Source organism: Brassica rapa, unplaced genomic scaffold (genome assembly GCF_000309985.2).
Source record: "Brassica rapa cultivar Chiifu-401-42 unplaced genomic scaffold, CAAS_Brap_v3.01 Scaffold0683, whole genome shotgun sequence".
Classification (NCBI taxonomy): domain Eukaryota; kingdom Viridiplantae; phylum Streptophyta; class Magnoliopsida; order Brassicales; family Brassicaceae; genus Brassica; species Brassica rapa.
The window spans coordinates 1,223-73,311 of record NW_022610623.1 but is presented as its reverse complement, the minus strand read 5'-3'; the positions used below and the strand labels follow the sequence as shown (position 1 = coordinate 73,311).

Sequence of the window (72,089 nt, the reverse complement as noted above, 5' to 3'; positions counted from 1 at the left end):
AAGAAGTTATCCCACTTTCAAATCAGGTGATTCCAGTTTCCCAGTTTGGGAATCGCACAGCTTCTTCGTCGTTCTAATCAAACCAGGATGAATCACTTTGTGAGAAGCTTGATTTGGATACATAAAGTGGTGGAGAATCACCAGGAAGTTGAATAAATCTCATAGGAGTTGGGATGAAGAAGTTATCCCACTTTCAAATCAGGTGATTCCATTTTCCCAGTTTGGGAATAGCACAGCTTCTTCGTCGTTCCAATCAAACCAGGATGAATCACTTTGTGAGAAGCTTTACTTTGGATACATAAAGTGCTGGAGAATCACCAGGACGTTGATTAAATCTCATAGCAGTTTGGATGAAGAAGTTATCCCTCTTTCAAATCAGGTGATTCCAGTTTCCCAGTTTGGGAATAGGACAGCTTCTTCGTCGTTCCAATCAAACCAGGATGAATCTAATGAGATCCTAGGATGATGCTCTGGAACAGATGGGATAATCCTTGCAGAAACGAATCAAAGACTCAAGCTTCTCAAGGTATGTGGATCGAATGGTGACACAAGAGGGTGCAGAAAGGCTTCTTGATACTCCTAGGCTTAGATCGGATATGACACACCTCTCTAAAGCCCTTGGGCGTTGGATATTACACACCAACAGACTGGATATTACACACCAGACACTCACTCACGACAAGAGAGAAAAGAACCAAAAGGTTTTTATAAAAGATTGCATAATCATAAAAGAAGTCGGCTACAAGCTTATATAGAGAAGGCTGGAACAGGCTCCACTTCTCGAATTCATTAAAGGGAACAGGCTCCCTTGGTAATCTAAAAACAAGACTAAGACTTATTCAAATTTTAAAAAGAGTTTCAAAATTTAAAAACATGAAATAAAAACCATAGTCTAAATATAACATAAGATAGATATGCATCCCAGATGCACCCATGATACATCATCTAGGAGATATGTAAGTGAACTTGATGCCTCATTAAAAACCTTGATTGGAAAACCCATGATATGATCATGGGAAGCAGTAAAGATGTACGTTCATTGTTTGACACCTATCTTCGAAACCACGAGGCGTCTACGCATGAAATCACTTGTAGAATGTGCTCAACTCAATTACGGAGCTCCTCGAAGAAGAATCAGATCAAACGGACTTCAGATGAAGGAGTTACGCAATTTACAAAACAGGTGATCTTCAGTTTACGCGAATTTGGACATGTGTGCATTCATTGAACAATTTCGACCAGCCCAGATAGAATTAAGCCACAAGCCCAATTGTTCTACAATCTTGGTACATCAGAGAAGCCCAGAAAAGTGGATTCAGCCCAAAAATATCAAAGGAAGACTGATTTTCGTCCAGATTCAAAATAGCATTTATTTAAGTGTGTTTCTCTCTCTTGCATGCAGAATAGAGTTTGAATTTCAACTCCCAAGTTGTGCTGCATGTTAAGATACTTTTATGGACGAAAATTACTTGTATTTCTCTATAAAAAGAGCCCAAATTCATGAATAAGAATAAGTTTGTTTTTCAGTGAAAATTAGAGAAGTTTCTCTCTTTCAAGATGTGATGTCTTGTAATTTTTGGAACTCCATGATCATGGTGTGTCATATCTATGTTCATGGCTGGTCTAGACTTATCATAGATCCTTTCACAGATCTTTGTGGCGTCTCTCAATCCATCTCTCTATCCATTCCTTGTTGGTGTGTCATATCCAGCAAGCTGTCGATTTCTTTGGTGTGTAATATCTAGAGAATCGATCCACTGGTGAATCAAAGAAATTTCCGCAACTTTTGTGTGCTATTCAATCCACATCCTTTGATCTTTGAGATTTCACAGTCTCTAGGATGCAAGGCTTATCCCCTCACCACCTTAGAGTGCATCATCCTTGGGAGGTTTACATTAACCCAGTGGGACAAAACCAATCAAGGGAAAAAGAGTACACACAAGCTACTTGCCTAGATGATGATCAGCTTGAATGTAGAGTAGCTTGAATGTAGATCGAGTTGTCTTGTAGGAATAGGCATAGGAGTATACAAACCGTGGGGTTGAATTTTAGACTTTGCAAGCTTGCAAGTTGTGCACCTTCCACAGATTCTCTCCACATCTCGTTTCATATGCGGCCAATAGAAGTGATCCTGCAGAACTTTAAGGGTTTTTGCTATACCAAAATGACCCATCAAGCTTCCTCCATGGGATTCCCTGACAAATAGATCTCTCAAAGAGCAATTAGGCACACATAAACGATTGTCATAGAATAAGAATCCATCATGCCTAAAATAATGTCCAGAAGCATACTTAACACATGATTTATAAGCTTCTTGAAAGTCAGGATCAGATTCATACATTTCTTTAATCTGTTCAAAGCCTAGTAACTTAGCATCAAGAGTATTTAAGAGAACATACCTTCTGGATAGTGCATCAGCAACTATATTTTCCTTACCTTGTTTGTATTTGATCACATAAGGAAAGGTTTCAATGAATTCTACCCATCTGGCATGTCTCTTGCTGAGCTTACTTTGTCCTTTGAGATACTTGAGAGATTCATGGTCGGTGTGAATGACAAACTCCTTTGGCCAGAGATAATGCTGCCAAGTCTGTAGAGCTCTCACCAAAGCGTAGAGTTCTTTGTCATAAGTGGCATAGTTGAGAGTAGCTCCACTGAGTTTCTCACTGAAGTAAGCAATAGGTCTTTTATCCTGCATCAACACAGCACCAATTCCAATTCCTGAGGCATCACATTCTATTTCAAATGTTTTAGAAAAATCAGGAAGTATGAGAAGAGGAGATTGAGTAAGCTTCTCTTTAAGGAGTTGGAATGCGGCTTCTTGAACTTCTCCCCACTTGAATCCTACATCCTTCTTGATTATCTCAGTCAGGGGAGCTGCTAGAGTGCTGAAATCCTTCACAAAGCGCCTATAGAAACCTGCCAGTCCATGAAAACTCCTTACTTCTCCCACTGTAGTTGGACTCGGCCACTCTTGTATTGCTTTGATCTTTTCCTGATCCACCTTTACTCCATCTGCACTTACAACAAAACCTAGAAAGACCAAGTTATCTGTGCAAAAAGTGCACTTCTTTAGATTGGCATAAAGCTTTTCTTTCCTCAAAACATCCAAAACAGCCTTAAGATGTTCTATATGATCTTCTAAGCATTTGCTGTAAACTAATATATCATCAAAGTACACAACAACAAAGATGCCTATGAAAGACCTAAGAATATGATTCATCAGTCTCATGAATGTACTAGGCGCATTGGTTAATCCAAATGGCATAACTAACCATTCATACAAGCCATGTTTAGTTTTAAAAGCAGTTTTCCACTCATCTCCTTCTTTCATCCTAATCTGATGATATCCACTTTTCAAATCTATCTTAGAAAATATGCAAGAACCATGCAACTCATCAAGCATATCATCTAATCTAGGAATAGGGTGGCGATACTTCACTGTTATGTTGTTGATTGCTCTACAATCAACACACATGCGCCAGCTCCCATCTTTCTTAGGCACAAGGAGCACTGGAACTGCACAAGGACTCAAGCTCTCTCGGATATGACCCTTCTCCATCAGCTCCTCTACTTGTCTTTGCAATTCTTTAGTCTCAACTGGATTGGTCCTGTATGCGGGACGGTTGGGTAGTGTAGAACCAGGTACAAAATCAATTTGATGCTCAATCCCACGCACTGGAGGCAATCCAATAGGGCTATCTTCTGGAAACACATCTGCATATTCCTGTAAAAGAGAGACTAGTTCACTCGGATGATCCGGTGTGTGATCAGTAACTGTTAGTAGAGTCTCTTTAAACATAAGCAAGATAATAGAATTTTGAGAGTAAAGAATTCTTTTGATATCTCCCTGTTTGGCATAGAGGCTGTGATGCTTGTTATTATCAGGTTTGAGATCAATCTCTTTCTCTTTCTTTTTCTGAAGCTGGAGTTGATCTTCATGAACCTCTTTAGGAGACAAAGGCACCAGCACAGTCTTCTTTCCATTGAATTCAAATGAATGCTTGTTGGTGAAGCCATCATGATTCACACGTCTATCATACTGCCAGGGTCTTCCAAGAAGTATATGACTGGCTTCCATTGGCAACACATCACACAAGACTTCATCTTCATATCTACCAATGGCTATAGGAACTAGTACTTGAGTAGAGACTCTCATCTCGCCCTCCTCATTGAGCCACTGCAATCTGTAAGGTCTTGGGTGTTTCTGAATTTTCAAACCCAATTTCTTCACCATTGTCTCACTAGCTACATTGACACAACTTCCTCCATCAATAATGAGGCTGCACACCTTTCCCTGAACCATACACCTAGTGTAAAATAGATTCTCTCGCTGCTCAAGCTCTCCATTCTTAGCTTGTACGTTCAAGAGCCTTCTTGTCACCAACAACCTTCCTTTCACGGGTTCTACTTCACTTTCTTCTTCAGACTCCTCATGATCAGACCCAAACTTCTCTTCCTCTGATTCATACTCTCCATTCTCAAGAAGAATCATGACCTTTTTGTTGGTGCACTCATTAGCATAATGCCCACGCCCTTGACATTTGAAACACTTAACATCTCTAGTTCTTGAACTAGTAATTTCAGCTTTGCCTTTGTCTTTGCTGTATGTGCTGCTCGGCTTAGTCTCTTCTTTCTGCTGAGGCTTGCTATCCTTCAGATAGGATGTTTTCTCCTCCTTAGAGTGGTGGAACTTAGAAGATCCATAGCTGCGTGAGTTACCCTTCCTCTTGAGCTGCTGCTCCACTAGAATAGCTTTGTGCAACATCTCTTCTATTTCCACATAGTGTTGCATTTCCACTTTGTCTTGTATCTCACGGTTAAGTCCTCCAAGAAACCTTGCCATAGTAGCTTCTCTATCTTCCAAGATACTAGCTCTTAACATCAGCAACTCCATGTCTTGATAGTATTCTTCAACAGTTCGTGTTCCTTGGGTAAGTCTTCGCAGCTTTTGATGTAGATCGCGGTGATAATGGCTTGGAACAAACCGTTTGCGCATGAGTGACTTCATCTCGTGCCATGAATCAACCGGATTCTCTTGGTTTAGCCGTCTAGTAGTTACAAGCTGATCCCACCAACTCAATGCATAATCATAAAATTCAGTTGCTGCAATCTTGATCCTTTGGGCATTGGAGTAGTGTTGGCAATTGAAGACAAGCTCGATCTTCTTTTCCCATTCCAAATAGGCATCTGGATCAACCTTGCCATGGAAGGATGGAATCTTAAGGTTAAGTCCAGAAAGCTTGTCTTTGCGTGACCTCCTTCCATCATGCTCACGCCTTGATCTTCCTCTGCTCAGTTCAGAAGAAGAACTACTGCGCTCAGTTTGGTTGTGCTCAGATCTATGGCGCGAGTAGTAGTTGTCGGTCTCTTGTGAACCCGCATGCTCTTGCCGTATTGGAGTAGGCCGGTTCCTTCTAGATTCATTGCTATGTCTCTGGCCAGTAGCTTGCCTCAACTCTTGTCTCATCTCCTCACGGAGTTCCTTCATGCTAGCCTTGAGCATATCAGCCATTGTAGAGATCATAGTCTGATTCATTTGCTCGGTCATTTGCTCCCTCAGCATCTTGTTCTTCCTTACTAGCTCGGCTTCTTCTTCTGATTCTTTTCCCATTGGTACCTAGAATCAATAACAACACTCAACCAGTAAAACAATTCCAGTAAACTGATCATAATCAGTAGATGATCAAAGAGATTTTAAACAGAAAATAAACAGGCGGTAAAAGAAACTTGATCGACAAGCAAAGAGGATTCAAATCGACAATCTCAATAGAAACGAGATCAGGGTAGGTTCTTTGATCAGATTTCGACGACACACAAGTAGTTCTAGTTGTTATAGATGATTTAAAACAGATCACACGATCAATCAAATTCAAACAAAAGATCAAAACGAGAATAAGAATCGATAACAATTGGATCTAAAAGCGAGAAACCTAGATCTATCAATTCAAAACTTTTAACAATTAGATCGACACAAAACGATTAGATCACACAATCAAACAACCACGGATTACGGATCAATCAATGGATATTGTGAAACAAAGAACAGATCAGTTGAAACAAAACGGATCGATCTAAAACTGATCAAGAAGGTGAACAGGTTAAATCGAAACAAAAGAGAAACGATAACTTCCCTAACCAGAGAGGCTCTGATACCACATAATACGTCCCTAGATTGCTTCTCTGGATAGTCTGGGATAGATCCTTGCTAGAACGAATCAAAGACTCAAGTTCTTCAAGGTTGTGAATCGATTGGTGACACAAGATGCTGCGGAAAGGCTTCCTGATACTCCTAATTGACTAGATCGGATATGACACACCGAGATAGACACTCTTGGGCTGTTGGATATTACACACCAACAAGAACACTCAACAACTCGAAAACAAGCAGTAGAGAGAACAAAGGAAAGGTTTATGATAAAAGATTATTGATCATTGATAAGGGTTTCAAAGTACACTTTATAAGAGAAGTTGGAACAGACTCCAAGCTTCTCGAAAACTATCAAGAGAGTAAAGGCACACGGCTCTCTTGGAAATAGAAACAAATGACAAGTTTGAAAACAAAAGCATGAAATGAAAGACATAATATAACATAAGGTTGATCCGGGATAAGGTTGGATCGAGATCATCAACTAAGAGATTTGAGAAGCAAATCTATGGCCTCGTTAAAAACCTATCTTTGGAAAACCCAATGGGACAAAACCAAAGATAGGGAAAAAGAGCACGCATAGATTGCTTGCTTAGTTGATGATCAGCTTGATGGTGAAGTAGCTTGAATGGTGATAAGTGTGTCTTGGCTGATCAAGCTTTTACCAAGACATTCCTCTTGCTTCCATGACATCTTAACCAATCCTCCAATAGCTTGCGTGAGCTTCCTTGATCTTGATCGAGTTAGAGGTCCTTTAGATAAGACTAGAACATCTTCATCAGCCGGCTTATCTAGATCCTCATCATCTTCATTAGCTAGTTGGTCCATGATCACATCAAATCACCAGGAAGTTGAATAAATCTCATAGGAGTTGGCAAGAAGAAGTTATCCCACTTTCAAATCAGGTGATTCCAGTTTCCCAGTTTGGGATTAGCACAGCTTCTTCGTCGTTCCAATCAAACCTGGATGAATCTCTTTGTGAGAAGCTTGATTTGGATACATAAAGTGGTGGAGAATCACCAGGAAGTTGAATAAATCTCATAGGAGTTGGCAAGAAGAAGTTATCCCACTTTCAAATCAGGTGATTCCAGTTTCCCAGTTTGGGAATAGCACAGCTTCTTCGTCGTTCCAATCAAACCAGGATGAATCTCTTTGTCAGAAGCTTGATTTGGATACATAAAGTGGTGGATAATCACCAGGAAGTTGAATAAATCTTATAGGAGTTGGCAAGAAGAAGTTATCCCACTTTCAAATCAGGTGATTCCAGTTTCCCAGTTTGGGAATAGCACAGCTTCTTCGTCGTTCCAATCAAACCAGGATGAATCACTTTGTGAGAAGCTTGATTTGGATACATAAAGTGGTGGAGAATGTTGACTTGAAGAGTGAAATGGAGCCAAAATAGAAGTATGGAGGAGTTTGGGTCTGGTGCAAAGTTAGGGCGACCCAAAACATGATCTGGTTCATCTATTGAAGAAGTTTGGTGAAGTTGTGCAAATATAGGGCGAGGTACGGACATCAGGTCCGTACCATCAACCATACGGATGAGCAGGCCGTACCACTTTACCCGGATTGACCCGAAATGGAGATGTGCAAACTTAGGGAGCAAGGAGGAGTTATCTGAGCTTGTGACTGTTGGGAATGGATAAGAGAGGAGCTGGGCGTGACCTGTTGCTAGCTGGAAAGTAGCTGGTCAAAGGTAAAGCACCTTTTGACCATGGAACACACAAGGCTCCATCTTATCCATCCATTTCAAACATGGGCAATCTGAACCATCCAAGCTTCTCTTACCAGATTCCTTTAGCCAATCAGAGACCATCACCAAAAGAGAAGTATGGAGGAGTTTGGGTCTGGTGCAAAGTTAGGGCGACCCAAAACATGATTTGGTTCATCTATTGAAGAAGCTTGGTGAAGTTGTGCAAATATAGGGCGAGGTACGGACATCAGGTCCGTACCATCAACCGTACGGATGAGCAGGCCGTACCACTTTACCCGGATTGACCTGAAATGGAGATGTGCAAACTTAGGGAGCAAGGAGGAGTTATCTGAGCTTGTGACTGTTGGGAATGGATAAGAGAGGAGCTGGGCGTGACCTGTTGCTAGCTGGAAAGTAGCTGGTCAAAAGGTAAAGCACCTTTTGACCATGGAACACACAAGGCTCCATCTTATCCATCCATTTCAAACATGGGCAATCTGAACCATCCAAGCTTCTCTTACCAGATTCCTTTAGCCAATCAGAGACCATCACCAAGATTGTGAAGACCAGATCCAAGACTACATCCTAGTCATTCATTCTCAAGTCATTTTTAGCCATTAGATTAAGGGTTTATGATTGCAAACTTGTAAAGCCTATATAAAGGCTATGTGTGGACGTTTTTGTAACCCTTAAGTGAGTAAGGGGGTTTCCCCTCTCCTTCTCTAATCTGAAACACTAATCTTCAGTCTCTTATTCTCTCAGTCTCTCTAGTCTCTTAAGTCTCTTAATCTCTGTCCTTAAAGTCTCTCATACACTCATAAACACTCTCACCAATCTCTCTCTCTATATCACCTAGAACAAGCTCTAATCATTCTTCATTGAAGCTTATACACACACACAAACTACCAGAGTAGAGATCTCTTTAAAAATCATATGGTATCAGAGCCAGGTTCATCAGAACCTGAGCTGTAGCTTCCGCACAACACAAGCTCTACCCTCAGCTCAAATCCAACCCTTGAAGACATTCCCATCCGAGTTCAGTTTCTCCATGAGAAGAAGACTGAAGGGCGTGTCTCTCACCCTTTCTCCTGTCTATACTGATGGAGATATGACTTTTAGGAATGTAAAGGATTATCTGAGTTTAGAAAGGATTAGAGAAGGAGAATAAGAGATTAAGAGACTACTTAGAGACTAATGGAGAATCATAGTGAAATGAGTAAAGAGAAAGATTGTTTAGAACTGTCTAATCTTTCATTAAGGACATGAGTTACAATATATAGTGTGAGCATACAAGGGTTTTCGAAATCAAGAGAAGACTAAAGCATGTGAGGTCAATCAGGAGAGGATAAGCTCATTTGGACTAGCCAATTAGCTTCTCCACATGCGCGGAGCATCTAGCATCTTGGACCGAGATGCTCTTGCCTTTCCAGCTGTTCCAGCCTGTCAAGGCGCGCTCTACCTTATCCCTAAACGGTCTGATGCATCAAGGTAAGTTCCTTCCCTTCACCTAAGTTACCGCAAGTAACTTCTTTACCCTTGTCAAGGTTTCACCCATCTTCATGTGTACGGTCATGTACGGACTGTACGGACTTGTACGGACCTTGCCCAAACCTTCCCAAGCTTCAACTCATCTCCTTAGTCTCAACTCCTCACTTGCTTCACACTTATACTCAACTCAACTCAACACTCCCCCTCAAGCTTAGCTTTGTGAAAGCCTAAGCTTGGATAGCTATGAGATCTTCCTCATTAAAAACCTTACCAAGGAAAACCCATTGGGATAAAACCTTGATAAGGGAAAAAGAGTAAAGACCTCACAGCCAAGGGGATCAGCTCCTTCTCTTCCCAAGATCAATGAGGCCCAACCGTATGTGAATGGACTCCATTGTCTTCTGTCTTGCAGCCTTGGTGAACACATCCGCTAACTGATCTTCACTTCTTGTGTAGCATGGCAAGATGACTCCTAAGATGATCATCTGCCTCACCTTGTGGCAATCAACTTCAATGTGCTTGGTTCTCTCATGGAACACCGAGTTGGAGGCAATGTGGATAGCTGCTTGGTTGTCACAATGCATGGTCATTGGCGTGGCTTGATCAATCTCCAAATGCTTCAAGATGCCTTTGATCCATACTAACTCGTTGGTGAGCTTCAGCATAGCTCTATACTCAGCTTCTGCACTTGAGCAAGACACCACCTTCTGCTTCTTACTCTTCCAAGTCACCAAGTTGCCTCCAATGAATGTGCAATAGCCTGTGGTTGATCTCCTGTCTGCTCTATCACCAGCCCAATCCGCATCACAGTATCCCACCACTTCAGTGCTTCCATTGCAGCCCATCCATACTCCTTGATCAGGTGAGCCGTTGAGATACATTAAGATCCTCTCTACCATGCGCCAGTGATGCTCCTTAGGCACTTGCATGTGTTGACTCACCTGATTCACAGCAAAGCAAATGTCAGGTCTAGTTATGGTAAGATAAATCAATTTGCCAACTAGTTTTTCCTGGTAAGGCTTGCTGTCTTCAATCTCCCCCTCTCGTGGGACTTTGTAGCCATCCTCCATAGGCATCCTTGCTGTCTTGCCTCCATAAGCACCTGCACCTTTCAAAAGATCAAGTGTATACTTCCTTTGGGACATGAACAAACCTTCCTTGGATCTACATATCTCAATCCCAAGAAAGTATTTCATTTCTCCCAAGTCTTTAATCTCAAACATGGATTTAAGGAACTCCTTGGTTGCTATGATACCCTCCTTATCACTTCCTGTGATAATGATATCATCAACATACACAAGGAGTGCAATCATACCTGAGGGGGTGGTGAGTGTGAAGAGAGTGTGATCTAGTTCGGACTTCTTGAAGCCTCGGCCATTGAGAGTAGTGCTCAGCTTGTTGTACCAAGCTCTTGGTGATTGCTTCAGCCCATAGATAGCTTTCTTCAATCTCAACACATTCCCTCTCTTCACTAAGTGTTCAAGGCCTGGAGGTGGATGCATATACACTTCATCCTCAAGTTCACCTTGTAGAAAGGCATTCTTCACATCCATTTGCCATAACCCCCATCCAAGATTCACAGCCAAGCTTAACACAATCCGGATTGTATGTAGTTTAGCTACTGGTGCAAAGGTTTCTATGTAATCTTCTCCATAAGTTTGAGTGAAACCTCTTGCAACCAGCCTTGACTTCTTCCTCTCAATCTTTCCATCCGCCTTATACTTGATTGTGAATATCCATCTACTAGTCACAGCCTTCTTCCCTTTTGGTAACTCACTCTCATACCATGTATCATTCTTGATCATAGCTCCTGCCTCAGCTCCAACTGACTCCTTCCATTCTTTATCCATGATTGCTTCTTCATAGCTTCTTGGGATGTAATTCTCATCCAAGTTAACCATGAAGGCGCAATGTTCTTCAGGGTATTGAGCAAATGAACACACGACTTGAGAAGGATGCTCCACAGCTTGGGCATTGTAGTACACTCGCGTGTTTACCCAAGAGGAAGGATCCTTTCTCAGCCTTGTGCTTCTCCTCAATACTGGTTGTTCTTGCTCTTGAACCGGCTCATCTTGTGTAGTCGGTTCTTGTGCTTCACTCTGATGTTCTTCCTCTCTTGGTCTTGCTCACCTTGATGATGAGAACCTGAGTTGAACTCTCCTCCTTCCTCACTCAAGCCGACTCCTTCTTGGCCATTTTCTTGAGTTTCAGGTTCACTTCCCCCCTCATGATCAAGGTGAGGTGTTTGAGCAGCTCCACTTGGTGCAGTTGAGCTCTCTTCTTGTCTTCCACTTCTTGTGGATTGGTCCTGGTTCATCTTGATACCGAGACCTTCCAAAATGATTCTTAAGACTCCAGCCTTATCTGATGTGAGATCCTTCAAATCTTCTTGATTCTTCTCCTCATAGTATCCTCTTTCTTCAATGAACTTCACATCTCTAGATACAAGCACCCTTCTAGCTTCTGGATCATAACACTTATATCCTTTTTGAGTTGTTGAGTAGCCAATGAACATTGCCTTTCTGCTTCTTGCTTCTAGCTTGTTCCTCAACTCTCCTGGTACTAGAACATAGCATAAGCATCCAAACACTCTCATGTATTCCAAGGATGGCTTGCGCTTGTTCAGAACTTCAAATGGTGCTTGATCCTTCAACACCTTTGTAGGCATCCTGTTGATTAGGTAGCACGCAGTGGATACAGCATCACTCCAGAATCTCTTAGGTACATTAGCTTGGAACATCAGTGACCGAGCCACTTCCATCAAGTGCCTGTTCTTCCTCTCAGCTACACCATTCTGTTGTGGTGTGTAGGGACAGCTTGTTTGATGAAGGATTCCATGGTGATCTAGATGACTCTTGAACGCATAGCTTGTGTACTCTCCTCCATTATCTGATCTCAAAATTTTAATCCTAGCATGATAATGGTTAGTCACATAAGCTTGAAAGTTCTTGAATGCATCTATCACCCTATCTTTTGATGGAATGAGTGTTAACCAGGTGTATTTAGATTTTTCATCAATGAATGTGACAAAGTACTTATGATTATCTCTAGAAAAACTAGGTGCAGTCCACACATCAGTATGAATCAAATCAAAGCATTTTCATAAACAGTAGATGTTCTTGGAAACACATTCTTACAATGCTTGCCTAAAATGCAAGCCTCACACTTATTATTTTCAAAAACCACACCTGGTAACATCAAGTTTAAAGCCCTCTCATGGGGATGACCTAATCTAGCATGCCACAATGCATTTTTATTCAAACTAGAAGCAGAAGTAAATGAGCAGTTATAATTGGAAACAGGATCAAGCTTCTCAAGCATGTATAAGTCTCCCTTTGTAACTCCTTTTCCAATCAATTGGCTGCTCTCAATATCCTGAAACTTCACATCATTAGGACTGAATATAACATTGCAATTCAAATCAGTAGTGCATTTCTTAACTGAAAGTAGGTTTGATGTGAATTCCGGAATGTAAAATGCTCTAGTGTTCTTATCAAATAGCTTTAAGTTTCCTATTCCCTTAATAGGTATCTTATCCCCATTTGCAATCATCACACATCCATTAGTAGGTTCTATATCTTTAATCAGGTTGGTGTCACTAATCATATGATGAGATGCACCTGAATCTATAATCAATGGTTTGGATGTATTGCTAGCACTATGGCAGATGCTAATTTGTGATCTATATGCATTCATCCTAGCATTTCTATCAATGCAATGCTCAATTCCAGTCTTACTATCAATCCTAGCAATCTCAGCCACATTAGGAGTCATTTCTATAGTTCTAGCAATCATAGAAGCACCAAATGAATACCCATGAATGTTACCATTATCCTTGAGCATTTTGATGAGTGCATCCATCTCGGATCTCCTGATGAAGTCTTGATCATTGCCTCGGGGGTTGATAGCTCCAGTATAGGTCACCAAAGCCTTTCCATCTCCTTCACGGTTCTCCACTTCAGCTCCTCGGTTAGATGGCCCTGCTCCGCTTGATCCTTCAGTCATGTGAGCTTTTGCCTCTCTCTCCTTCATGAACTTAGCCGGCTTCAAGTGAGGATGGAGTATCCAGCACTGACTCTTCTTGTGTCCATGCTTCTTGCAATGATCACAATTCCCATTGAACTTCCTATCCTCATACTTGTTGTAACCAGCTTTGTTGGCTTGAGGAGGCTCTTCCCGGTCAGGTTGCACAGCATTTGCAAGAGATAAGTCTCCCTTGCCTCCAAACAAACCCATTGAGCCCTGCTCCTTCTGTATCTTAGCACACACCTCTTCAAGGTCAGGCAGCTTCTCGGACCATAGCATGTGCTGGATGAGACCACTGTAACTTGCATTCAACGTGAGCAGCAACCCAAAGACCTTGTCCTGCTCACGTCTCTCATTTAGAAGCTCTGGATCAACCGTGCTTGGCCTCAGCATCTCTAACTCAGACCAAAGAGACCTGAACCTCCCCAAGTGCTTAGTGAACTCCATGTCATCTTGGGTTAACCCATTGATTGCCTTCTTGACTTCAAACACACGGTTCAGGTTAGAAGTGTTTCCATACACTTTCTGTAGAGTATCCCACAGCTCCTTGGCTGTCTCACAGTAGCTATAAGCATCTAGTATAGCCGGCTCCAAAGAGGCATGAAGGACTGACATCACCATCATGTCTTCTTGTTGCCACTTCTCTACAACACTCTCCTCGGGGCTCTCCTTTTCACCCTCCTGAGTAATCGCCATTGGAGCCTCACCAGATGTGATATGCTTCCACAAACCCTTGCTTCCCACAGCAGTCTTCACCATCCTAGACCAGACTAGGTAGTTGGTTCCTTTGAATGTCACCGCGACCTTCATCTTCATGCCACTATCCATCTTGAACAGCTTGACTCAACCGGTTAGATCTTGAACTGAGAACCCACGCTGCTCTCTAGAACACAGATTTACTCTTGAGTCTTCAAATGAACCTCCCACGGACCACCAAGACACACACAAAACACCTTGAGCTTTTGAACTCTCAAGAAACTCTCAAACACACTCACTTGTTCTCTTAAAGTTTCAAACTTGAATCCTTAAGAGAATCACTCACGAACTCAGATTGCAATCAACCTGGCTCTGATACCATATGACTTTTAGGAATGTAAAGGATTATCTGAGTTTAGAAAGGATTAGAGAAGGAGAATAAGAGATTAAGAGACTACTTAGAGACTAATGGAGAATCATAGTGAAATGAGTAAAGAGAAAGATTGTTTAGAACTGTCTAATCTTTCATTAAGGACATGAGTTACAATATATAGTGTGAGCATACAAGGGTTTTCGAAATCAAGAGAAGACTAAAGCATGTGAGGTCAATCAGGAGAGGATAAGCTCATTTGGACTAGCCAATTAGCTTCTCCACATGCGCGGAGCATCTAGCATCTTGGACCGAGATGCTCTTGCCTTTCCAGCTGTTCCAGCCTGTCAAGGCGCGCTCTACCTTATCCCTAAACGGTCTGATGCATCAAGGTAAGTTCCTTCCCTTCACCTAAGTTACCGCAAGTGACTTCTTTACCCTTGTTAAGGTTTCACCCATCTTCATGTGTACGGTCATGTACGGACTGTACGGACTTGTACGGACCTTGCCCAAACCTTCCCAAGCTTCAACTCATCTCCTTAGTCTCAACTCCTCACTTGCTTCACACTTATACTCAACTCAACTCAACAGGAGAGACTCATTGGAAGCAGAAGTGTATGGAGAGGACTCACAAACCTCATCCAAGGCACCTCCTCCAAGAGCTTATACACTTTTGTGTATTAGAGCATGATTCAATCAATCAGGGATAATCAGATGAAAAGATTAAAGAGATTAAGAGATTTTAGTGAGAGAATAAAGAGAGAGACTCAAAACTCCATTAGATTGATTAATGAGAGAGTTTACAACACATATAGATTACGGATACATAATTTCGTCCAGGTTCAGTCTAGCTAGGATAAGAGGCATGTGTAGTCAAAGATGCTTGATTCAAACTGGCCAATAAGGTTCCTCACATGCTTGGGTATCTTGCTTTAGCTTTCCAGCTGGTGCCAGCCTGTCTAAAGCTCTCTAGCCTTGACCAGACCTTATCCAAACTCCTCCTTGCTTATCCAGACTCCTCCTGGCGTGTTTCACTCTCCAAATGGATGCAAGGTAACTTCCCAAGTCTTTTAACTCAGTTACCACAGTAACAATAAAGTTACTGTGGTAAATCTTCAAAGTTACTGCCTGCTCCAAATCCCTTCCTCTATCCATGTATCAACTCTTCATCTCCTCATCTCAACACTCCCCCTCAAGCTTGACCATGTGGAACAAGTCAAGCTTGGAAACCATGAAGACCTCCCTCATTAAAAACCTCACCAAAGAAAACCCATTGGGATAAAACTTTGATGAGGGAAAAAGAGTGGAGACTCCATGGTTAAGGGGCTCAGCTCCTGGGAGTAAGATGAATGAGTCCAAGCCTGGATAGTATGGACTCCATTGTCTTCAACCTCGCTGCCTTAGTAAACACATCTGCAAGCTGATCTTCACTTCTTGTATAACATGACAGAATCACTCCTAAGATAATCATCTGCCTCACCTTATGGCAATCCACCTCTATGTGCTTTGTTCTCTCATGAAACATTGAGTTGGAGGCAATGTGGATAGCTGCTTGATTGTCACAATGCATAGTCATAGGAGTACTCTGCTCAATCTCTAGATGCTTCAAGATCCCCTTGATCCACACCAACTCGTTTGTCAGCTTCAGCATGGCTCTATACTCAGCTTCAGCACTTGAACAGGAGATAACCTTCTGCTTCTTACTCTTCCAAGTGACCAAGTTTCCTCCAATGAATGTACAATACCCAGTAGTTGATCTCCTGTCCACTCTATCTCCTGCCCAATCAGCATCACAATACCCAAACACTTCTGTACTGCCATTACAACCCATCCAAACTCCTTGTCCAGCCGTCCCACTCAGATACCTCAGTATCCTATCAACCATCTTCCAGTGATGGACCTTTGGCGCCTGCATATGCTGACTCACTTGGTTCACAGCAAAACATATATCTGGTCTGGTGATGGTCAAGTAGATCAGCTTACCAACCATCTTCCTGTATAGCTTAGGATCTTCAAACAGCTGCTTCTCTTCAACCTCCCCCTCACGCAGAACTTTATATCCCTCCTCAAGGGTTGTCTTAGCTATCTTTCCTCCAAGTACATCAGTCTCCTTCAACATATCCATAGATACTTCCTTTGAGACATAAACAAACCCTCCTTTGATCTGCATATATCAATTCCCAGAAAATACTTCATCTCTCCCAAATCCTTCATGTCAAACACAGATTTGAGAAACTCCTTAGTAGCCTGAATCCCTGCCTTATCACTTCCTGTGATAATCAAATCATCCACATACACTAGAATCACAATGCTCCCTGAAGGTCCTGTCAAGGTGAAGAGAGTGTGATCTAGTTCAGACTTCCTAAAGCCTCTCCCATTGAGTGTTGTACTCAGCTTCCTGTACCAAGCTCTAGGTGACTGTTTCAACCCATATATTGCTTTCTTCAATCTCAAAACATTCCCTGGCTTTACTAGATGCTCAAGACCAGGAGGTGGATGCATGTATACTTCATCTTCAAGTTCACCTTGCAAGAAAGCATTCTTCACATCCATTTGCCACAAATCCCACTCCAAGTTTGTTGCAATAGATAACACAATTCGAATTGTGTGAAGCTTGGCCACTGGTGCAAAAGTATCAATGTAATCTTCCCCATAAGTCTGTGTAAATCCTCTTGCAACCAGCCTAGTCTTGCGCCTATCTATCTCCCCATTTGCAAGGTACTTGATGTGAAGATCCATCTGCTTGAAACTGCCTTCTTCCCTTTAGGTAACTCACTCTCATACCAAGTATCATTCCTGATCATTGCATCCCTTTCATCTCCTACTGAATCTCTCCAAACCTTGTGCTTCATAGCTTCTTCATAAGATCTTGGTATCTCATTCTCATCCAGGTTACACATAAACACCATGTGCTCTTCTGGATATTCTGCAAAGGAACACACGGCTTGAGAAGGATGCTCCACAGCCTGGGCATTGTAGTACACTCTCGTGTTGGAAGCATCCCTCTTTATCCTTGTGCTCCTCCGCAAGACCTGAACCTGATCCTCAGCTTGAACCTCTGCTTGAACCTCTGTTTCTGTCTCACTCACCTCCTCCGGATCATGAACCTCTCCCTGCTCATCCACACGGACCTGAGGAGCATTCTCTACTTCTTCTGTCACCTCTTGATCATGATGACCTGAATCCCCTTGGTGCTGCTCTTGCACTCCTGATTCAGACTCATTTCCCCCCTCATGATCAAGTGGAGTTGTTCTTTTAGCTTCTCTGACTTTATCTTGGAACATGTTTACCCCAAGCCTTTCCAAGATGTTCCTCAGATTCTCTGCCATGTTTCTTGGTTCTTGAGACAGATCTTCCAAGTCTTCCCAATTCTTTTCTTCATAATATCCCTTTGTCTCCATGAACTTAACATCTCTAGACACCAACACTCTCCTGGTTGCTGGATCATAGCACTTGTACCCCTTCTGAGTTACTGAGTACCCAATGAGCATTGCTTTAGTGCTCTTTGCCTCCAACTTGTTTCTCTGTTCTCCTGGAACCCAGACATAACATAGACATCCAAAGACACGCAGATGATCTATGTATGGCTTGCTCTTGTTCAGCACCTCAAACGGAGACAGATTCTTCAATACCTTAGTTGGAATCCGATTGATAAGATAGCATGCAGCCTGAACAGCATCCCCCCAAAACCTCTTTGGAACATTAGCATGATACATCATGGATCTAGCCACCTCCATCAGATGCCTATTCTTCCTCTCAGCTACCCCATTATGCTGTGGTGTGTAAGGACAACTGGTCTGATGCACTATCCCATGTTTAGCCAAGTGATTCTTGAAGGCATGACTGGTGTATTCTCCTCCATTATCAGACCGTAGTACCTTCACAGTAGCATTGTAATGATTAGTTACATATGCTTGGAAGTTGACAAAAGCCTCAAACACTCTATCCTTAGATGGCATCAATGTGATCCATGTATACTTAGACTTCTCATCTATGAATGTCACAAAGTACTTCTGGTTTTCTCTAGACATACAAGGGGCTGTCCACACATCAGAATGAACAAGATCAAAGCAATTTGCATATATGGTCTCTGATGTGGGAAAAACAGTTCTACAGTGCTTCCCTAAGATGCAAGCTTCACATTCCAAGTGATTGAATGACATATTAGGCTTAATCAATTCAGTTGCACGAGCATGAGGATGTCCTAATCTAGCATGCCAAGTAATACTATCACACCTATCAGCAGTACTACTCAAGCATACTGAATCAATAGGGTTAGAGTTCTTAGCTGTTTGGAGATGATATAACTGATTCTTGCTGTCCCCTCTACCAATAACTCTCCCAGTCTTCAAGTCTTGAAACTCATTCTCATTTGGCCTGAATACCACTTGACAATCAAGATCAACTGTGGCCTTCTTCACTGATATCAGGTTTGAAGTGAACTGAGGCAAATAGAACGCATGTGAGTCCTTCTCAAACATCTTGAGGTTTCCCACTCCTTCTATTGGGATCCTAGCACCATTAGCTATCATGACACTCCCTGTTGCAGCCTTGACTCCACTTATCAGACTCCTATCACTGATCATATGATGTGTTGCTCCAGAATCAATGATAATGGGTTTGGATGTGGATGCTAAGGCAGGAGCACCCTGTCTCCGGGTCGTAGCCAAAGCATACACATACTTGACAAACCCATCCCATTCTTTCTTTGTGATAGGATCATCTGCTCCTTTGATCTCCTGCTCCTTCATAACCATACTATCCTCCACTGAGTTACTCATATAGGCAGAGTAAGAACACTCTCCTCTTACCACTTGTTGAGCCACCTCCTTGATCATCTTCAAGCTCATCTTATCAGTTAGATAACCAGACTCCCTGTTCTTCTTCCAAGCCTTTCCCATCTTCAGCCACACTCTAGAAAGCTTTCTCAGCCTTCCCTTCTTACAGCTTGTACCACCTTCCCACTGATTTGATCTCTTGTTCTCTTCCCACACATCACACGCCTGAAGAGTAAGAACCCAAATCTCCTTCACAAGAAAGCTAAAGAACACATCTTGTTTCCTCCTTTTCTTAATGACTTTCGGATCAGCTGTGCTTGGTCTCAGCACATCCAGCTCCATCCATCCTTCTCTCAGCCTTCCCACAAGCTGATACAACTCATCCTTTCCTTGTCTCAAGCCACGGATCACTCTCTTGTCTCCACTGACCTTCACAAGTTTGGACCTTTCTTCATAAGCTTCTTCAATCCCACTCTCTAAAGTGGTTTCTTGATCAGCTTCATCTTCACTTTTCAGATTCCTTGTCTGACCTTCTTCAGTAGCCATTTCGACTAAAGGCTTCCCCTTTACATGACTACACCATAACCCACAGCTTTCCAAAGCTCTCTTTGCCCATCTTGACCAATCACCATCCCTCTCTTCTTCAAGCTCCATGGTTGTACTAGATCTGTGCTTCATTTCCATGTTGAGATAGTTTGAATCCATCAGAATATCTGACACCACTCAGATAATAAAGACCAGAACTCAAGAACACCAAGAACACTCAAGAACACTCAAGAACACTCAAGATTTTTATGAAAAACGAAATCACACTCTCCCCTTTTTTAGCAACCGGGCTCTGATACCATATACACTTTTGTGTATTAGAGCATGATTCAATCAATCAGGGATAATCAGATGAAAAGATTAAAGAGATTAAGAGATTTTAGTGAGAGAATAAAGAGAGAGACTCAAAACTCCATTAGATTGATTAATGAGAGAGTTTACAACACATATAGATTAGGGATACATAATTTCGTCCAGGTTCAGTCTAGCTAGGATAAGAGGCATGTGTAGTCAAAGATGCTTGATTCAAACTGGCCAATAAGGTTCCTCACATGCTTGGGTATCTTGCTTTAGCTTTCCAGCTGGTGCCAGCCTGTCTAAAGCTCTCTAGCCTTGACCAGACCTTATCCAAACTCCTCCTTGCTTATCCAGACTCCTCCTGGCGTGTTTCACTCTCCAAATGGATGCAAGGTAACTTCCCAAGTCTTTTAACTCAGTTACCACAGTAACAATAAAGCTACTGTGGTAAATCTCCAAAGTTACTGCCTGCTCCAAATCCCTTCCTCTATCCATGTATCAACTCTTCATCTCCTCATCTCAACACTCCCCCTCAAGCTTGACCATGTGGAACAAGTCAAGCTTGGAAACCATGAAGACCTCCCTCATTAAAAACCTCACCAAAGAAAACCCATTGGGATAAAACTTTGATGAGGGAAAAAGAGTGGAGACTCCATGGTTAAGGGGCTCAGCTCCTGGGAGTAAGATCAATGAGTCCAAGCCTGGATAGTATGGACTCCATTGTCTTCAATCTCGCTGCCTTAGTAAACACATCTGCAAGCTGATCTTCACTTCTTGTATAACATGGCAGAATCACTCCTAAGATAATCATCTGCCTCACCTTATGGCAATCCACCTCTATGTGCTTTGTTCTCTCATGAAACACTGAGTTGGAGGCAATGTGGATAGCTGCTTGATTGTCACAATGCATAGTCATAGGAGTACTCTGCTCAATCTCTAGATGCTTCAAGATCCCCTTGATCCACACCAACTCGTTTGTCAGCTTCAGCATGGCTCTATACTCAGCTTCAGCACTTGAACGAGAGATAACCTTCTGCTTCTTACTCTTCCAAGTAACCAAGTTTCCTCCAATGAATGTACAATACCCAGTAGTTGATCTCCTGTCCACTCTATCTCCTGCCCAATCAGCATCACAATACCCAACCACTTCTGTACTGCCATTACAACCCATCCAAACTCCTTGTCCAGCCGTCCCACTCAGATACCTCAGTATCCTATCAACCATCTTCCAGTGATGGACCTTTGGCGCCTGCATATGCTGACTCACTTGGTTCACAGCAAAACATATATCTGGTCTGGTGATGGTCAAGTAGATCAGCTTACCAACCATCTTCCTGTATAGCTTAGGATCTTCAAACAGCTGCTTCTCTTCAACCTCCCCCTCACGCAGAACTTTATATCCCTCCTCAAGGGGTGTCTTAGCTATCTTTCCTCCAAGTACATCAGTCTCCTTCAACATATCCATAGTATACTTCCTTTGAGACATAAACAAACCCTCCTTTGATCTGCATATCTCAATTCCCAGAAAATACTTCATCTCTCCCAAATCCTTGATGTCAAACACAGATTTGAGAAACTCCTTAGTAGCCTGAATCCCTGCCTTATCACTTCCTGTGATAATCAAATCATCCACATACACTAGAATCACAATGCTCCCTGAAGGTCCTGTCAAGGTGAAGAGAGTGTGATCTAGTTCAGACTTCCTAAAGCCTCTCCCATTGAGTGTTGTACTCAGATTCCTGTACCAAGCTCTAGGTGACTGTTTCAACCCATATATTGTTTTCTTCAATCTCAAAACATTCCCTGGCTTTACTAGATGCTCAAGACCAGGAGGTGGATGCATGTATACTTCATCTTCAAGTTCACCTTGCAAGAAAGCATTCTTCACATCCATTTGCCACATATCCCACTCCAAGTTTGTTGCAATAGATAACACAATTCGAATTGTGTGAAGCTTGGCCACTGGTGCAAAAGTATCAATGTAATCTTACCCATAAGTCTGTGTAAATCCTCTTGCAACCAGCCTAGTCTTGCGCCTATCTATCTCCCCATTTGCAAGGTACTTGATGGTGAAGATCCATCTGCTTGAAACTGCCTTCTTCCCTTTAGATAACTCACTCTCATACCAAGTATCATTCCTGATCATTGCATCCCTTTCATCTCCTACTGAATCTCTCCAAACCTTGTGCTTCATAGCTTCTTCATAAGATCTTGGTATCTCATTCTCATCCAGGTTACACATAAACACCATGTGCTCTTCTGGATATTCTGCAAAGGAACACACGGCTTGAGAAGGATGCTCCACAGCCTGGGCATTGTAGTACACTCTCGTGTTTACCCAGTTGGAAGCATCCCTCTTTATCCTTGTGCTCCTCCGCAAGACCTGAACCTGATCCTCAGCTTGAACCTCTGCTTGAACCTCTGTTTCTGTCTCACTCACCTCCTCCGGATCATGAACCTCTCCCTGCTCATCCACACGGACCTGAGGAGCATTCTCTACTTCTTCTGTCACCTCTTGATCATGATGACCTGAATCCCCTTGGTGCTGCTCTTGCACTCCTGATTCAGACTCATTTCCCCCCTCATGATCAAGTGGAGTTGTTCTTTTAGCTTCTCTGACTTTATCTTGGAACATGTTTACCCCAAGCCTTTCCAAGATGTTCCTCAGATTCTCTGCCATGTTTCTTGGTTCTTGAGACAGATCTTCCAAGTCTTCCCAATTCTTTTCTTCATAATATCCCTTTGTCTCCAGGAACTTAACATCTCTAGACACCAACACTCTCCTGGTTGCTGGATCATAGCACTTGTACCCCTTCTGAGTTACTGAGTACCCGATGAGCATTGCTTTAGTGCTCTTTGCCTCCAACTTGTTTCTCTGTTCTCCTGGAACCCGGACATAACATAGACATCCAAAGACACGCAGATGATCTATGTATGGCTTGCTCTTGTTCAGCACCTCAAACGGAGACAGATTCTTCAATACCTTAGTTGGAATCCGATTGATAAGATAGCATGCAGTCTGAACAGCATCCCCCCAAAACCTCTTTGGAACATTAGCATGATACATCATGGATCTAGCCACCTCCATCAGATGCCTATTCTTCCTCTCAGCTACCCCATTCTGCTGTGGTGTGTAAGGACAACTGGTCTGATGCACTATCCCATGTTAAGCCAAGTGATTCTTAAAGGCATGACTGGTGTATTCTCCTCCATTATCAGACCGTAGTACCTTCACAGTAGCATTGTAATGATTAGTTACATATGCTTGGAAGTTGACAAAAGCCTCAAACACTCTATCCTTAGATGGCATCAATGTGATCCATGTATACTTAGACTTCTCATCTATGAATGTCACAAAGTACTTCTGGTTTTCTCTAGACATACAAGGGGCTGTCCACACATCAGAATGAACAAGATCAAAGCAATTTGCATATATAGTCTCTGATGTGGGAAAAACAGTTCTACAGTGCTTCCCTAAGATGCAAGCTTCACATTCCAAGTGATTGAATGACATATTAGGCTTAATCAATTAAGTTGCACGAGCATGAGGATGTCCTAATCTAGCATGCCAAGTAATACTATCACACCTATCAGCAGTACTACTCAAGCATACTGAATCAATAGGGTTAGAGTTCTTAGCTGTTTGGAGATGATATAACTGATTCTTGCTGTCCCCTCTACCAATAACTCTCCCAGTCTTCAAGTCTTGAAACTCATTCTCATTTGGCCTGAATACCACTTGACAATCAAGATCAACTGTGGCCTTCTTCACTGATATCAGGTTTGAAGTGAACTGAGGCAAATAGAACGCATGTGAGTCCTTCTCAAACAGCTTGAGGTTTCCCACTCCTTCTATTGGGATCCTAGCACCATTAGCTATCATGACACTCCCTGTTGCAGCCTTGACTCCACTTATCAGACTCCTATCACTGATCATATGATGTGTTGCTCCAGAATCAATGATAATGGGTTTGGATGTGGATGCTAAGGCAGGAGCACCCTGTCTCCGGGTCGTAGCCAAAGCATACACATACTTGACAAACCCATCCCATTCTTTCTTTGTGATAGGATCATCTGCTCCTTTGATCTCCTGCTCCTTCATAACCATACTATCCTCCACTGAGTTACTCATATAGGCAGAGTAAGAACACTCTCCTCTTACCACTTGTTGAGCCACCTCCTTGATCATCTTCAAGCTCATCTTATCAGTTAGATAACCAGACTCCCTGTTCTTCTTCCAAGCCTTTCCCATCTTCAGCCACACTCTAGAAAGCTTTCTCAGCCTTCCCTTCTTACAGCTTGTACCACCTTCCCACTGATTTGATCTCTTGTTCTCTTCCCACACATCACACGCCTGAAGAGTAAGAACCCAAATCTCCTTCACAAGAAAGCTAAAGAACACATCTTGTTTCCTCCTTTTCTTAATGACTTTCGGATCAGCTGTGCTTGGTCTCAGCACATCCAGCTCCATCCATCCTTCTCTCAGCCTTCCCACAAGCTGATACAACTCATCCTTTCCTTGTCTCAAGCCACGGATCACTCTCTTGTCTCCACTGACCTTCACAAGTTTGGACCTTTCTTCATAAGCTTCTTCAATCCCACTCTCTAAAGTGGTTTCTTGATCAGCTTCATCTTCACTTTTCAGATTCCTTGTCTGACCTTCTTCAGTAGCCATTTCCACTAAAGGCTTCCCCTTTACATGACTACACCATAACCCACAGCTTTCCAAAGCTCTCTTTGCCCATCTTGACCAATCACCATCCCTCTCTTCTTCAAGCTCCATGGTTGTACTAGATCTGTGCTTCATTTCCATGTTGAGATAGTTTGAATCCATCAGAATATCTGACACCACTCAGATAATAAAGACCAGAACTCAAGAACACCAAGAACACTCAAGAACACTCAAGAACACTCAAGATTTATATGAAAAAACGAAATCACACTCTCCCCTTTTTTAGCAACCGGGCTCTGATACCATATACACTTTTGTGTATTAGAGCATGATTCAATCAATCAGGGATAATCAGATGAAAAGATTAAAGAGATTAAGAGATTTTAGTGAGAGAATAAAGAGAGAGACTCAAAACTCCATTAGATTGATTAATGAGAGAGTTTACAACACATATAGATTAGGGATACATAATTTCGTCCAGGTTCAGTCTAGCTAGGATAAGAGGCATGTGTAGTCAAAGATGCTTGATTCAAACTGGCCAATAAGGTTCCTCACATGCTTGGGTATCTTGCTTTAGCTTTCCAGCTGGTGCCAGCCTGTCTAAAGCTCTCTAGCCTTGACCAGACCTTATCTAAACTCCTCCTTGCTTATCCAGACTCCTCCTGGCGTGTTTCACTCTCCAAATGGATGCAAGGTAACTTCCCAAGTCTTTTAACTCAGTTACCACAGTAACAATAAAGTTACTGTGGTAAATCTCCAAAGTTACTGCCTGCTCCAAATCCCTTCCTCTATCCATGTATCAACTCTTCATCTCCTCATCTCAACAGAGCTTTCTTCACCTGGTTCATCATGAAAGCTGTCAAGATGATGGCGCCTAGAAGACTTGAAGAAATGAGGAGTTTTTGAGTTGGAGAAACAAGAAGGTGGCCATGAACTGAAGGAGTAGGAGGTGGGTGACTATCCAGACTCTCAGATTCAACAAAAGCCATGGCCAGTCCCCTTGGATGTTTAAGGAACCAACCTGGTTCCTTGTGTAAGCGATTTTAAAACCCTCTTGATAATAAGCTTGTGTTGTTGACTGGTCATAATGTGTGGTGTGATTGAAAACCTGAGGATTGTTAAAGATTGATAAATTAAAATGCTTAGAATCTGTCCCAGGATACTTTAAGAGCTTTGTTTGGTGACTGAATGTGATTAATATGCTTAGCTCCAGTTCATTGTGATGCTTAGTGTGATTAATTGAATCTGCGTGCATACATGGATTGAAACTGAATTTAAAGCTGTTGCATATAGTCTTGTGGCTGTCTTACATTGAAGCATTATATTCATGTCTAAAGTGCTGAGTAAAGAAGCTTTAAAGGTGCCTAAGTAACTTGTCTTGAATCTGGTAAGATCTTGCATGTACTTATGAGATTAAGAGATCCTTAGAGTAATCAGAATATAAGAGAGTGTTTAAGTAGAGATTAGGAAGAGTTTATGAAAGATTAAGAGACTAGAGAGCCGTTTAGTGTCTAAGAGAGAATCATTGTGTCTTAAGAGATTTGAGAGACTCAGAACTGCCTAATGTTATTAATGAGTGAGGTTACATATTTATAAGAGAGCTACAAGGGTTTCCAAGACTCGAAATGGGCACTATTGAAGCATGTGGAGTCAAAGGTATACACTTTTGTGTATTAGAGTGTGTTTAAGAACAATCAGATTGTTTTGTGTAAGATTAAAGAGATTAAGAGAATAAGTAGAGAGAGAATAGAGAGAATACTCAAAACTCCATTAATTGATTTAATGTCTCAGATACAAGTTATAAATGAAGAGATAAGGCTGATACAAAAGGGGATTTCAAAATGGGACTCAAAGCATGTGAAGTCAAGGCTAGCTGGCTGCTGAGAGGCTTCACATGCTTGGACAGGCTGTAAAGTAGCTTTACCTTTCCAACTATGACCAACCTTATCCAAACAGCTCCTCCCTTATCCATACTCCTCTTGGGCGTGCTTCTCCTCACCAAAGTGATCCAGGGTAACTTCCTAAGCCTTTAACTTAGTTACCACAGTAAAACTAAAGTTACTGTGGTAAAACTCCAAAGTTACCATCTGCCCCAATACTCTTCCTCTATCCATGTATCAACTCTTCATCACCTCATCTCAACACTCCCCCTCAAGCTTGACCATGTAGAACAAGTCAAGCTTGGAAACCATGAAGACCTCCCTCATTAAAAACCTCACCAAGGAAAACCCAATGGGATAAAACCTTGATGAGGAAAAAGAGTGGAGACTCCATGGTTAAGGGGCTCAGCTCCTAGGAGTAAGATCAATGAGTCCAAGTCTTGATAGTATGGACTCCATTGTCTTTAATCTCGCTGCCTTAGTAAACACATCTGCAAGCTGATCTTCACTTCTTGTATAACATGGCAATATCACTCCAAGTATAATCATCTGCCTCACCTTGTGGCAATCAACTTCTATATGCTTTGTCCTCTCATGAAAGACTGAGTTAGAAGCAATGTGGATAGCTGCTTGATTGTCACAATGCATTGTCATAGGAGTACTCTGCTCAATCTCCAAATGCTTCAAGATCCCCTTGATCCACACCAACTCGTTTGTCAGCTTCAACATGGCTCTATACTCAGCTTCAGCACTTGAACAGGAGATAACCTTCTGCTTCTTACTCTTCCAAGTGACCAAGTTCCCTCCAATGAATGTACAATACCCAGTAGTTGATCTCCTGTCCACTCTATCTCCTGCCCAATCAGCATCACAATATCCAACCACTTCTGTACTGCCATTACAACCCATCCAAACTCCTTGACCAGACGTGCCACTCAAATACCTCAGTATCCTATCAACCATCTTCCAATGATGAACCTTTGGTGCCTGCATATGCTGGCTCACTTGATTCACTGCAAAGCATATATCAGGTCTTGTAATCGTCAAGTAGATCAGCTTTCCAACCATCCTCCTATACAGCTTAGCATCCTCAAACAACTGGTTCTCTTCAACCTCCCCCTCACGCAAGACCTTATACCCCTCCTCAAGAGGTGTCTTAGCTATCTTTCCTCCAAGCACATCAGTTTCCTTCAGCATATCCATTGCATACTTCCTTTGAGACATGAACAAACCCTCCTTTGATCTGCATATCTCAATCCCCAAGAAATACTTCATCTCTCCCAAGTCTTTGATATCAAATACTGACCTGAGAAACTCTTTAGTGGCTTTAATCCCAGCCTTATCACTTCCTGTGATAATCAAATCATCCACATACACTAGAATCACAATGATCCCTGATGGTCCGACCAGTGTGAAGAGTGTGTGATCTAGTTCAGACTTCCTGAACCCTCTCCCATTGAGTGTTGTACTCAGCTTCCTGTACCAGGCTCTAGGAGATTGCTTCAACCCATATATAGCTTTCTTCAATCTCAAAACATTTCCTGGCTTCACTAGATGCTCAAGACCAGGAGGAGGAAGCATATATACCTCATCTTCTAGCTCACCTTGCAGGAAAGCATTCTTCACATCCATCTGCCACAAATCCCACTCCAAGTTTGTTGCAATGGATAACACAATTCGAATTGTGTGAAGCTTGGCCACTGGTGCAAAAGTATCAATGTAATCTTTTCCATAAGTCTGTGTAAATCCTCTTGCAACCAGCCTGGTCTTGTGCCTATCTATCTCCCCATTTGCAAGATATTTGATGGTGAAGATCCATCTGCTTGAAACTGCCTTCTTCCCTCTAGGTAACTCACTCTCATACCAAGTGTCATTCCTGATCATTGCATCTATTTCATCTCCTACTGAATCTCTCCAAACCTTGTGCTTCATAGCTTCTTCATAAGATCTTGGTATCTCACTCTCATCCAAGTTACACATAAACACCATGTGCTCTTCTGGATATTCTGCAAAGGAACACACGGCTTGAGAAGGATGCTCCACAGCCTGAGCATTGTAGTACACTCTCGTGTTTACCCAGTTGGAAGCATCCCTCTTTATCCTTGTGCTTCTCCGCAAAACCTGAACTTGTTCTTCTTCTTGTGCTTCTTGCTGCACACCTTCACTAGACTGAGCTCCACTCTCCTCTGAACCAGTAGACTGATCCACACTCTCATCTGAACCAGTAGACTGAGCCACACTCTCCCCTGAACCAGTAGACTCTCCTTGCCCATCTCCACTAGACTGAGCACCATCCTCTTGATTATGATGACCTGAATCTTCTTGGTTTTGCTCTTGCTCACCTGATTCAGATCCATTCCCCTCTCATGATCAAGAGGAGTTGTCCTTCCAGCTTCTCCAGCCTGATTAGAAGGCTCTCTCCTTCCTTGTTCCTGATCCTGGGATAAACCTATCCCTAGCTTCTCCAACAACACTCTCAGTATTGTTGCCTTATTAGAGGGAGCTTGAGATAAATCCTTCAGATCCTCCCACTTCTTTTCTTCATAATACCCTTTTGTTTCAACAAACTTCACTTCTCTAGATACCATCACCCTCCTTGCTTCAGGATCATAGCACTTGTACCCCTTTTGAGTGATAGAGTAACCAATGAACATAGCCTTAGTACTCTTTGCCTCCAGCTTGTTTCTCTGCTCTCCTGGAACCATGACATAGCACACACACCCAAAGACACGTAGGTGATCAATGAAAGGTTTGCTCTTGTTCAACACTTCAAATGGAGACAGATTCTTCAATATCTTGGTTGGAACCCGGTTGATGAGATAGCAAGCAGTCTGCACAGCATCACTCCAAAAACGTTTTGGGACATTTGCATGAAACATCATTGATCTAGCAACCTCCATCAAGTGCCTGTTTTTTCTCTCAGCTACACCATTCTGTTGTGGTGTATAAGGGCAGCTAGTCTGATGCACAATCCCATGCTTGGCTAGATGACTCTTGAAGGCATTACTGATGTATTCACCTCCATTGTCTGATCTCAGTACCTTCACAGTAGCATTGTACTGATTAGTAACATAAGCTTGGAAGTTTATAAAAGCTTTTAACACCCTATCTTTAGATGGAAGCAATGTGAGCCAAGTATACTTTGACTTCTCATCAATGAATGTCACAAAGTATTTTTGACTGTCCCTAGACACACATGGAGATGTCCACACATCCGAGTGGATCAATTCAAAACAATGCTCATAAGTAGTCTCAGAAGTTGGGAACACAGTCCTACAATGCTTTCCTAATATGCAAGCCTCACACTCTAAGTGATTAAATGACATATTAGGCATGATCAATTCAATTGCACGAGCATGAGGATGTCCCAATCTAGCATGCCAAGTCATACTATCACACCTATCAACAGCACTACTTAAGCACACAAATCAAAGGGTTTAGAATTCTTAGCCATTTGAAGATGGTATAGCTGATTCTTGCTGTCCCCTCTGCCAATAACTCTCCCAGTCTTCAAATCTTGAAACTCCACTTCATCAGGTCTGAATACTACTTGACAATCAAGATCAATGGTAGCTTTCTTCACAGATAACAGATTTGAAGTGAACGGGGCATGTAGAAGGCAGTTGTGTCCTTCTCAAACAGTTTGAGCTTTCCCACTCCTTCTATTGGGATCATAGCACCATTAGCTATCATAACACTCCCTGTTGCAGCCTTGATCTCACTTATAAGTCTCCTATCACTGATCATATGATGGCTTGCTCCAGAATCAATCACAATGGGTTTAGGAGCTCCGGATTGTACACCATGTTTCTTGCTTGCTGCTAAAGCTTGTACATGTTCCATGAACACTCTCCACTCCTTCCTGGTGATGCAATCATCAGCTCCACCCTCTTTCTCCTGCTCTCTTAACACCACACTGTCTTCTACTGATTCACCCATGTAGGCTGAGTAAGAACACTCTCCTCTCACTACTAGTTGCGCAGCCTCCTTGATCATCTTCAAGCTCATCTTGTCACTCAGATAACCAGACCCACTGTCCTTCCTCCAAGCCTTTCTCCTCATGAACCATACTTTGGAAAGCTTTCTCAACCTTCCCTTCTTACAGTTTGTCACACCCTTCCACTGAATTGACTTCTTGTTCTTCTCACACACATCACAAATGTATTGAACAAGCTCACACATCTCATTCACAAGAAAGTTAAAGATAACATCTTGTTCTCTCCTTTCTTGAATTACCTCTGGCCTTGCTGTAAGCTTCAGCCACACTTCTTTCAGCCTTCCCACAAGCTGATAAAGCTCATCCTTTCCTTGTTTCCAGTCACAGATCACTCTCTTGTCCTCACTGCCCTTCACAAGTTTGGACCTTTCTTCACTAGCTGCTTCAATCCCACTCTTTCTAGTGATCTCTTGAACAGCTTCATCTTCAAAAATAACCAACTCCTTTAAAGGTTCTTCCTTTATCTGATTACTCCAAATCCCACAGCTTCCAAAAACTGTTTTCACCCAATCTGACCAGATCCACTCGTTTTCTCTCCCTTTCTTCACTTGATAACTTGATCTTGTCTTCATCTCTCTGCTAAAGTCGTTTGATTCCATCAGATGCCCTCAATCAAACCCATCAGATGAAGAACATAGCTCAAAAACCACCAAGAACACTCAAGAACACCAAGAACAGCTCAAGAACACAAACCCAGATTTTTAAAAACAAGAATAACACACTCCCACCCTTTTAGTAACCTGGCTCTGATACCATATACACTTTTGTGTATTAGAGTGTGTTTAAGAACAATCAGATTGTTTTGTGTAAGATTAAAGAGATTAAGAGAATAAGTAGAGAGAGAATAGAGAGAATACTCAAAACTCCATTAATTGATTTAATGTCTCAGATACAAGTTATAAATGAAGAGATAAGGCTGATACAAAAGGGGATTTCGAAATGGGATTCAAAGCATGTGAAGTCAAGGCTAGCTGGCTGCTGAGAGGCTTCACATGCTTGGACAGGCTGTAAAGTAGCTTTACCTTTCCAACTATGACCAGACCTTATCCAAACAGCTCCTCCCTTATCCATACTCCTCTTGGGCGTGCTTCTCCTCACCAAAGTGATCCAGGGTAACTTCCTAAGCCTTTAACTTAGTTACCACAGTAAAACTAAAGTTACTGTGGTAAAACTCCATAGTTACCATCTGCCCCAATACTCTTCCTCTATCCATGTATCAACTCTTCATCACCTCATCTCAACAAAAGGTTGCTTTAGGGATGGACGGATAAGAGGACTCGCATGCTTCCTCTCTTTACAGCCTGTCACAGCCTGGCATGCTCTTCCCTTATCCTCTCAACGTTCTGATCCTTCTCCTCTTGAGTAACTCTTCGGCGTTTACCATTTCACTTGGGCAATGCATGGTAAGTTTTGGTCGAGGCTTGGATGGTACGGACTGTACGGCTTGTATGGCCTTGTACGGACGTCCGTACCATACTCTCTCTAAACTCCACTCTGCCTCATCTCTTCATCTCCTCAACTCCTCTTCTCTTCTCACTTATATGCTTAACTCAACTCAACACTCCCCCTCAAGCTTAGCTTTGTGACAGCCTAAGCTTGGAAAGCCACAAGATCTTCCTCATTAAAAACCTCACCAAAGAAAACCCAATGGGATAAAACTTTGATGAGGAAAAAAGAGTAAAGACCTTGCAGCTAAGGGGATTAGCTCCTTCTCTTCCCAAGATCAATGAGGCCCAACCTGATGTGAATGGACTCCATTGTCTTCTGTCTTGCAGCCTTGGTGAACACATCCGCTAACTGATCTTCACTCCTTGTGTAGCATGGCAAAATGACTCCTAAGATGATCATCTGCCTCACCTTGTGACAATCAACTTCAATGTGCTTGGTTCTCTCATGGAACACCGAGTTGGATGCAATGTGAATGGCGGCTTGGTTGTCACAATGCATGGTCATTGGCGTGGCTTGATCAATCTTCAAATGCTTCAAGATGCCTTTGATCCACACTAGCTCGTTGGTGAGCTTCAGCATAGCTCTATACTCAGCTTCTGCACTTGAGCAAGACACCACCTTCTGCTTCTTGCTCTTCCAAGTCACCAAGTTGCCTCCAATGAATGTGCAATAGCCTGTGGTTGATCTCCTGTCTGCTCTATCACCAGCCCAATCCGCATCACAGTATCCCACCACTTCAGTGCTTCCATTGCAGCCCATCCATACTCCTTGATCAGGTGAGCCGTTGAGATACATCAAGATCCTCTCCACCATGCGCCAGTGATGTTCCTTAGGCACTTGCATGTGTTGACTCACCTGATTCACAGCAAAACAAATGTCAGGTCTAGTTATAGTAAGATAAATCAATTTGCCAACTAGTTTTCTATAGAGTTTAGGATCCTGATAAGGTTTGCTGTCTTCAATCTCCCCCTCTCGTGGGACTTTGTAGCCATCCTCCATAGGCATCCTTGCTGTCTTGCCTCCATAAGCACCTGCACCTTTCAAAAGATCAAGTGTATACTTCCTTTGGGACATGAACAAACCTTCCTTGGATCTACATATCTCAATTCCAAGAAAGTATTTCATTTCTCCCAAGTCTTTAATCTCAAACATGGATTTAAGGAACTCCTTGGTTGCTATGATACCTTCCTTATCACTTCCTGTGATAATGATATCATCCACATACACAAGGAGTGCAATCATACCTGAGGAAGTCGTGAGTGTGAAGAGGGTGTGATCTAGTTCAGACTTCTTGAAGCCCCGGCCATTTAGAGTAGTGCTCAACTTGTTGTACCAAGCTCTTGGTGATTGCTTCAGCCCATAGATAGCTTTCTTCAGTCTCAACACATTCCCTCTCTTCACTAAGTGTTCAAGGCCTGGAGGTGGATGCATATACACTTCATCCTCAAGTTCACCTTGTAGAAAGGCATTCTTCACATCCATTTGCCATAACCCCCATCCAAGATTCACAGCCAAGCTTAATACAATCCGGATTGTGTGTAGTTTAGCTACTGGTGCAAAGGTTTCTATGTAATCTTCTCCATAAGTTTGAGTGAAACCTCTTGCAACTAGCCTTGACTTCTTCCTCTCAATCTTTCCATCCGCTTTGTACTTGATTGTGAATATCCATCTACTAGTCACAGCCTTCTTCCCTTTTGGTAACTCACTCTCATACCATGTATCATTCTTGATCATAGCTCCTGCCTCAGCTCCAACTGACTCCTTCCATTCTTTATCCATGATTGCTTCTTCATAGCTTCTTGGGATGTAGTTCTCATCCAAGTTAACCATGAAGACACAATGTTCTTCTGGATATTGAGCAAAGGAGCACACGGCTTGAGAAGGATGCTTCACAGCTTGGGCATTGTAGTACACTCTCGTGTTTACCCAGCTAGAAGGATCCTTCCTTATCCTTGTACTCCTTCTTAGTGGCTGCTGCACAACCGGTTCTTCTTCCTGTTGTTCTTCTACCACTTCATCTTGAGAAGGTGTTTGCCTCACACCATGATCATGACCATGACCATCAGAGCCTATGCTCTCTTCTCCTTCATTCTCTACTCCTCCTTCATCCTGATTAGCCTCTTGCATAGGTTCCTCATGCTCCTCTCCTCCCTCATGATCAAGGTGGGATGGTGAACCAACTTCAGGAGGTGTAGTTGTGTGATTCCTCGGATCCTGGGATGTACTGATTCCAAGACCTTCAAGGATGATCCGCAAGGTGGTGGCCTTGTCTGATGTTAAGTCCTTCAGGTCTTCTTGATTCTTTTCTTCATAGTATCCTCTATCTTCCAAGAACTTCACATCTCTAGATACAAGTACTCTCCTTGCTATAGGATCATAGCATTTGTATCCTTTCTGTGTAGTTGAGTATCCTATGAACACAGCCTTAGTACTTCTTGCTTCTAGCTTGTTGATCATCTCTCCTGGTTTGAGTACAAAGCATAGGCATCCAAAGACTCGCAAGTAATCAAGGGCTGGTTTGTACCTGTTCAGAACTTCAAATGGAGCCTTCTCATTCAGAACCTTGGTTGGGGTTCTGTTTATCAAGTAACAAGCAGTGGCAACCGCATCACTCCAAAATCTCTTTGGAACATTACTCTGAAACATAAGAGACCTTGCCACTTCCATGAGGTGCCTATTCTTCCTCTCAGCCACTCCATTTTGCTGTGGAGTATACGGACAGCTTGTTTGATGTAGGATCCCATGTTGTGATAAGTGTTGCTTGAATGCATGACTTGTGTACTCTCCTCCATTATCTGATCTCAAAATTTTAATCTTAGCATGATAATGGTTAGTCACATAAGTTTGAAAGTTCCTAAATGCATCAAGTACCCTATCTTTGGTCTGAATTAAGGTTAACCAGGTGTATTTGGATTTTTCATCAATGAATGTGACAAAATACTTATAACTATCTCTAGATAAGCAAGGGGCAGTCCACACATCTGAATGAATTAGATCAAAGCAATTATCATAAACGGTAGTAGACTTTTGAAACACAGTTCTACAATGCTTGCCTAAAATACAAGCTTCACAATCTTTGTTCTCAAACACAACACCTGGTACCATTAAGTTCAAAGCTTTAACATGAGGGTGTCCTACTCTAGCATGCCACAATGCATTTTTATTCAACAAAGAAGCAGAAGTAAACGAGCAACTATAATCAGGAACAGAAGTGAGTTCTTCAAGCATATAGAGATCTCCCTTAGTCACCCCTTTCCCAATCAATCTGCTGCTCTCAATATCCTGAAACTTCACATCATTAGGACTAAAGATAACATTGCATTGTAAATCATTAGTACATTTCTTCACAGATAATAGGTTTGATGTGAATTCAGGCATGTAAAAAGCTCTAGATTCTTTGTTAAACAACTTAAGCTTTCCTATTCCCTTAATAGGTATCTTATCCCCATTTGCTATCATCACATGCCCATGAGTAGGTTCTATATCCTTAATCAAGTTTTCATCACTTATCATATGATGTGATGCACCAGAATCCACAATCAATGGTTTATATACTCGTTTAGCATTATGACATAGATTACTAAATGATGGATGCATCCTATCAGTTCTAGCAATGTGGGCATTTCCATACTCATTTCTAGCTTCTAACCGTTCTACTAGTTCTCTAATCAAGTGATCATCCTTATATGCAATCATAGAAGCTCCAAAGGAATAACCATAAGTGTTACCGTTTTCCTTTAGCATTTTGAAGAGAGCATCAAGGTCTGATCTCTTGATGTAGTCATCATTGCTGCGTGAGCTTGAGGCGCCCGTGTAAGCCACCAGTGACTTCCCATTCCCATCATTGCCTCCAAGCCCATCCACCTCACTCGTCTTGCTGGTGCCAGCTCCACTTGAACCTTCAGTCACATTTGCCCTTCCCTCACGCTCCTTCATGAACTTGGCCGGCTTGAGGTGTGGGTGTAGTATCCAGCATTGGCTCTTCTTATGACCATGCTTCTTGCAATGATCACAGTTGCCATTGAACTTCCTGTCCTCATACTTCCCGTGAGATGCCTTGTTTGCTTGTGGAGCTTCGGTTGAGTCCTCAAGAGCTGCTTGATTGGCAAGAGAGAGCTCCCCCTTTCCTCCAAACAACCCCATAGATCCCTGCTCCCTTTGGATTTGCGCACACACCTCCTCAAGGTCTGGAAGCTTGTCTGACCTTAACATGTGCTGGATGAGTTGAGTGTAGGCCGGGTTCAGCGTGAGAAGCAACCCAAAGACCTTGTCTTGCTCGCGCCTCTCATTCAACTGATCCGGATCAGTTGTGGTCGGCCTCAGCATCTCCAGCTCTGACCATAAGGACCTGAACCTCCCCAAGTGCTTAGTGAACTCCATATCCTCTTGCACTAGACGGTTGATCGCTTGCTTCACTTCAAACACACGGCTGAGGTTGGAAGTGTTTCCATACACCTTCTTCAGCGTGTCCCACAGCTCTTTGGCTGATTCACAGTAGCTGTAGGCATCCAAGATAGCTGGGTCCAAGGATGCGTGTAGAACCGTCATCACCAGCATGTCTTCTTGTTGCCATTTCTCCACAGCCGCTTCATTGGAGACCTCTTCTTGATCTCCTCCCTGAGTAATGAGTTTCGGAGCCTCCCCTGTTGTGATGTGCCCCCACAAACCCTTACTTCCCACCGCAGTCTTCACCATCCGAGACCACACAAGGTAGTTGCTACCTTTGAAAGTAACTGCTACCTTCATCCTCATGTTCATCCCATGTTCCATCTTTGCTCAGCTTGACTTGAAAACTTGAATCTTGAATCTCGTACACACCAACCTTGAGTCTAGAATCACGCAAACACACAGAATGTAACACAGCTTCAACTAGAACGTATCACAGCTTCACCACCTTCAAAGCTACTCGTGTGTAGCTTCAAAGCCGTTAGCTTGTAACTCTCTAAAGATCAAACCCCAGATTCAAAGGAACCTGGCTCTGATACCATATGAGATTAAGAGATCCTTAGAGTAATCAGAATATAAGAGAGTGTTTAAGTAGAGATTAGGAAGAGTTTATGAAAGATTAAGAGACTAGAGAGCCGTTTAGTGTCTAAGAGAGAATCATTGTGTCTTAAGAGATTTGAGAGACTCAGAACTGCCTAATGTTATTAATGAGTGAGGTTACATATTTATAAGAGAGCTACAAGGGTTTCCAAGACTCGAAATGGGCACTATTGAAGCATGTGGAGTCAAAGGTTGCTTTAGGGATGGACGGATAAGAGGACTCGCATGCTTCCTCTCTTTACAGCCTGTCACAGCCTGGCATGCTCTTCCCTTATCCTCTCAACGTTCTGATCCTTCTCCTCTTGAGTAACTCTTCCGCGTTTACCATTTCACTTGGGCAATGCATGGTAAGTTTTGGTCGAGGCTTGGATGGTACGGACTGTACGGCTTGTACGGCCTTGTACGGACGTCCGTACCATACTCTCTCTAAACTCCACTCTGCCTCATCTCTTCATCTCCTCAACTCCTCTTCTCTTCTCACTTATATGCTTAACTCAACTCAACAGTACTTAGAGAGTTAGCTTGCAAAGAATAGAACTTGATAATGCCTTGTGTCTATCTGTTGCATTGCTTGTGATATTGGAAATCAAACTTGATGATTTATTAATCAAGTTTTGACATCAATACTATTGAAAATGGTTAAATGCTTAATGTCAGTTCTAAATTAACTTGTCATGTTAAGATGATAGATTATATTATCCAATCTTACTGGCTTTCATGATTTAGAAACTGATTAAGATTAATGCATACTGCCTTGTTGCTGCCCTTGTTTATTGTTGCATTTAGATTAAAGTCTAAGTTGCATATTAAGGAATGGTTAAAATTGCCTAAATACTTTGACTTGAATCTGATAAGGTCTTGCTTAGTATTTAGAGAATGGTTGCTTGCATAGATAAGAACTTGACATTGTCTTGATTATATCTAATGTTATAAAGCTTGAGACATTGGTGATCAAACTTGATGAAGTCAAGGATTGATCCCAATGCAATTGTGTCTTATCTTGGCTAGAGTTTGAGTGATGTTTCAGGTTCACAAAAGGTGTTCCTAGTCATCACCAAATCCGAGTTTAAAGAGAAAGAATGGTGTCCATTGTGTGTGCAATGGAGAGTTACTACAAGAAGGGTGAAGCGCAGATGGTTGTAAAACCCACTTGAAGCTCACTGGTCTTCCTACTACCATTGCAAGTAAACTGAAGAAGAAGCCAACCGGGTCTAGGCAGTGGCATGCCTATTCAAGAGGGTGCTCAAACTAAGACAGAGCACTCTTGGCTGTGTGAAGAAGAAGGCTACTCTATCAAGGCGGCTTCTATTGTGAGGTGATTGAAGAAGTAGCTGAAGCATCCACAAGCATTCCATCATGGTGGCGAATTCAGAAGGGTGATTGTAATAAGAGAAGAAGAAGAAGTGGGGATTCAAGTGGCAAATTTAAGAACCACTCTTCATCAGCTTAACCAAGGGAGTAAACCTAGTCTCATCTATTTTAATATGTCTTGATAGGTCTATCTCTTGAGTATACTCTGTGCTTTCCCTAATTCCATTAAGAGTTTATAGTTTCTAGTAGAATGTCTAGGCTAATTGCACTGAAAATGTTTCTGCTGCATTGTCCTATTAATATTTAGTAATGTCTAGAGTTTTAGAATCTCATGTTCGGTTTATTGCATTCTCATGTGTGTTGCCATAACTTGAATCATCATGAATGTGTTGTAGAATTGAGTAGAATGTCTCTGCTGCTTGCATCATGATTGATAAATTGCTTTGCATACATAAGCATTGAAAGAATATGAGATTTGTTTAAGTCATTATGAGAATTATGAAGAAGGTGAAGAGAATTGAGAGAGAGAGAGAGAGAATCGCATAAGACTAAAGAGAAGAGGAACTCATTTCCTTGATTCATGTTGTGTCTGGTTACATCCTTAATATAGACTACAAGTTGCTATAAACAATGTAGACAAATAGGACAAGCTGAGCTCGGACAGGTGAGGTGATAGTGACCTCTCGCCAATCTCTCTCTTCCTTAACCTCACATGTGATCTTGCTTTGTTTCTTAGCTTCCAACTCCTTTATATTAAACAACTCCAGGGACTTAGGATGCTCTTACACGTGATCTCATGTCAATGCCTTACCATTACTTGCCTTGATATCCAAGCTAGGTTAAGGGAGAGATATCCGTACACCCTTGTACGGATGCGCCACTTAATTCCTCATCAAGCATGCTTCTCTTGATCTCTACTTCTTGTTTATACTCTGAATGTCTTCATGTCAACACTCCCCCTCAAGCTTGACAGTGGAGAGTGTCAAGCTTGGAAAGGCATGAAGTATTCCCTCATTAAAACCTTTACTTGGAAAAACCACTTGGGATAAAAACCAAGCAAAGGAAAAAGAGTAGAACACTCCATGGTGAGGGGATCATTGACATGGAATGTTTATGAGTCCAAGCCTTGGAAGGATGGACTCACAAACTTTGCTGCTGGCTGCCTTGGTGAAGATGTCAGCCAGCTGATCCTCACTTCTTGTGTAACATGGGAGGATCACTTGTTGCTCTACTGCTTGTCTCACCTTGTGACAGTCCACTTCTATATGCTTAGTCCTCTCATGGAACACAGAGTTTGATGCAATGTGTATTGCTGCCTGATTGTCACAATGCATAGTCATTGGCGTGGAGATCTCTATGCCCAAGTCCTTTAGCAGTCCCTTGATCCATATGAGTTCACTAGTAAGCTTCCTCATAGATCGGTACTCTGCCTCAGCACTTGAGCAAGAGACCACCTTCTGCTTCTTGCTCTTCCATGTGACTAGATTTCCTCCAATAAAGGTGCAATAGCCTGTGGTTGATCTCCTATCAACTCGATCTCCAGCCCAATCAGCATCACAATACCCAACAACTTCAGTACTCTTGTTGCAAGCCATCCACACTCCTTGACCTGGCGCCTCTCTTAAGTATCTCAAGATCCTTTCCACCATGTTCCAATGATGTACCTTAGGAGCTTGCATATGTTGGCTCACTTGGTTCACAGCAAAACACACATCCGGCCTTGTGATAGTAAGATAGATAAGCTTCCCAACCATTCTTCTATACCTCTTGACATCCTCAAAGGGAGTTGCATCAACCTCCCCCTCACGCATAACCTTGTAGCCTTCTTCTAGTGGTGTCTTGGCCACTCTTCCTCCAAGGTCTCCTGCCTCCTTTAGAATGTCCAAAGTATACTTTCTTTGGGACAGAAACAATCCTTCCTTAGTTCTGCACATCTCAATGCCGAGGAAGTACTTCAGCTCTCCTAGATCCTTGATGTCAAATGCAGTCTTGAGGAATGTCTTGGTTGAGTTGATTCCCTCCTTGTTACTACCAGTGATGATGATATCATCCACATAGACTAGGATTACCACAATCCCTTGCTTGCTTGTGAGAGTAAAGAGTGTATGATCAGCTTGAGACTTCACAAAGCCTCTTCCATTCAGTGTAGTACTTAGCTTGTGGTACCAGGCTCTTGGTGATTGCTTTAAGCCATAGATAGCCTTTCTGAGTCTAAGAACATTCCCTGGTTTCACCATCTCTTCCATTCCGGGAGGTGGCCTCATGTATACTTCATCTTCTAGTTCACCTTGCAAGAAAGCATTCTTCACATCCATTTGCCAAAGATCCCACTCTAGGTTCACTGCTAGTGAGAGAACTATCCGGATTGTATGAAGCTTGGCCACTGGTGCAAAGGTGTCTAGATAGTCTTCTCCATACACTTGTGTGTATCCCCTTGCCACCAGCCTGGTCTTCTTTCTTTCTGGTTTCCCATTTGCAAGATACTTGATGGTGTGTATGAGTCTACTGGTCACGGCTTTCTTCCCTCTTGGAAGCTCTGTCTCATACCAGGTGTTGTTTCTTTCCATAGCTCCCATTTCATCATTCACTGATTCCCTCCATTCATCATTGTCCATAGCTTCTGCATATGTTCTTGGTATCCATTCCTGATCCAATGAACCCACAAAGGCTTGATGTTCTTCTGGATAGTAAGCAAGGGAGCACACGGCACTGGGTGGATGAGCTACTGCCTCTGCGTTGAAGTATACTCTAGTGTTGTTCCAGTTTGAAACCGGTTTCCTCTGTCTTGTGCTTCTCCTAAGCTGCTGCACCTCTTGTACATCTTCTTGTCCACTTGATTCGACTCCTCCAGAGTTCACATCAGTGGTTTGGTCAGCCTCTTGCTGCATCTGCTCATCCGGATCATGAACATTAGGATCATTGCTCTCAGCCTCATGATCATTGTTGTTCCCCCATTCAGGATCAGGATGAGGATGTGGGGTTGTGGTAGAATCTTGTGGAGCTCTCACTGTCTCCGGAACAGCTCCAGTCTCCTGAGTGCCAGCAGATGGAAACAAACTGATTCCCAAGTTCTGCATAAGCCGCCTTAGTGTGTCTGCTCTGTCCGAGGAAGGTTGAGAGAGATCTTTGAGCTCATCCCAACTTTTCTTCTCAAAGTATCCTCTGGATTCCACAAACTTCACATCTCTGGAGACTAAGACCTTCCTGGCCTCTGGAACATAGCATTTATACCCCTTTTGGGTAGTGGAATAGCCAAGAAAAACTGCCTTGGTGCTCCGTGGCTCAAGCTTGTTTCTCTGTCCATCTGGCTGCAAGACATAACACAAGCAACCAAATACACGTAAATGATCAATAGAGGGTTTTCTTTTGTTCAGTACCTCATATGGTGTGAGGTCACCAAGGATTCTGGTTGGAGTGCGGTTGATCAGATAACATGCTGTCATGACTGCATCACTCCAGAACCGCTTAGGAACATTGGTCTGAAACATCATGGATCTGGCCACGCCCATAAGGTGCCGGTTTTTTCTCTCAGCCACTCCATTCTGTTGGGGTGTATATGGACAGCTCGTTTGATGAAGTATTCCATGCTTGGCTAGGTAATTTTTGAAACCATGACTTGTGTATTCCCCCCCATTGTCTGACCTGAACACTTTGATCTTAACATTGAATTGATTAGTTATGTAAGTTTGGAAGTTAATGAAAGCATCTAGCACTCTATCTTTAGTTGGAATCATAGTCAGCCAAGTATATTTTGATTTCTGATCTATAAATGTGACAAAATACTTATGATTCTCCCTAGATATGCATGGTGCAGTCCAAACATCAGAGTGTATAAGATCAAAGCAATTTTCATAGATTGTAGATGACTTAGGGAAAACGGTCTTGCAATGTTTACCAAGGATACAAGCTTCACAGCCATCATTTTTAAAAGAAATATCAGGTAACAACAAGTTCAGTGCACGGGAGTGAGGATGGCCTAGCCTAGCATGCCACAATACATCATGATCTAAGACAGGTATTGAACTAAAAGCTGAAGATAAATAAGAAGGAGTCTTGGCGTCTTCAAGAAGGTAGAGATCTCCCTTTGTCACACCTTTGCCAATCAACTTAAGAGTCTCAATATCCTGAAACACAACTTCATTAGGGCTAAATATGACATTACAATTTAGATCAGTGGTAGCCCTTTTTACAGAAAGAAGGTTAGAGGCAAAAGTAGGCATGTAGAAAGCTTTAGAGTCTTTATCAAACAGCTTAAGTGTTCCTACTCCCTTAATTGGAATTTTATCACCATTAGCTATCATCACATTTCCTATCACAGGTTCTATGTTACTAATCAAGTTAACATCACTTATCATATGGTGAGAGGCGCCTGAGTCTATAACTAAAGGCTTAACTCTCTCAGTTTGGTGAGCTACTTGATAAGAAGTAAAGAGACCTCTAGGCGTGTGATAAGTAGCATTAAGAGAAGTTCCAAGGGTGTTACCGGACTCCTTAAGAGCTTTGATGAGAGCCTCAATGTCAGACTTCTTGATGGTATCATCATGGCCCTGCTTCTTCTCCTCAACAGCTTGAGAGCGGTTGGATGTTTCTCCAATGTCACCCGAGTAGTTGGCCCTTCCTTCAGTTCTGAATTTGGCCGGTTTGAGATGTGGGTGAAGGATCCAGCACTTGTCCTTCCCATGACCCTTCTTCTTGCAGTGGTCACACACCCACACCTTCCTATCCTCAGGCTTATAGTATCCTTTGTTGGCTACTCCGGCAGGTTTGTTCTCGGCCCCTTCAGCTTGATTGGCCATCACCATCTCTCCCTTTCTCTTAAAGAGACCCACTGAGCCGTGCTCCTTTTGAATCTCCGCACACACTTCATCAAGGGAGGGAAGCTCCTTGTTCCTCAGTATGTGCCTGATTAGGTCATCATACCCTGGGTTAAGGGTAAGTAGTAAGGCAAAGACCTTATCCTGCTCTCTCCTCTCATGGAGAACATCTGGGTCGACAGTGGCTGGCCTGAGCATCTCTAACTCGGCCCATAGGGACCGGAACTTCCCAAAGTGAGCATCAAAGTCTGTGTCCTCTTGACTGAGAGAGTTGATGGCTCCTTTCACTTCATACACCTTGCTTATGTTGGATTTATTAGCATATACCTTCTTAAGAGTGTCCCACAACTCTTTGGAGGTCTCACAAAAAGCATAAGCCTCTTGGAGAGAAGGAGCGAGGCTATTCTGGATGATAGACAACACCATGAGGTCCTCCTGACCTTTCTTCTTCTCCCCAGCATCCGCAATCACCACCTCTTTGCCATCCTCTCCTAGGACAGTCTTCTTGGTGGGGCGGCCTTCTTCAACAATTTCCCAAAGACCTCTGCCTCCGAGAGCTGTTTTGGCAAGTCTTGCCCATGTCAGGTAGTTAGGACCCTTGAGTGTGACTGGTATCATCACCATCTTTGTGTTCTCAGAGGTATCCATCAAGAGAGAAAAGAAAAGAGAAGGTTTCGGATGGTTTTTGCTATTTTTTGGCAAATTCTGGAAACAAAGAATCAAGAACAAGATGAACTTTGCCAAAAATAGAATTTAGAACTCAGAGAATTTTCGGAAGAAAGAAAAAAAGGTTTAGGTCTCAAGAGTAAGGTTGCTCTGATACCATGAAAGAATTTGAGATTTGTTTAAGTCATTATGAGAATTATGAAGAAGGTGAAGAGAATTGAGAGAGCGAGAGAGAGAGAGAGAGAGAATCGCATAAGACTAAAGAGAAGAGGAACTCATTTCCTTGATTCATGTTGTGTCTGGTTACATCCTTAATATAGACTACAAGTTGCTATACTAAGACAAACAAGAAACTATAAACAATGTAGACAAATAGGACAAGCTGAGCTCGGACAGGTGAGGTGATAGTGACCTCTCGCCAATCTCTCTCTTCCTTAACCTCACATGTGATCTTGCTTTGTTCCTTAGCTTCCAACGGTCACCTCCTTTATATTAAACAACTCCAGGGACTTAGGATGCTCTTACACGTGATCTCATGTCAATGCCTTACCATTACTTGCCTTGATATCCAAGCTAGGTTAAGGGAGAGATATCCGTACACCCTTGTACGGATGCGCCACTTAATTCCTCATCAAGCATGCTTCTCTTGATCTCTACTTCTTGTTTATACTCTGAATGTCTTCATGTCAACAAGCATGACTCATACTGTCTTAAATTCAATCCTATTGTTATCTGATGCTATTGCCTATGTTTAATCCATCAATGAAAGTCTTGCATCAATTAGAAATTGTCTAAGTTGCTTGCATCATTGGTTTTGATTGAAACTGTTGTGCATAGCTTTAATATTGCTCATGGATTGAACCTGTTGCATTCATATAGCTAATACTTTAAGATTGTGCATTCATGTAGTAATGCATTTAAAAATGAGCCTAAATTGCAAATGTACTGATGTAAGCTTTGCATTTAGAGAACTTAAGTATAGAACTTGCATTGTCATTGTTAGAAATTGAAATCTGCTTGTCTTGACTCAGTCCAGTTCTGATTGTTGCTATGCCATAGTTAAATCCATCAGTGATGTCTTATAAGCATTTAGAAGTATGTCTAAGCTACTTGAATCATTGGCTTTGATAAAACTAGTGAGCATAAGCATGAATTGAGTCACTCTTGTCGCCTTGATTGCATAAGTATCATCTCTAGACTTGTGTTCCATTTGGATTGAATCTGTTTCATTCATATAGTTAGTGTTTAACCTAATGCATTCATCTATTGTTGCATTTAAAAAAAAATTGAATTGATTGTCTTGATTGTCTAGCTTGTTTCAAGTATCATATATTATTGTGGCATTGGTGATCAAACATGATGGATAATCTTGGTTTGATCCCAATGGGATGATCTGATCTTGCATTGAGTTGTGGTGGTGTTAGGTACACAAGGAATGTGATACATGTAACTCGCCAACAACCAAGAATGTAAATACAAAGGTCTTGTGCCATTGCATATCATCACTAGGACATGTTTGTCCATAATCTACAGGAAGTGTAGTGTGATTGAGTATGCAATGAGAGATGGCCATTGTATAATACCATTGGACATATCTAGTCCCTAGTCTACAGGAAGTGTAGCATGGGTCATTATGCAATGAGAAGTGTGTCTTGTGAGACTCTATATGGTGATTCAAACACCCTAGTTCCTGGTTAAGGAAGAGAGTAAACTCACAAGAAGAAAGCTATCATAAAAGATGATAGTTATTAGACCATGGAGATGCATAGGATCATCACAAGCTTAGCTCCTTCTAGTCTCGGTTCTAAGCTTGAGGGGGAGTCTTATATGATCCATGGTCAGTAACAAGTCTTTGCAAAGGCTTCTACAAAGGATCATCAACCGAGCCAAGTCAGTGGCGTGTCTAGGAAAGAGGCTGTTCAGAGCAGTCTTGGCAAGTGAGGAAGAAGGCTATCCATCAATGCGGCTTCAATGAGAGGTGATTGAGGAGAAGCTGATGAATCCATTCTGCCTTTCCAAGAAGTTGATGATGCCATGAAGATGGTGCATTGGCCGAGTTAGGAAACTCACAAAAACACAAGGGAAGTTCCCTTAGACTTTTAAAACTCTTTTCAATCCTTTTTCATTCATCTTATTCATTGCTTGTGTTTGAAAAGATACTGAAAATGTTTATGATTGAATTGTGAGATTGTGTGCATCAATTGGGATGCAGGATATTCATTTTCTTGGTGTTGATAGGTACTGATGCACCTTTGGGATAATGTATCAGGTACCATTGCTTGATGCCTCATTAAACAGTTCCGGGTCATCTCTTAGCTTCTCTAAAGAGGCTGTGAAATCAGTTGAGAGGGGGAGAATTCAAACCGTTTCCATGAAGAGGTGAAGCTGAAGTGTGAAGTGTAGGCAAAGCTGTGAAGAGTTGCTGCACCTATTAGGCCGTGATCCAGAGCTTCTTGTGTCCAACCACATTAGTTTTAAGGCACGAGAGCTCACTGGCCAATCCCTAGGCTTTGGAGAGCTCTACTCTTTTTCCCTTGCAAGGTTTTGTCCCAATGGGTTTTCCTTGTAAGGTTTTTAATGAGGGAGACTCTTCAGAGTTCCAAGCTTGGCTTAGGATCTCCTAAAGTCAAGCTTGAGGGGGAGTGTTGACTTGAAGAGTGAAATGGAGCCAAAAGAGAAGTATGGAGGAGTTTGGGTCTGGTGCAAAGTTAGGGCAACCCAAAACATGATCTGGTTCATCTATTGAAGAAGCTTGGTGAAGTTGTGCAAATATAGGGCGAGGTACGGACATCAGGTCCGTACCATCAACCGTACGGATGAGCAGGCCGTACCACTTTACCCGGATTGACCCGAGATGGAGATGTGCAAACTTAGGGAGCAAGGAGGAGTTATCTGAGCTTGTGACTGTTGGGAATGGATAAGAGAGGAGCTGGGCGTGACCTGTTGCTAGCTGGAAAGTAGCTGGTCAAAAGGTAAAGCACCTTTTGACCATGGAACACACAAGGCTCCATCTTATCCATCCATTTCAAACATGGGCAATCTGAACCATCCAAGCTTCTCTTACCAGATTCCTTTAGCCAATCAGAGACCATCACCAAGATTGTGAAGACCAGATCCAAGACTACATCCTAGCCATTCATTCTCAAGTCATTTTTAGCCATTAGATTAAGGGTTTATGATTGCAAACTTGTAAAGCCTATATAAAGGCTATGTGTGGACGTTTTTGTAACCCTTAAGTGAGTAAGGGGGTTTCCCCTCTCCTTCTCTAATCTGAAACACTAATCTTCAGTCTCTTATTCTGTCAGTCTCTCTAGTCTCTTAAGTCTCTTAATCTCTGTCCTTAAAGTCTCTCATACACTCACAAACACTCTCACCAATCTCTCTCTCTATATCACCTAGAACAATCTCTAATCATTCTTCATTGAAGCTTATACACACACACATACTACCAGAGTAGAGATCTCTTTAAAAATCATAGAGAATCACCAGGAAGTTGAATAAATCTCATAGGAGTTGGGATGAAGAAGTTATCCCACTTTCAAATCAGGTGATTCCAGTTTCCCAGTTTGGGAATAGCACAGCTTCTTCGTCGTTCCAATCAAACCAGGATGAATCACTTTGTGAGAAGCCTGATTTGGATACATAAAGTGGTGGAGAATCACCAGGAAGTTGAATAAATCTCATAGGAGTTGGGATGAAGAAGTTATCCCACTTTCAAATCAGGTGATTCCGGTTTCCCAGTTTGGGAATAGCACAGCTTCTTTGTCGTTCCAGTCAAACCTGGATGAATCACTTTGTGAGAAGCTTTACTTTGGATACATAAAGTGCTGGAGAATCACCAGGAAGTTGAATAAATCTCATAGCAGTTTGGATGAAGAAGTTATCCCAATTTCAAATCAGGTGATTCCAGTTTCCCAGTTTGGGAATAGGACAGCTTCTTCGTCGTTCCAATCAAACCAGGATGAATCTCTTTGTGAGAAGCTTGATTTCGATACATAAACTGGTGGAGAATCACCAGGAAGTTGAATAAATCTCATAGGAGTTGGCAAGAAGAAGTTATCCCATTTTCAAATCAGGTGATTCCAGTTTCCCAGTTTGGTAATAGCACAGCTTCTTCGTCGTTCCATTCAAACCAGGATGAATCTCTTTGTGAGAAGCTTGATTTAGATACATAAACTGGTGGAGAATCACCAGGAAGTTGAATAAATCTCATAGGAGTTGGCAAGAAGAAGTTATCCCACTTTCAAATCAGGTGATTCCAGTTTCCCAGTTTGGGAATAGCACAGCTTCTTCGTCTTTCCAATCAAACCAGGATGAATCACTTTGTGAGAAGCTTGATTTGGATACATAAAGTGGTGGAGAATCACCAGGAAGTTGAATAAATCTCATAGGAGTTGGGATGAAGAAGTTATCCCACTTTCAAATCAGGTGATTCCAGTTTCCCAGTTTGGGAATAGCACAGCTTCTTCGTCGTTCCAATCAAACCAGGATGAATCACTTTGTGAGAAGCTTGATTTGGATACATAAAGTGGTGGAGAATCACCAGGTAGTTTAATAAATCTCATAGGAGTTGTGATGTAGAAGTTATCCCACTTTCAAATCAGGTGATTCCAGTTTCCCAGTTTGGGAATAGCACAGCTTCTTCGTCGTTCCAATCAAACCTGGATGAATCTCTCTGTGAGAAGCTTGATTTGGATACATAAAGTGGTGGAGAATCACCAGGAAGTTGAATAAATCTCATAGGAGTTGGCAAAAAGAAGTTATCCCACTTTCAAATCAGGTAATTCCATTTTCCCAGTTTGGGAATAGCACAGCTTCTTCGTCGTTCCAATCAAACCTGGATGAATCTCTTTGTGAGAAGCTTGATTTGGATACATAAAGTGGTGGAGAATCACCAGGAAGTTTTATAAATCTCATAGGAGTTGGCAAGAGGAAGTTATCCCACTTTCAAATCAGGTGATTCCAGTTTCCCAGTTTGGGAATAGCACAGCTTCTTCGTCTTTCCAATCAAACCAGGATGAATCACTTTGTGAGAAGCTTGATTTGGATACATAAAGTGGTGGAGAATCACCAGGAAGTTGAATAAATCTCATAGGAGTTGGGATGAAGAAGTTATCCCACTTTCAAATCAGGTGATTCCAGTTTCCCAGTTTGGGAATAGCACAGCTTCTTCGTCGTTCCAATCAAACCAGGATGAATCACTTTGTGAGAAGCTTGATTTGTATACATAAAGTGGTGGAGAATCACCAGGAAGTTGAATAAATCTCATAGGAGTTGGGATGAAGAAGTTATCCCACTTTCAAATCAGGTGATTCCGGTTTCCCAGTTTGGGAATAGCACAGCTTCTTTGTCGTTCCAGTCAAACCTGGATGAATCACTTTGTGAGAAGCTTTACTTTGTATACATAAAGTGCTGGAGAATCACTAGGAAGTTGAATAAATCTCATAGCAGTTTGGATGAAGAAGTTATCCCACTTTCAAATCAGGTGATTCCAGTTTCCCAGTTTGGGAATAGGACAGCTTCTTCGTCGTTCCAATCAAACCAGGATGAATCTGGTGAGTTGAGTTAAGCATATAAGTGAGAAGAGAAGAGGAGTTGAGGAGATGAAGAGATGAGGCCGAGTGGAGTTTAGAGAGAGTATGGTACGGACGTCCGTACAAGGCCGTACAAGCCGTACAGCCCGTACCATCCAAGCCTCGACCAAAACTTACCATGCATTGCCCAAGTGAAATGGTAAACGCGGAAGAGTTACTCAAGAGGAGAAGGATCAGAACGTTGAGCGGATAAGGGAAGAGCATGCCAGGCTGTGACAGGCTGTAAAGAGAGGAAGCATGCGAGTCCTCTTATCCGTCCATCCCTAAAGCAACCTTTGACTCCACATGCTTCAATAGTGCCCATTTCGAGTCTTGGAAACCCTTGTAGCTCTCTTATAAATATGTAACCTCACTCATTAATAACATTAAGCAGTTCTGAGTCTCTCAAATCTCTTAGGACACAATGATTCTCTCTTAGACACTAAACGGCTCTCTAGTCTCTTAATCTTTCATAAACTCTTCCTAATCTCTACTTAAACACTCTCTTATATTCTGATTACTCTAAGGATCTCTTAATCTCATATGGTATCAGAGCCAGGTTCATTTGAATCTGGGGTTTGAAGCTACACACGAGTAGCTTTGAAGGTGGTGAAGCTGTGATACAATGTAGTTGAAGCTGTGCTACGTTCTGTGTGTTTGCGTGATTCTAGACTCAAGGTTGATGTGTACGAGATTCAAGATTCAAGTTTTCAAGTCAAGCTGAGCAAAGATGGAACATGGGATGAACATGAGGATGAAGGTAGCGGTTACTTTCAAAGGTAGCAACTACCTTGTGTGGTCTCGGATGGTGAAGACTGCGGTGGGAAGTAAGGGTTTGTGGGGGCACATCACAACAGGGGAGGCTCCGAAACTCATTACTCAGGGAGGAGATCAAGAAGAGGTCTCCAATGAAGCGGCTGTGGAGAAATGGCAACAAGAAGACATGCTGGTGATGACGGTTCTACACGCATCCTTGGACCCAGCTATCGTGGATGCCTACAGCTACTGTGAATCAGCCAAAGAGCTGTGGGACACGCTGAAGAAGGTGTATGGGAACACTTCCAACCTCAGCCGTGTGTTTGAAGTGAAGCAAGCGATCAACCGTCTAGTGCAAGAGGATATGGAGTTCACTAAGCACTTGGGGAGGTTCAGGTCCTTATGGTCAGAGCTGGAGATGCTGAGGCCGACCACAACTGATCCGGATCAGTTGAATGAGAGGCGCGAGCAAGACAAGGTCTTTGGGTTGCTTCTCACGCTGAACCCGGCCTACACTCAACTCATCCAGCACATGTTAAGGTCAGACAAGCTTCCAGACCTTGAGGAGGTGTGTGCGCAAATCCAAAGGGAGCAGGGATCTATGGGGTTGTTTGGAGGAAAGGGGGAGCTCTCTCTTGCCAATAAAGCAGCTCTTGAGGACTCAACCGAAGCTCCACAAGCAAACAAGGCATCTCACGGGAAGTATGAGGACAGGAAGTTCAATGGCAACTGTGATCATTGCAAGAAGCATGGACATAAGAAGAGCCAATGCTGGATACTACACCCACACCTCAAGCCGGCCATGTTCATGAAGGAGCGTGAGGGAAGGGCAAATGTGACTGAAGGTTCAAGTGGAGCTGGCACCAGCAAGACGAGTGAGGTGGATGGCCTTGGAGGCAATGATGGGAATGGGAAGTCACTGGTGGCTTACACGGGCGCCTCAAGCTCACGCAGCAATGATGACTACATCAAGAGATCAGACCTTGATGCTCTCTTCAAAATGCTAAAGGAAAACGGTAACACTTATGGTTATTCCTTTGGAGCTTCTATGATTGCATATAAGGATGATCACTTGATTAGAGAACTAGTCGAACGGTTAGAAGCTAGAAATGAGTATGGAAATGCCCACATTGCTAGAACTGATAGGATGCATCCATCATTTAGTAATCTATGTCATAATGCTAAACGAGTATATAAACCATTGATTGTGGATTCTGGTGCATCACATCATATGATAAGTGATGAAAACTTGATTAAGGATATAGAACCTACTCATGGGCATGTGATGATAGCAAATGGGGATAAGATACCTATTAAGGGAATAGGAAAGCTTAAGTTGTTTAACAAAGAATCTAGAGGTTTTTACATGCCTGAATTCACATCAAACCTATTATCTGTGAAGAAATGTACTAATGATTTACAATGCAATGTTATCTTTAGTCCTAATGATGTGAAGTTTCAGGATATTGAGAGCAGCAGATTGATTGGGAAAGGGGTGACTAAGGGAGATCTCTATATGCTTGAAGAACTCACTTATGTTCCTGATTATAGTTGCTCGTTTACTTCTGCTTCTTTGTTGAATAAAAATGCATTGTGGCATGCTAGAGTAGGACACCCTCATGTTAAAGCTTTGAACTTAATGGTACCAGGTGTTGTGTTTGAGAACAAAGATTGTGAAGCTTGTATTTTAGGCAAGCATTGTAGAACTGTGTTTCAAAAGTCTACTACCGTTTATGATAATTGCTTTGATCTAATTCATTCAGATGTGTGGACTGCCCCTTGCTTATCTAGAGATAGTTATAAGTATTTTGTCACATTCATTGATGAAAAATCCAAATACAGCTGGTTAACCTTAATTCAGACCAAAGATAGGGTACTTGATGCATTTAGGAACTTTCAAACTTATGTGACTAACCATTATCATGCTAAGATTAAAATTTTGAGATCAGATAATGGAGGAGAGTACACAAGTCATGCATTCAAGCAACACTTATCACAACATGGGATCCTACATCAAACAAGCTGTCCGTATACTCCACAGCAAAATGGAGTGGCTGAGAGGAAGAATAGGCACCTCATGGTAGTGGCAAGGTCTCTTATGTTTCAGAGTAATGTTCCAAAGAGATTTTGGAGTGATGCGGTTTCCATTGCTTGTTACTTGATAAACAGAACCCCAACCAAGGTTCTGAATGAGAAGGCTCCATTTGAAGTTCTGAACAGGTACAAACCAGCCCTTGATTACTTGCGAGTCTTTGGATGCCTATGCTTTGTACTCAAACCAGGAGAGATGATCAACAAGCTAGAAGCAAGAAGTACTAAGGCTGTGTTCATAGGATACTCAACTACACAGAAAGGATACAAATGCTATGATCCTATAGCAAGGAGAGTACTTGTATCTAGAGATGTGAAGTTCTTGGAAGATAGGGGATACTATGAAGAAAATAATCAAGAAGACCTGAAGGACTTAACATCAGACAAGGCCACCACCTTGCGGATCATCCTTGAAGGTCTTGGAATCAGTACATCCCAGGATCCGAGGAATCACACAACTACACCTCCTGAAGTTGGTTCACCATCCCACCTTGATCATGAGGGAGGAGAGGAGCATGAGGAACCTATGCAAGAGGCGAATCAGGATGAAGGAGGAGTAGAGAATGAAGGAGAAAAGAGCATAGGCTCTGATGGTCATGGTCATGATCATGGTGTGAGGCAAACACCTTCTCAAGATGAAGTGGTAGAAGAACAACAGGATGAAGAACCGGTTGTGCAGCAGTCACTAAGAAGGAGTACAAGGATAAGGAAGGATCCTTCTAGCTGGGTAAACACGAGAGTGTACTACAATGCCCAAGCTGTGAAGCATCCTTCTCAAGCCGTGTGCTCCTTTGCTCAATATCCAGAAGAACATTGTGCCTTCATGGTTAACTTGGATGAGTACTACATCCCAAGAAGCTTTGAAGAAGCAATCATGGATAAATAATGGAAGGAGTCAATTGGAGCTAAGGCAGGAGCTATGATCAAGAATGATACATGGTATGAGAGTGAGTTACCAAAAGGGAAGAAGGCTGTGACTAGTAGATGGATATTCACAATCAAGTACAAAGCGGATGGAAAGATTGAGAGGAAGAAGTCAAGGCTAGTTGCAGGAGGTTTCACTCAAACTTATGGAGAAGATTACATAGAAACCTTTGCACCAGTAGCTAAACTACACACAATCTGGATTGTATTAAGCTTGGCTGTGAATCTTGGATGGGGGTTATGGCAAATGGATGTGAAGAATGCCTTTCTACAAGGTGAACTTGAGGATGAAGTGTATATGCATCCACCTCCAGGCCTTGAACACTTAGTGAAGAGAGGGAATGTGTTGAGACTGAAGAAAGCTATCTATGGGCTGAAGCAATCACCAAGAGCTTGGTACAACAAGTTGAGCACTACTCTAAATGGCCGGGGCTTCAAGAAGTCTGAACTAGATCACACCCTCTTCACACTCACGACTTCCTCAGGTATGATTGCACTCCTTGTGTATGTGGATGATATCATTATCACAGGAAGTGATAAGGAAGGTATCATAGCAACCAAGGAGTTTCTTAAATCCATCTTTGAGATTAAAGACTTGGGAGAAATGAAATACTTTTTTGGAATTGAGATATGTAGATCCAAGGAAGGTTTGTTCATGTCCCAAAGGAAGTATACACTTGATCTTTTGAAAAGTGCAGGTGCTTATGGAGGCAAGACAGCAAGGATGCCTATGGAGGATGGCTACAAAGTCCCACGAGAGGGGGAGATTGAAGACAGCAAACCTTATCAGGATCCTAAACTCTATAGAAAACTAGTTGGCAAATTGATTTATCTTACTATAACTAGACCTGACATTTGTTTTGCTGTGAATCAGGTGAGTCAACACATGCAAGTGCCTAAGGAACATCACTGGCGCATGGTGGAGAGGATCTTGATGTATCTCAACGGCTCACCTGATCAAGGAGTATGGATGGGCTGCAATGGAAGCACTGAAGTGGTGGGATACTGTGATGCGGATTGGGCTGGTGATAGAGCAGACAGGAGATCAACCACAGGCTATTGCACATTCATTGGAGGCAACTTGGTGACTTGGAAGAGCAAGAAGCAGAAGGTGGTGTCTTGCTCAAGTGCAGAAGCTGAGTATAGAGCTATGCTGAAGCTCACAAACGAGCTAGTGTGGATCAAAGGCATCTTCAAGCATTTGGAGATTGATCAAGCCACGCCAATGACCATGCATTGTGACAACCAAGCCGCCATTCACATTGCATCCAACTCGGTGTTCCATGAGAGAACCAAGCACATTGAAGTTGATTGTCACAAGGTGAGGCAGATGATCATCTTAGGAGTCATTTTGCCATGCTACACAAGGAGTGAAGATCAGTTAGCGGATGTGTTCACCAAGGCTGCAAGACAGAAGACAATGGAGTCCATTCACATCAGGTTGGGCCTCATTGATCTTGGGAAGAGAAGGAGCTAATCCCCTTAGCTGCAAGGTCTTTACTCTTTTTCCCTCATCAAAGTTTTATCCCATTGGGTTTCCTTTGGTGAGGTTTATAATGAGGAAGATCTTGTGGCTTTCCAAGCTTAGGCTTTCACAAAGCTAAGCTTGAGGGGGAGTGTTGAGTTGAGTTCAGCATATACGTGAGAAGAGAAGAGGAGTTGAGGAGATGAAGAGATGAGGCAGAGTGGAGTTTAGAGAGAGTATGGTACGGACGTCCGTACAAGGCCGTACAAGCCGTACAGTCCGTACCATCCAAGCCTCGACCAAAACTTACCATGCATTGCCCAAGTGAAATGGTAAACGCGGAAGAGTTACTCAAGAGGAGAAGGATCAGAACGTTGAGAGGATAAGGGAAGAGCATGTCAGGCTGTGACAGGCTGTAAAGAGAGGAAGCATGCGAGTCCTCTTATCCGTCCATCCCTAAAGCAACCTTTGACTCCACATGCTTCAATAGTGCCCATTTCGAGTCTTGGAAACCCTTGTAGCTCTCTTATAAATATGTAACCTCACTCATTAATAACATTAAGCAGTTCTGAGTCTCTCAAATCTCTTAAGACACAATGATTCTCTCTTAGACACTAAACGGCTCTCTAGTCTCTTAATCTTTCATAAACTCTTCCTAATCTCTACTTAAACACTCTCTTATATTCTGATTACTCTAAGGATCTCTTAATCTCATAGAATCTCTTTGTGAGAAGCTTGATTTCGATACATAAACTGGTGGAGAATCGCCAGGAAGTTGAATAAATCTCATAGGAGTTGGCAAGAAGAAGTTATCCCACTTTCAAATCAGGTGATTCCAGTTTCCCAGTTTGGGAATAACACAGCTTCTTCGTCGTTCCAATCAAACCAGGATGAATCACTTTGTGAGAAGCTTGATTTGGATACATAAAGTGGTGGAGAATCACCAGGAAGTTGAATAAATCTCATAGGAGTTAGCAAGAAGAAGTGATCCCACTTTCAAGTCAGGTTATTCCAGTTTCCCAGTTTGGGAATAGCACAGCTTCTTCGTCGTTCCAATCAAACCAGGATGAATCACTTTGTGAGAAGCTTGATTTGGATACATAAAGTGGTGGAGAATCACCAGGTAGTTGAATAAATCTCATAGGAGTTGTGATGAAGAAGTTATCCCACTTTCAAATCAGGTGATTCCAGTTTCCCAGTTTGGGAATAGCACAGCTTCTTCGTCGTTCCAATCAAACCAGGATGAATCATTTTGTGAGAAGCTTGATTTGGATACATAAAGTGGTGGAGAATAACCAGGAAGTTGAATAAATCTCATAGGAGTTGGGATGAAGAAGTTATCCCACATTCAAATCAGGTGATTCCGGTTTCCCAGTTTGGGAATACCATAGCTTCTTTGTCGTTCCAGCCAAACCTGGATGAATCACTTTGTGAGAAGCTTTATTTGGATACATAAAGTGGTGGAGAATCACCAGGAAGTTGAATAAATCTCATAGGAGTTGGCAAGAAGAAGTTATCCCACTTTCAAATCAGGTGATTCCAGTTTCCCAGTTTGGGAATAGCACAGCTTCTTCGTCTTTCCAATCAAACCAGGATGAATCACTTTGTGAGAAGCTTGATTTGGATACATAAAGTGGTGGAGAATCACCAGGAAGTTGAATAAATCTCATAGGAGTTGGGATGAAGAAGTTATCCCACTTTCAAATCAGGTGATTCCAGTTTCCCAGTTTGGGAATAGCACAGCTTCTTCGTCGTTCCAATCAAACCAGGATGAATCACTTTGTAAGAAGCTTGATTTGGATACATAAAGTGGTGGAGTATCACCAGGAAGTTGAATAAATCTCATAGGAGTTGGGATGAAGAAGTTATCCCACTTTCAAATCAGGTGATTCTGGTTTCCCAGTTTGGGAATAGCACAGCTTCTTTGTCGTTCCAGTCAAACCTGGATGAATCACTTTGTGAGAAGCTTTACTTTGGATACATAAAGTGCTGGAGAATCACCAGGAAGTTGAATAAATCTCATAGCAGTTTGGATGAAGAAGTTATCCCACTTTCAAATCAGGTGATTCCACTTTCCCAGTTTGGGAATAGAACAGCTTCTTCGTCGTTCCAATCAAACCAGGATGAATCTCTTTGTGAGAAGCTTGATTTAGATACATAAACTTGTCGAGAATCACCAGGAAGTTGAATAAATCTCATAGGAGTTGGCAAGAAGAAGTTATCCCACTTTCAAATCAGGTGATTCCAGTTTCCTAGTTTGGTAATAGCACAGCCTCTTCGTCGTTCCAATCAAACCAGGATGAATCTCTTTGTGAGAAGCTTGATTTAGATACATAAACTGGTGGACAATCACCAGGAAGTTGAATAAATCTCATAGGAGTTGGCAAGAAGAAGTTATCCCACTTTCAAATCAGGTGATTCCAGTTTCCCAGTTTGGGAATAGCACAGTTTCTTCGTCGTTCCAATCAAACCTGGATGAATCTCTTTGTGAGAAGCTTGATTTGGATACATAAAGTGGTGGAGAATCACGAGGAAGTTGAATAAATCTCATAGGAGTTGGCAAGAAGAAGTTATCCCACTTTCAAATCAGGTGATTCAAGTTTCCCAGTTTGGGAATAGCACAGCTTCTTCGTCGTTCCAATCAAACCTGGATGAATCTCTTTGTGAGAAGCTTGATTTGGATACATAAAGTGGTGGAGAATCACCAGGAAGTTGAATAAATCTCATAGGAGTTGGCAAGAAGAAGTTATCCCACTTTCAAATCAGGTGATTCCAGTTTCCCAGTTTGGGAATAGCACAGCTTCTTCGTCGTTCCAATCAAACCAGGATGAATCACTTTGTGAGAAGCTTGATTTGGATACATAAAGTGTTGGAGAATCACCAGGTAGTTGAATAAATGTCATAGGAGTTGTGATGAAGAAGTTATCCCACTTTCAAATCAGGTGATTCCAGTTTCCCAGTTTGGGAATAGCACAGCTTCTTCGTCGTTCCAATCAAACCAGGATGAATCACTTTGTGAGAAGCTTGATTTGGATACATAAAGTGGTGGAGAATCACCAGGAAGTTGAATAAATCTCATAGGATTTGGGATGAAGAAGTTATCCCACTTTCAAATCAGGTGATTCCAGTTTTCCAGTTTGGGAATAGCACAGCTTCTTCGTCGTTCCAATCAAACCAGGATGAATCACTTTGTGAGAAGCTTGATTTGGATACATAAAGAGGTGGAGAATCACCAGGAAGTTGAATAAATCTCATAGGATTTGGGATGAAGAAGTTATCCCACTTTCAAATCAGGTGATTCCGGTTTCCCAGTTTGGGAATAGCACAGCTTCTTCGTCGTTCCAATCAAACCAGGATGAATCACTTTGTGAGAAGCTTGATTTACATGAGAAGAGAGATCAAAGGAAGAAATGGAGTAGTTGTGTGAAGTTAAGGAGAAGTGTACGGATAGGGCAAAGGCCGTACAACTTAGGTACCTTGGGAGGAAAGGCAAAGCTCACATCTATCCTAAAGTGGCCGATGACTCTACAAGAGGAAGAGGCTTTAGGATATGACCGTTGGAGGATAAGGTTGGGACACGGCTTGAGCTGTTGCTAGCTGTAAAGGCAAAAGGAGCATCTAGGCAAAGATACCTTTGGCATCAAGAGTGTAAAGCCTCACCTCCGTTCATTCAAATGAAGCGCGCCTCTCCTTGGTTTGACTCCACATGCTTAGTCTCTAGGATTTGCGTTCACTATTACAAAACCCTTGTATGCTGATCCATATAAATATTTAATCTCTCCATAATAATAAATCAGACAGTTCAGCTTATCTTTGCCTCCATGGCTTACTCTTAGTCTTGTTCTCTAAACCTTACTCTCTACACTCGTTTCTTCTCTAATCTCTCTTAAATCTATTCTAAACACTCAGATTACTCTTCATTACTCTAAAAGTGATATGGTATCAGAGCCAGGTTCATGAGAATCTGAGTTCTTGTTGAGATTTGTATTAAGACAAAGGATAAAAGCTAGGAGCTGAGCGTTGAAGATTCAAGCTTCAAGTCTTCTCCGGTTGTGTTTTGAGTCTTGTTGGTGTGATTACTACTCTCAGTCCAAGATTTAGCAAGCTGTTTACGTCTAGCTGCTTCAAGATGGATAGTGGGATGAAGATGAAGGTGGCGGTGGTGTTCAAGGGGAACAACTACCTAGTGTGGTCACGGATGGTGAAGACCGCAGTTGGAAGCAAATGCTTGTGGGGACACATTACCTCAGGAACGCCCCCAAAGCCGGTTGCTCAAGAAGAAGACAAGGATGAGACAGCAAAGGATCCAGTTGAGAGGTGGGAGCAAGAGGACATGATGGTGATGTCAGTTCTTCATGCTTCCTTAGAGTATTAGATTAAGAGAATGAAATGATTTAGAGAAGATTAAGGAACAGAATGTGAGATTATGAAGAGTTTAGGTGAGAATCATGATTAAGAGAGTATGAATGTAGAGAGATAGACTCAGAACTGTATGTCTATTATTAATGACAAGAGTTACAATATATAGTGAGAGATCATTAGGGTTTTCGAAATCATAAAGAGGAGCTAAGCATGTGAGGTCAACAAGGTTAGGATAAACTCTCTTTAACTCGGCCAATCAGAGTTCCCACATGCTTGGAGCATCTAGGATCTTGGACAAAGATGCTCTTGCCTTTCCAGCTGTGCCAGCCTGTAAAGCCGCGCCTCTCTTATCCTCCAACGGTCTGATTCATCAGCCAAAGCCCCTTCTCTTCCCATAAGTTACTTGGGTAACTTCTTGTAACCGCGGTCGAGGTTTCACCTGTCTGAATGTGTACGGACCGTACGGCCTTGTACGGCCTTGTACGGTCATGCCAATGTGAACCTCTCCCATCACACCAATGCTTAACATACTCTCTTCAGTCTTCACCCCTTACTACTTCACACTTGTATATTGAACTCTTCTCAACAGAGAGAGGGTACTATGAGGAGCAAAACAAAGAAGACTTGAAGGATCTTACCTCGGAGAGAGCCATTACCTTGCGGATCATCTTAGAAAGTATTGGGGTCAAGGTAAGGCAAGATCAGCAAGGACCTGGCAGTAACCCAGGATCTCAACCACCGAATGGTGGAAGTTCAGCAACTCCCACTTCTGATCATGGGGGGGAAAGGAGTGAACCAGATGTTGAGTTGAGCTGAGTATATGTATGAAGAGCTAAGGAGTTGAAGAGGAAAGGAGATGAGGAAGCTTAAGGGAGTTTAGGGAGAGCATGGTACGGACGTCCGTACAAGGCCGTACAAGCCGTACAGTCCGTACCATCCAAGCCGCAACCTAAACTTACCTTGCACAAGTGAAACGGTAACTATGGAAGAGTTACTCAAGTGGAGAAGGATCAGACCGTTTAAGAGATAAGGGACGCGCATTGCCAGGCTGGGACAGGCTGGAAAGCTAAAGCACCTTTAGTCCAAGATGCCATAAGCGTGTGATGCCTCTTAGTGGTTGATTTGAATCCTTTACCTTGACTTCACATGCTTACTCCTTAACTTTGCGATTTGTAAACCCTAGTAGCTCTCCTATATATTGTAACTCATCAACACTAATAAAGATTAAGCAGTTTGAGTCTCTCTAATCTCTTAGACACTATGGTTCTCTCTTAGACACTAAACGGCTCTCTCTAGTCTCTTAACCTTTCACAAACTTCTCTTAATCACTTCTTAAACTCTCTCTTTTATTCTGATTACTCTAAGGATCTCTTAATCTCATATGGTATCAGAGCCAGGTTCATTTGAATCTGGGGTTTGATCTTTAGAGAGTTCCAAGCTAACGGCTTTGAAGCTACACGCGAGTAGTTTTGAGGTGTTGAAGCTGGGATACGTTCTAGTTGAAGCTGTGCTACGTTCTGTGTGTTTGCGTGATTCTAGACTCAAGGTTGGTGTGTACGAGATTCAAGATTCAAGTTTTCAAGTCAAGCAAAGATGGAACATGGGATGAACATGAGGATGAAGGTAGCGGTTACTTTCAAAGGTAGCAACTACCTTGTGTGGTCTCGGATGGTGAAGACTGCGGTGGGAAGTAAGGGTTTGTGGGGGCACATCACAACAGGGGAGGCTCCGAAACTCATTACTCAGGGAGGAGATCAAGAAGAGGTCTCCAATGAAGCGGCTGTGGAGAAATGGCAACAAGAAGACATGCTGGTGATGACGGTTCTACACGCATCCTTGGACCCAGCTATCTTGGATGCCTACAGCTACTGTGAATCAGCCAAAGAGCTGTGGGACACGCTGAAGAAGGTGTATGGGAACACTTCCAACCTCAGCCGTGTGTTTGAAGTGAAGCTAGCGATCAACCGTCTTGCACAAGAGGACATGGAGTTCACTAAGCACTTGGGGAGGTTCAGGTCCTTATGGTCAGAGCTGGAGATGCTGAGGCCGAGCACAACTGATCCAGATCAGTTGAATGAGAGGCGCGAGCAAGACAAGGTCTTTGGGTTACTTCTCACACTGAACCCGGCCTACACTCAACTCATCCAGCACATGTTGAGGTCAGACAAGCTTCCGGACCTTGAGGAGGTGTGTGCGCAAATCCAAAGGGAGCAGGGATCTATGGGGTTGTTTGGAGGAAAGGGGGAGCTCTCTCTTGCCAATCAAGCAGCTCATGAGGACTCAACCGAGGCTCCACAAGCAAACAAGGCATCTCACGGGAAGTACGAGGAGAGGAAGTTCAATGGCAACTGTGATCATTGCAAGAAGCATGGTCATAAGAAGAGCCAATGCTGGATACTACACCCACACCTCAAGCCGGCCAAGTTCATGAAGGAGCGTGAGGGAAGGGCAAATGTGACTGAAGGTTCAAGTGGAGCTGGCACCAGCAAGACGAGTGAAGTGGATGGGCTTGGAGGCAATGATGGGAATGGGAAGTCTCTGGTGGCTTACACGGGCGCCTCAAGCTCACGCAGCAATGATGACTACATCAAGAGATCAGACCTTGATGCTCTCTTCAAAATGCTAAAGGAAAACGGTAACACTTATGGTTATTCCTTTGGAGCTTCTATGATTGCATATAAGGATGATCACTTGATTAGAGAACTAGTAGAACGGTTAGAAGCTAGGAATGAGTATAGAAATGCTCACATTGCTAGAACTGATAGGATGCATCCATTACTTAGTAATCTATGTCATAATGCTAAACGAGTAGGTAAACCATTGATTGTTGATTCTGGTGCATCACATCATATGATAAGTGATGAGAACTTGATTAAGGATATAGAACCTACGCATGGGCATGTGATGATAGCAAATGGGGATAAGATACCTATTAGAGGAATAGGAAAGCTTAAGTTGTTTAACAAAGAATCTAGAGCTTTTTACATGCCTGAATTCACATCAAACCTATTATCTGTGAAGAAATGTACTAATGATTTACAATGCAATGTTATCTTTAGTCCTAATGATGTGAAGTTTCAGGATATTGAGAGCAGCAGATTGATTGGGAAAGGGGTGACTAAGGGAGATCTCTATATGCTTGAAGAACTCACTTCTGTTCCTGATTATAGTTGCTCGTTTACTTCTGCTTCTTTGTTGAATAAAAATGCATTGTGGCATGCTAGAGTAGGACACCCTCATGTTAAAGCTTTGAACTTAATGGTACCAGGTGTTGTGTTTGAGAACAAAGATTGTGAAGCTTGTATTTTAGGCAAGCATTGTAGAACTGTGTTTCAAAAGTCTACTACCGTTTATGATAATTGCTTTGATCTAATTCATTCAGATGTGTGGACTGCCCCTTGCTTATCTAGAGATAGTTATAAGTATTTTGTCACATTCATTGATGAAAAATCCAAATACACCTGGTTAACCTTAATTCAGACCAAAGATAGGGTACTTGATGCATTTAGGAACTTTCAAACTTATGTAACTAACCATTATCATGCTAAGATTAAAATTTTGAGATCAGATAATGGAGGAGAGTACACAAGTCATGCATTCAAGCAACACTTATCACAACATGGGATCCTACATCAAACAAGCTGTCCGTATACTCCACAGCAAAATGGAGTGGCTGAGAGGAAGAATAGGCACCTCATGGAAGTGGCAAGGTCTCTTATGTTTCAGAGTAATGTTCCAAAGAGATTTTGGAGTGATGCGGTTGCCACTGCTTGTTACTTGATAAACAGAACTCCAACCAAGGTTCTGAATGAGAATGCTCCATTTGAAGTTCTGAACAGGTACAAACCAGCACTTGATTACTTGCGAGTCTTTGGATGCCTATGCTTTGTGCTCAAACCAGGAGAGATGATCAACAAGCTAGAAGCAAGAAGTACTAAGGCTGTGTTCATAGGATACTCAGCTACACAGAAAGGATACAAATGCTATGATCCTATAGCAAGGAGAGTTCTTGTATCTAGAGATGTGAAGTTCTTGGAAGATAGAGGATACTATGAAGAAAAGAACCAAGAAGACCTGAAGGACTTAACATCAGACAAGGCCACCACCTTGCGGATCATCCTTGAAGGTCTTGGAATCAGTACATCCCAGGATCCGAGGAATCACGCAACTACACCTCCTGAAGTTGGTTCACCATCCCACCTTGATCATGAGGGAGGAGAGGAGCATGAGGAGCCTATGCAAGAGGCTAATCAGGATGAAGGAGGAGTAGAGAATGAAGGAGAAGAGAGCATAGGCTCTGATGGTCATGGTCATGATCATGGTGTGAGGCAAACACCTTCTCAAGATGAAGTGGTAGAAGAACAACAGGAAGAAGAACCGGTTGTGCAGCCACTAAGAAGGAGCACTAGGATAAGGAAGGATCCTTCTAGCTGGGTAAACACGAGAGTGTACTACAATGCCCAAGCTGTGGAGCACCCTTCTCAAGCCGTGTGCTCCTTTGCTCAATATCCAGAAGAACATTGTGCCTTCATGGTTAACTTGGATGAGAACTACATCCCAAGAAGCTATGAAGAAGCAATCATGGATAAAGAATGGAAGGAGTCAGTTGGAGCTGAGGCAGGAGCTATGATCAAGAATGATACATGGTATGAGAGTGAGTTACCAAAAGGGAAGAAGGCTGTGACTAGTAGATGGATATTCACAATCAAGTACAAAGCGGATGGAAAGATTGAGAGGAAGAAGTCAAGGCTAGTTGCAAGAGGTTTCACTCAAACTTATGGAGAAGATTACATAGAAACCTTTGCACCAGTAGCTAAACTACACACAATCCGGATTGTACTAAGCTTGGCTGTGAATCTTGGATGGGGGTTATGGCAAATGGATGTGAAGAATGCATTTCTACAAGGTGAACTTGAGGATGAAGTGTTTATGCATCCACCTCCAGGCCTTGAACACTTAGTGAAGAGAGGGAATGTGTTGAGACTGAAGAAAGCTATCTATGGGCTGAAGCAATCACCAAGAGCTTGGTACAACAAGTTGGGCACTACTCTGAATGGCCGAGGCTTCAAGAAGTCTGAACTAGATCACACCCTCTTCACACTCACGACTCCCTCAGGTATGATTGCACTCCTTGTGTTGATGATATCATTATCACAGGGAGTGATAAGGAAGGTATCATAGCAACCAAGGAGTTTCTTAAATCCATGTTTGAGATTAAAGACTTGGGAGAAATGAAATACTTTCTTGGAATTGAGATATGTAGATCCAAGGAAGGTTTGTTCATGTCCCAAAGGAAGTATACACTTGATCTTTTGAAAGGTGCAGGTGCTTATGGAGGCAAGACAGCAAGGATGCCTATGGAGGATGGCTACAAAGTCCCACGAGAGGGGGAGATTGAAGACAGCAAACCTTATCAGGATCCTAAACTCTATAGAAAACTAGTTGGCAAATTGATTTATCTTACTATAACTAGACCTGACATTTGTTTTGCTGTGAATCAGGTGAGTCAACACATGCAAGTGCCTAAGGAACATCATTGGCGCATGGTGGAGAGGATCTTGATGTATCTCAACGGCTCACCTGATCAAGGAGTATGGATGGGCTGCAATGGAAGCACTGAAGTGGTGGGATACTGTGATGCGGATTGGGCTGGTGATAGAGCAGACAGGAGATCAACCACAGGCTATTGCACATTCATTGGAGGCAACTTGGTGACTTGGAAGAGTAAGAAGCAGAAGGTGGTGTCTTGCTCAAGTGCAGAAGCTGAGTATAGAGCGATGCTGAAGCTCACCAACGAGTTAGTATGGATCAAAGGCATCTTGAAGCATTTGGAGATTGATCAAGCCACGCCAATGACCATGCATTGTGACAACCAAGCCGCCATTCACATTGCCTCCAACTCGGTGTTCCATGAGAGAACCAAGCACATTGAAGTTGACTGTCACAAGGTGAGGCAGATGATCATCTTAGGAGTCATCTTGCCATGCTACACAAGGAGTGAAGATCAGTTAGCGGATGTGTTTACCAAGGCTGCAAGACAGAAGACAATGGAGTCCATTCACATCAGGTTGGGCCTCATTGATCTTGGGAAGAGAAGGAGCTAATCCCCTTAGCTGCAAGGTCTTTACTCTTTTTCCCTCATCAAAGTTTTATCCCATTGGGTTTTCTTTGGTGAGGTTTTTAATGAGGAAGATCTTGTGGCATTCCAAGCTTAAGCTTTCACAAAGCTAAGCTTGAGGGGGAGTGTTGAGTTGAGCTGAGTATATGTATGAAGAGCTAAGGAGTTGAAGAGGAAAGGAGATGAGGAAGCTTAAGGGAGTTTAGGGAGAGCATGGTACGGACGTCCGTACAAGGCCGTACAAGCCGTACAGTCCGTACCATCCAAGCCGCAACCTAAACTTACCTTGCACAAGTGAAACGGTAACTATGGAAGAGTTACTCAAGTGGAGAAGGATCAGACCGTTTAAGAGATAAGGGACGCGCATTGCCAGGCTGGGACAGGCTGGAAAGCTAAAGCACCTTTAGTCCAAGATGCCATAAGCGTGTGATGCCTCCTAATGGTTGATTTGAATCCTTTACCTTGACTTCACATGCTTACTCCTTAACTTTGCGATTTGTAAACCCTCGTAGCTCTCCTATATATTGTAACTCATCAACACTAATAAAGATTAAGCAGTTCTGAGTCTCTCAAATCTCTTAAGCAATGATTCTCTCTTAGACACTAAACGGCTCTCTCTAGTCTCTTAATCTTTCACAAACTTCTCTAAATCACTTCTTAAACTCTCTCTTTTATTCTGATTACTCTAAGGATCTCTTAATCTCATACCAGAGACAACTCAAGAGAGTAGTGGAGCATCTGATACACATGATCAAGATGTGGAAGTTAGTGAACTTCCACCATTCGGTGGTTGACATCCTGGGTTACTGCCAGGTCCTTGCTGATCTTGCCTTACCTTGACCCCAATACTTTCTAAGATGATCCGCAAGGTAGTGGCTCTCTCCAAGGTAAGATCCTTCAAGTCTTCTTTGTTTTGCTCCTCATAGTACCCTCTCTCTTCAACAAACTTCACATCCCTTGATACCAGCACCCTTCTTGTGTCTAGATTATAACACTTGTATCCCTTTTGAGTTGTAAAGTAGCCAATAAACATTGCCTTAGTACTCCTAGCTTCAAGCTTGTTTCTCAACTCAAGAGACAACTCAAGAGAGTAGTGGAGCATCTGGTACACATGATCAAGATGTGGAAGTAAGTGAACAGCAAGATGGAGCTGAAGCAAGTCAGCTAGGAGAAGAAGAGGCAGTTGAAGTGTCTACTTCTGTACCACAAGAAAGTGGAGAAGAATCACAAGTGGAAGTGGAACCAGCATTGAAAAGGAACACACAGCTTGAGAAGGATGCTCCACAGCCTGGGCATTTAGTACACTCTCGTGCTTACCCAGTTGGAAGCATCTCTCCTAATCCGTGTGCTTCTTCTCAATGCTGGATCCACTTCCACTTGTGATTCTTCTCCACTTTCTTGTGGTACAGAAGTAGACACTTCAGCAAGATGGAGCTGAAGCAAGTCAGCTAGGAGAAGAAGAGGCAGTTGAAGTGTCTACTTCTGTACCACAAGAAAGTGGAGAAGAATCACAAGTGGAAGTGGAACCAGCATTGAGAAGAAGCACACGGATTAGGAGAGATGCTTCCAACTGGGTAAGCACGAGAGTGTACTACAATGCCAGGCTGTGGAGCATCCTTCTCAAGCTGTGTGTTCCTTTGCTCAATACCCTGAAGAACATTGTGCTTTTATGGTAAACTTGGATGAGAACTACATACCAAGAAGCTATGAAGAGGCAATGATGGATAAAGAATGGAAGGAATCAGTTGGAGCTGAGGCAGGAGCTATGATCAAGAATGATACATGGTATGAGAGTGAGTTACCAAAAGGGAAGAAGGCTGTGACTAGTAGATGGATCTTCACAATCAAGTATAAGGCTGATGGAAAGTGTTAAGTTATGGAGATGATTAAGTGAAAGAATCAAGGGTTTACATGAGAAGAGAGATCAAAGGAAGAAATGGAGTAGTTGTGTGAAGTTAAGGAGAAGTGTACGGATAAGGCAAAGGCCGTACAACTTAGGTACCTTGGGAAGAAAGGCAAAGCTCACATCTATCCTAAAGTGGCCGATGACTCTACAAGAGGAAGAGGCTTTAGGATATGACCGTTGAAGGATAAGGTTGGGACGCGGCTTAAGCTGTTGCTAGCTGTAAAGGCAAAAGGAGCATCTAGGCAAAGATGCCTTTGGCATCAAGCGTGTAAAGCCTCACCTCCGTTCATTCAAATGAAGCGCGCCTCTCCTTGGTTTGACTCCACATGTTAGTCTTTAGGATTTGCTTTCACTATTACAAAACCCTTGTATGCTGATCCATATAAATATGTAATCTCTCCATAATAATAAATCAAGCAAATGAGTCTCTCTTAGTCTCTCTCAAAGTTTCTCTCTCTAGACTCTTAATCTCATTTCATACTTTAATCTTCTCTAAACTTATTCTAATCTTCTCTAAACACTCAGATTACTCTTAACATCACTAAAAGTGATAGAAAGGTGAGAGGAAGAAGTCAAGATTGTTGCAAGAGGCTTTACTCAACTTATGGAAAAGATTACATTGAGACCTTTGCACCAGTAGCTAAACTACACACAATCCGGATTGTCTTAAGCTTAGCTGTGAACCTTGGATGGGGCTTATGGAAAATGGATGTGAAGAATGCATTTCTAAAGGGAGCTGGAGGATGAAGTGTATATGCATCCACCTCCAGGCTTGGAACACTTAGTGAAGAGAGGGAATGTGTTGAGACTGAAGAAAGCTATCTATGGACTGAAGCAATCACCAAGAGCTTGGTACACACAAGGTGAGTACTACTCTGAATGGCCGAGGCTTCAAGAGGTCTGAACTAGACCACACCCTCTTCACTCTCACCACTCCCTCAGGTATGATTGCACTCCTTGTGTATGTTGATGATATCATTATCACAGGAAGTGATAAGGAAGGTATCATAGCAACCAAGGAGTTCCTTAAATCCATGTTTGAGATTAAAGACCTGGGAGAATGAAAATTTCTTGGGATTGAGATATGTAGATCAAGGAAGGGTTGTTCATGTCCCAAAGGAAGTATACACTTGATCTTTTGAAAGGTGCAGGTGCTTATGGAGGCAAGACAGCAAGGATGCCTATGGAGGTGGCTACAAAGTCCCACGAGAGGGGAGATTGAAGACAGCCAAACCTTATCAGGATCCTAAACTCTATAGAAAACTAGTTGGTAAATTGATTTACCTTACCATAACTAGACCTGACATTTGTTTTGTTGTGAATCAGGTGAGCCAACACATGCAAGTGCCTAAGGAGCATCACTGGCGCATAGGGAGGAGGATCTTGATGTATCTCAACGGCTCACCTGATCAAGGAGTATGGATGGGTTGCAATGGGAGCACTGAAGTGGTTTTGATACTGTGATGCGGATTGGGCTGGTGATAGAGCCACAGGAGATCAACCACAGGCTGTTGCACATCATTGGAGGCAAACTTGGTTACTTGGAAGAGTAAGAAGCAGAAGGTGGTGTCTTGCTCAAGTGCAGAGGCTGAGTATAGAGCTATGCTGAAGCTTACCAACGAGCTGGTGTGGATCAAAGGTATCTTGAAGCATTTGGAGATTGATCAAGCCACGCCAATGACAATGCATTGTGATAACCAAGCTGCCATCCACATTGCCTCCAAACTCGGTTTCCATGAGAGAACCAAGCCATTGAAAATGGATTGCCACAAGGTGAGGCAGATGATCATCTTAGGAGTCATCCTGCCATGCTACACAAGAAGTGAAGATCAGTTGGTTGATGTGTTCACTAAGGCTGCGAGACAGAAGACAATGGAGTCCATTCACATCAGGTTGGGCCTCATTGATCTTGGGAAGAGAAGGAGCTGATCCCCTTTGGCTGTGAGGTCTTTACTCTTTTTCCCTCATCAAGGTTTGTCCCAATGGGTTTTCCTTGGTGAGGTTTTTAATGAGGAGATCTCATGGCTATCCAAGCTTAGTCTTTCACAAAGCTAAGCTTGAGGGGAAGTGTTAAGTTTGGAGATGATTAAGTGAAAGGATCAAGGGTTTACATGAGAAGAGAGATCAAGGAAGAAGGAGTAGTTGTGTGAATTAAGGAGAGTGTACGGATAGGGCAAGGCCGTACAACTTAGGTACCTTGGGGAGGAAAGCAAAGCTCACATCTATCCTAAAGTGGCGATGACTCTACAAGAGGAAGAGGCTTTAGGATATGACCGTTGGAGGATAAGGTTGGGACGCGGCTTGAGCTGTTGCTAGCTGTAAAGGCAAAAGGAGCAATCTAGGCAAAGATACCTTTGGCATCAAGCGTGTAAAGCCTCACCTCCGTTCATTCAAATGAAGCGCGCCTCTCCTTGGTTTGACTCCACATGCTTAGTCTCTAGGATTTGCTTTCACTATTACAAAACCCTCGTATGCTGATCCATATAAATATGTAATCTCTCCATAATAAAAATCAGACAGTTCAGCTTATCTTTGCCTCATGGCTTACTCTTAGTCTTGTTCTCTAAACCTTACTCTCTACACTCGTTCTTCTCTAGTCTCTCTTAAATCTATTCTAAACACTCAGATTACTCTTCATTACTCTAAAAGTGATAACCAGGACACCTTTAGTGAGGCTCAAGCAATGGTACCTGATACATTATCCCAAAGGTGCATCAGTACCTATCAAAAACAAGAAAATGAATATCCTGCATCACACTTGATGCACACAATCTCACAATTCAATCATAATCATTTTAAGTATCTTTTCAAGCACAAGCAATGAATAAGATGAATGAAAAGTTTTAAAAGTCTAAGGGAACTTCCCTTGTGTTTTTGTGAGTTTCCTAACTCGGCCAATGCACCATCTTCATGGCATCACCAACTTCTTGGAAAGGCAGAATGGATTCATCAGCTTTTCCTCAATCACCTCTCATTGAAGCTGCATTGATGGAAAGCCTTCTTCCTCACTCGCCAAGACTGCTCTGAACAGCCTCTTGCCTAGACACGCCACTGTCTTGGTCCGGTTGATGATCCTTGTAGAAGCCTTTGCAAGACTTGTTACTGACCATGGATCATATGCATTAAGACTCCCCCTCAAGCTTAGAACCAAGACTAGAAGGAGCTAAGCTTGTGATGAACCTATGCATCTCCATGGTCTAATAACTATCATCTTTTATGATAGCTTTCTTCTTGTGAGTTTCTCTCTTCCTTAACCAGGAATTGGTTGTTTGAATCACCATAGAGAGTCTCACAAGACACATCTCTCATTGCATAATGACCCATGCTACACTTCCTGTAGACTAAGTGAGATTTATAAGGATTTACTCAAGGTGTGTGTGAGAAAGTGTTTAGGAGAGTTTATGTGAACAGATTTGAGACTTATGAGTATCGGGAGAGATTTAGAGTATGAAAGAGACTAGGTAACGAGATTAAAGAGACTGAGAGACTTAGAGAATAGATTAGAGACTTAGTATCAAGAACAGACTTTCATAGAACATGAAGGAGAAGGGTTTCCCCCCTTACTCACTTAAGTCATTACAAATTGCCATCTAAGACTTATATATGAGTTTTACATTTGCAATCTCATAACCTAAATCTAATGGTTGATAATGGACTTGAAGATGGACGATCAGGATCTGGTCTTGAAGTGGTCTTGTGCAAGCTGTAAAGGGGAGAAGATCAGATAAGGTATCAATGGCCGGATTTGCTTAGCTTGAATTGGACAGCCAAGATTGTCTTCATGTGTGGTCCTGCCCAAAAGGTGCTTTACCTTTTGGCCAGCCTGTCACAAGCTGTCTCACGCCCACTTGCTTCTCCAACAGTCACAAGATCACGCCCTAAGCTTCCTTGTGCCTTAACTGAACCAAACTCCAATCTGGTCGATCCGGGAAGTCTGGTATGGCCACTTGCTTTGTACGGCGTTGGTACGGACAGGCCGTCCGTACCTCGCCCTAACTTTGCCCCATTGCCTATCTTACTCCAAATGATGTCTAAGCCCTTCTTGGACTAATCCCTATCTTTGCACAACCTTCATGATACTTCTAGACTTCTTTAAACCTTCATGAAGCCTTGATAGACAATCTCTGAATGATCTTGCCTTATCTTTATCCAAGACCCAAGCTCCTCCAAACCACTCCTTTGGCTTCATTTCTTTCTTCAAGTTAAGCTTTATCTCTCTTCAGTTCAACACTCCCCTCAAGCTTGAATTAGGAGATCCTAAGCCAAGCTTGGAACTCTGAAGAGTCTCCCTCATTAAAAACCTTACAAGGAAAACCCATTGGGACAAAACCTTGCAAGGGAAAAAGAGTAGAGCTCTCCCAAAGCCTAGGGATTGGCCAGTGAGCTCTTGTGCCTTAGAACCAGTGTGGTTGGACACAAGAAGCTCTGGATCACGGCCTAATAGGTGCAGCAACACTTCATGCTTTGCGCACACTTCAACTCAGCTTCACCTCTTCATGTAACTAGTTTTGAGTCTCCCCTCTCAACTGACTTCACAGCCATGTTAGAGAAGCTAGGACACTACCAGATCATCTTCAAAACACCAGTGACTTCACACACGGTTTGCCCTCTTCATAGAACTGGTTTGGATCTCCCCCCTCTCAACAGACTTCTCAGCCATCTTAGAGAAGCTAGGAACTGACAAGGAACATTTTTAGTGAGGCTCAAGCAATGGTACCTGATACATTATCCCAAAGGTGCATCAGTACCTATCAAACAAGAAATGAATATCCTGCATCACATTGATGCACACAATCTCACAATTCAATCATAATCATCTTAAGTATCTTTTCAAGCACAAGCAATGAATAAGATGAATGATAAAGATTGAAAAGAGTTTAAAAGTCTAAGGGAACTTCCCTTGTTTTTGTGAGTTTCCAAACTCGGCCAATGCACCATCTGTTGAACTGAAGAGAAGATAGAAGGTGTTGGATGAGTTTGGGAGAAGGGGCCGATGGTACAAAGATAGGGCAAGACC

The 72,089-nt window shown here is 42.5% G+C and overlaps 1 long non-coding RNA gene across 1 annotated transcript; it reads left to right on the top strand.

The window, feature by feature from the left end:
• Positions 1–56,698: 56,698 nt before the first annotated feature.
• On the top strand, positions 56,699–59,209 carry LOC117130815. Its single transcript, XR_004454093.1, has 2 exons — positions 56,699–56,789; positions 59,056–59,209. It is a non-coding gene; the product is annotated as an uncharacterized LOC117130815 (long non-coding RNA).
• Positions 59,210–72,089: the final 12,880 nt, after the last annotated feature.